Source organism: Mobula birostris, chromosome 8 (assembly GCF_030028105.1).
Source record: "Mobula birostris isolate sMobBir1 chromosome 8, sMobBir1.hap1, whole genome shotgun sequence".
Lineage (NCBI taxonomy): Eukaryota > Metazoa > Chordata > Chondrichthyes > Myliobatiformes > Myliobatidae > Mobula > Mobula birostris.
In genome coordinates this window covers 4,166,354-4,238,442 of record NC_092377.1, presented here as the reverse complement: position 1 = coordinate 4,238,442, position 72,089 = coordinate 4,166,354, and the positions used below count along the sequence as shown (strand labels likewise).

Below are 72,089 nucleotides of genomic sequence, written 5' to 3'. Positions count from 1 at the left end.
TGGCCCTTCACCGCGTTCACAGACCACAAACCGCTTACCTTTGCGTTCATTAAGGTGTCCGACCCCTGGTCGTCCCGCCAGCAGCGACATCTGTCCTACATCTCCGAGTACACGACGGGCATCCGGCACGTCTCGGGAAAGGACAACGTCGTGGCGGACGCACTATCCAGACCTACCATACAGGCCCTGTCCCAGGGAGTGGACTCTGCCGCGCTGGCAGAGGCACAGCAGGCAGATGATGAGATCCGTAGTTACAGAACTGCGGTCTCCGGTTTGCAGCTCCAAGACCTCCCCTTAGGCCCAGGTGAGAGGACCCTACTATGTGAGGTAGCTACCGGCCAACCCCACCCCGTCGTCCCAGCAGCCTGGCGCCGGCGGGTTTTCGAATCCATTCACAACTTAGCGCACCCCTCCATCAGGACAACCGTCCGGCTGGTCTCCAACAGGTTCGTGTGGCATGGGCTTCGTAAACAGGTCAGTGAATGGGCCAAAACGTGCATGCAGTGCCAAACGGCCAAGGTGCAGCGGCACACCAAGGCTCCGCCACAGCAGTTCGAACCCACCCGCCGGAGGTTCGACAACATCCATGTGGATATCGTGGGGCCCCTGCCAGTGTCACGAGGAGCGCGGTACCTCCTAACTATGATAGACCGGTTCACCAGATGGCCAGAGGCAGTCCCGCTCACCGACACCACCTCCGAATCCTGCGCCCGAGCACTGATCGCAACCTGGGTAGCCCGCTTCGGGGTACCGGCCCACATTACCTCGGACAGGGGCGCCCAGTTCACCTGCAGCCTCTGGTCAGCTATGGCCAGCCTTTTAGGATCGCAGCTACACCACACAACTGCCTACCACCCACAGTCGAACGGACTAGTGGAGCGTTTCTACTGTCACCTGAAATCGGCTCTCATGGCCCGGCTGGAGGGGCCTAACTGGGTGGACGAGCTTCTCTGGGTCCTGCTCGGAATCCACACGGCGCCCAAAGAGGATCTGCACACCCCGTCGGCCGAGTTGGTGTACGGCGCACCCCTGGTCGTCCCAGGAGAGTTCATACCAGCCCCAAGGGGACAGGAAGAGGAACCCACAGCAGTCCTGGACAGACTACGGGAGAGGCTCGGTAACCTGGCCCCCATACCCACTTCACGGCACGGACAGAGCCCGACCTGCGTACCCAAAGACCGGCAGAACTGTAAGTTTCTTTTTGTACGACGGGGCGGGCACCGGGCACCGCTACAGCGGCCCTACGAGGGGCCGTTTAAGGTGATCAGGAGCAGCGGGTCCACGTTCGTGCTGGACATTGGGAGGGGAGAGGAGGTTTTCACGGTGGACCGACTCAAACCGGCCCATGTGGACTTGGCGCAGCCGGTCCAGGCTCAGACACCGCGGCGCAGGGGCAGACCTCCCAAACAGAGGCCGATGCAGACTGTGGACATTGGGGGAGGTATCGCCGGTTCTGGGGGGGGGGGGTTATGTGGCGACCCACTTTCTGGCACACACGAACCGGCTCACAACAGCGCGCGCAGGCAGAGGGCCGGCCCCAACAAGGGCGCCAGGCCATCTTCACCAGCAGGGGGAAAACCCCGCGCACGGAAAGGGTCTGGGAATATGCATGCCCCACAGCCATCCCGCCCAGGGAGGGCGGGAACGGGAAGGCTTTAAAGCAGGCCGCGAAGTTTGAATAAATCTCTTTCATCACAACTCTAACTCACCGACTGCGTGTGGTTATTTTAACGCTGTGTGTAGCACATCGCTACAAAATTACCATAACTAGAGATAAGTTTCTTTGGAAACTAAAAAGTCTGAAGTTAGATGTCACCTGTATCAAATGGTGTATACCCCAGAGTTCTGAAAGTGGTGGCTGAAGGGATCATGGAGGTGTTATTAATGATCGTTCGAGAATCACTAGATTCTGGAATGGTTCCAGAAGACTGGAAAATTGCAAATGCCACTCCACTCTTTAAGAAGGGAAAGAGGCAGAAAAAAGGAAACTATAGACTAGGTAGTCCGACCTCAGTTGTTGGGACGATGTCAGAATTAATTATTAAGGATGATGACTCAGGGTACTTGGAGGCAGATGATAAAATAGGCTGTAGTCAGCATGATTTCCTCAAGGGAAAAAAGATTTTCCCTTGTCAAACAGATTTGACAAATCTGTTGCAATTCTTTGAAGAAATAATAACAGAAGAATTGATTGATGTTGTGTACTTGGATTTTCAGAAGGCCTTTGACGAGATGCCACACATGAGGCTGCTTAACAAGCTACAAGCCCACAGTATTACTGGAAAGATTCTAGCATGGATAGAGCAGTAGCTGATTGGAAAGAGACAATGAGTGGGAATAAAGGGAGCCTTTTCCGTCTGGCTGCCAGTGACTTGTGGTGTTCCACAGGGGGCTGTGTTGGGACTGATTACTTTATGTTGTATGTCAATGATTTGGATGATGGTATTGACGACCTTGTTGCAAAGTTTGAAGATGCTATGAAGATAGGTGGAGGGGTAGGTAGTTCTGAGGAAGTGGCAAGGCTGCAGAAGGACTTGGACAGATTTGGAGAATGGGGAAAGAAATGGCAGATGGAATACAATGTTGGAAGGTGCATGGTCATGCACTTTGGTAGAAGAAATGAAATGATTGACTATTTTCTAAATGAAGAGAAAATATAAAAAAAAAACTGAGGTGCAAGGGGACTTGAGAGTCCTTGTGCTGGATTCCCTGAAGGTTGATTTGCAGTTTGAGTCTGTGGTGAGGAAGGCAAATGCAGTGTTAGCATTCATATCAAGAGGACTCAAATATAAATGCAAGGATGTAATGTTGAAACTTTATGAAGCACTGGAGTGGCTTCACTTGGAGTATTGTCAGCAGGTTTGGGCCCCTTACCTGAGAAAGTATATGTTGAAACAGGAGAAGGTTTAAAGGAGGTTCCAGGATTGAATGACCTCATATGAAAAACATTTGATGGCTCCGGGCCTGTTTTCACTAGAATTCAGAAGAATGAGGGATAATCTCATAGAAGCCTATGGAATGGCGAAAGGCTGGGATGGCAGAGTCTGAGACTAGAGGACACAGCCTCAGAATAGAGGGATGTCCTTTTACAATGCAGATGAGGAGGAATTTCTTTAAACAGAGAGTGGTGAACCTGTGGAATTCTTTCTCAAGGGCAGCTGCGGAGTCCAAGTCTTTATGTGTTTTGAAGACGGAGTCTGATAGATTCTTGATTGGTTTGGGCATGAAAGGAAATGGGGAGAAGGCAGGAGACTGAGGCTGAGAGGAAAAGTGATTCAGCCATGATGAATGGCAGAGCAGAATTGATGGGTCAAATGTTGTAATTATGCTCCTATATCTTGTGGTCTTAGTCTATGGAAAAGAGTAAATTGTCAACGTTTCGGGCCAAGATCCTTCGTCAGGACAGGAACACCTTGCACTTGTCTCACTAAATTCCATCTGCCATTTTTTTAGCCCATTTTCCAGCTGGTCCAGATCCTACTGCAAGCTCAGATAGTCTTCCTTGCTGTCTACTACACTACCAATCTGAGTGTCACCCACAAGTTTGCTGATCCAGTTAATCACATTATCGTTCAGATCATTGATATAGATGACAAACAACAACTGACCTAGAACCGATCTGTGCTGCCCTCCACCAGTTATAGGCCTCCACTCAGAGAAGCAACCATCTCACTACCACTCTATGGTTTCTCCCACAAAACCAATGCCTAATCCAATTTACTTCAACTTGAATACCAAGCAATTGAATCTTCTTGACCAACCTGCCATGTGGGACCTTGTGAAAGGCCTTGCCTTCATCAAATTGCCTAGTAACATCCTCAAACAACTTTTAAGGTTGGGTGGACATCACCTGCTATGCACAAAGCCATGCTGACGATCCTTAATCAGTCCACGTCTATTCAAATACCTGTATAACTGGTTCCTTGCAATCACTTTCTGTCAGGCCCTGGGGATTTATCGATCCTAATTTGCTTCAAGACAGCAAATACCTCCTCCTCTGTAATCTGTATTAGGTCTATGATTTCATTGCTGCTTTGCTTACTTTCTATAGACTCTGTGTCTCTCTCCTAAGTAAATACAGGTGCAAAAAATCCATTTTAAGATCCCTCCCAAATCTTTTGGCTCCGCACATGGCTTACCATTCCAGTCTTCCAGAGAACCAAAACTGTTACTTGCAATCCTTTTGCTCTTAAAATACCTGTGGAATCCCTTACACTTCTCCTTCAGCCAGTCTGCTAAAGCATCTTTGTGCCTTCTGATTTCTTTCATAAGTGTTCTCTTGCATTTCTTATACTTTATAAGTACTTTATATGTTCACATCTGTGTATAGTTTCTAAGCACCTCCTTTTTGTTTCTTAACCATTGCTTCAATATCTCTAGGTCCTGTACCTTGTAACTGCATCAAGCCACCTGTCATCTTGCTACTGTATAGACAGTAATAGATACAGTTACAGGCACAAAACTGCAGCCTGGTGCAGAGGTTGTAGTACAGTATGACATTGTGGAACATAAGGTGACTGAATCTCCCTTTCGACTGCCAAAGCTCAAAGTTTGTCATCATCGAGTATCAGTGAAATACCTGCCACAAGATATGGGAACGCATTAGAGCACTTGGCTCATCAGGACTTCTCTGCCATTCCCTCATGGCTGATTCTTAACAACTTCAACTCCAGCCATTGCTGCTTTGCCATCATTCCCACTAGTGTCCCCTTCAGTCAACTTTGGCCAACTCATCTCTCATGCCTCTGTAATTCCCTTTTATCTACTGTAATACTGATACATTTGACCTTCACTTCTCCTTCTCAAATTGCAGGGTGAATTCCATCATATAATGATCACTGTCTCCTCAGGGTTCTTTTATCTTAAACTCTCTAAGCAAATCTGTTTTATTACACCAAATTCAGAATTCCCTCTCCCCTAGTAGGCTCAACTACAGGCTGTTCAATACACCATCTTGTAGCCATTCTACAAATTGTCTCTCGTTGGATCCAGCACCAACCTAATTTTTGCAATCTACCTGCATATTGAAATCTCCCATCCCTATCGTAACATTGCCACTTTTACATGCCTTTTCTATCTCCTGTTGTAATTTGCAGCCAGTACCTGATTACTGTTCAGAGGCCTGTATATAACTCCCATCAGGGTCTTTTCACCCTTGTAGTTTCTTAACTCTACCCACAAGGATTCTACATCTTCCAATCCTATGCCCCCTTTCTCAGTATTTCATTCATAGAAACATAAAAAACCTACAGCACGATACAGGTCCTTCGGCCCACAAAGTTGTGCCGAACATGTCCCTACCATAGAAATTACTAGGCTTACCCATAGCCCTCTATTTTTCTAAGCTCCACGCACCTATCCAAAAGTCTCTTAGAAGACCTTTTACAATTTTTACAAACACAGACACCCTAACCCCTTTGCCTCCCTCTCTGTCTTTTCAATACAATGTGTATCCTTGAATATTAAGCTCCCAGTTATAATCATGTTTCAGCCACGAATCAGTAATGCCCACAAAGTCATACCTGTCAATGTCTATCTGCGCTACAAGATCATCTATATTATTCCAAATACTGCATGCTTTAAAATATTACACTTTCAGTCATGTTTTCATCACTATTGTCGATTTTGTCCCCTGAATCATCAGAGTAATCAGAGCCTGCCTCAAACACAAGTGTTTATTCCTCTCCTCAGATGCTGCCTGACCTGTAGAGATCCTCTGACATTTGTGTGTGTTACACAGGATTTCCAGCATCTGAAGACTCTCTTATGTCTCCAAAGTCAGACTTAAATCTGCATTGAAAATTTTATGAATAATGAGAAGAGGCAGAGAAAGCTGTGCAGAGTTAAGGCCATCCCACGGAGAGATCAAGTCCCACTGTATGGTCTCTTCCTGTGTCTTTGTCTTGTACAGAACCAATAGAGTCAGAATCATACAACACAGAAACAGGCCCTTCAGCCCAACTGGTACATGCCGACCAAGATGCCCCATCCTAGCTAGTCCCATTTGCTAGAGTCAGCCCATGACCTTTTAAACCTTTTCAAACTTTTGGATGTAACAAAACACATTGATGAAGTGAGAGCAGTGGATATAGTGTACATGGATATCAGGAAGGCACTTGATAAGGTTCCCCATGCCAGGCTCATTCAGAAAGTAAGGAGGCATGGGATCCAAGGAGACATTGTTTTGTGGATCCAGAATTGACTTGCCAACAGAAGGCAAAGGGTGGTTGTAGATGGTTTGTATTCTGCATGGAGGACGGTGACCACTGGTGTTCGGCAGGGATCTGTTCTGGGACCCCTCTTCTTTGTGATTTTTATAAATGACCTGGATGAAGAAGTAGAAGGGTGTGTTAGTAAGTTTGCTGATGATCACACAAAGGTTGGGGGTGTTGTGGATAGTCTGGAGGGCTGTCAGTGATTACAGCGGGACATCGGTAGGATGCAGAACTGGGCTGAGAAGTGGCAGATGGACTTCAACACAGATAAGTGTGATGTGGTTCATTTTAGTAGGCCCAATTTGAAAACAGAATATAATATAAATGGTAAGACTCTTGGCAGTGTGGAGGATCGGAGAGATCTTGGGGTCTGTATCAACAGGATACTCAAAGCTGCTACGCAGGTTGTCAATGTTGTTAAGAAGACATATGGTTTGTTGGCATTCATCAACTGTGTGATTGAGTTCAAGAGCTGTGAGGTAATGTTACAGCTATATAAGACCTTGGTCAGTTGCCATAGGGTACTGTGTTCATTTCTGGTCACCTCACTACAGGAAGGATGTGGATACTATAGAGAGAATGCAGAGGAGATTTACAAGGATGTTGCCTGGATTGGAGGGAGTACCTTATGAAAATATGTTGAGTGTACTTGGCCTTTTCTCCTTGGTGCAATCAAGGTTGAGAGGTGAGTGACCTGATAGAGGTGTACAAGATGATGAGAAGCATTGATCGTGTGGATAGTCAGAGGCCTTTTCCCACGGCCGAAATGGCTAACATGAGGGGGCATAGTTTTAAGGTGCTTGGAAATAGGTACCTAGAGGGGATGTCAGCAGGGCTGGATTAAGCTAGCAGCAAAAGTAGCATATGCTACGGGCATGGCATTTTCGAGGGCCCCACCCACACTAAATGCTTGCAAGCTGCAGTCTGGTGAAATCGGCATCTCACCGTATTCTCACGACTGTTAGAGTGAGTTTTGGGTAGACGATTCATTTACACTTAAATAAATGACTTCAGCCATCAGTCTTCTGTTCTTTGACAAAGTATTCTGGATTGAGTTCATAACAATGCATTTTCTAAAAGCTGTGAACTCAGTTTCATTTGCATCTCTGGTGCCTCTGAGACAAAAATGCTAAGTTTACAGGTAGTTGTGAAGACACCATATCTATGCTTTTTGAATATGAATTGTCCTCTATGTTAGCACTTAACATACCAAATCATGTATTATGGATTTTAACTTGCATTCCTGAAGGCCATGAATGCCAGTTTAGGCATACTGGCGCCGGTAGAATGAACTTAATCAAAAGATGTGAAAACTTCAAAGAATTGTCTATAATTGTAACTGTGAGTTGTCCTTTGTGTTTAGCAAATAAATATCGAGCCTCAATCACAAGGCTGTTAAACCTGTTCTGCCAGGGGTCTCTGCCTGCTGTAACCTTGTTTTGTCAAATAAAGAAACTGCTTTGTACCTACCAGTAATGCAATGCTCTGTGATTTCATCCATGCCACAATAATGACGATCTGGCAACGCTGTTGTTTTCATGTCGGGGGAGCTGCATGCTGCATGGTACAGTATGTGTGTGCAGGCATGTGTTGGCTCCTTGCTGTGTGTCATGATACAAATGCTTATGCAAACCAAGGAAGGGGACATAGATCATACCTATCTAAAACAACGTGTGTGGAATTCACCAATCTGATTGGATCCAGCATACTGGATCACATTATTGGTGAAATGAAGAAATGCATGTATTATTCTGGTTCATTGAATTCTACTCCAGATACATCTAATGTGGACCAGCTGACTTTGACTGTGCGCTATGTTTTGCCATCTGTGAAGTTTTTGGATATGGAAGATCACAGTGCTGAACAGGTCACTCTAAGTTACGACACTGCCAGCAACATGAGTGGCAAGTATAGTGGCTTACAAGCACGAATTAAAGAGCTGAATGAGTTTGTGGATTACATTCCATGTTTTGCACATTCACTAAATTTGGTTGGAAAATGTGCTACTGAATGTTCTCAAGAGGCATTAATTTTCTTTCAATTTGTAGAAAGCCTGTACATATTTTTTTATGCTTCTACTTATCAGGAGATCTTCTGTCATAAGGTGGTGGCTGGGAACAGACCCAAGTGCAAGACATAGACACTGAAGTACTGGGGACAGGACTAGGTTACAGGGACAGGGCTAGGACATGGACATGAAAACCAGGAACCCAGAATAGGGCAGGACAAGAGAGCCAGGAGCCCGGGTTTGGACTCCGAGCCAGAGAGTGGACAAGGACCCAGAACCTGGGTCTTGCCTCTGGCTCGGACCCCAGAACTAGGCAAGGATGTGACTTGGCTGGCAGGCAGGACGAGGCTGGAGTCTTCGGACTTGAGGCGAGGCTTGAGACCAGAGGCTTGAGGCTTGGCTTGGGGCGAGGAACGGCTAGAGACGAGGCGAGGCTTGGGGACTTGAAGTTCCTCCTGGCCAGGGCGTGGATCTCCACCCAATGGAGGCAAGGGACAGGAAAGGACAGAACCCACTGCAGCGTAACGGCAATCTGGCCTGGCTTACCCGACCGAGGCAGGGATCAGGAAGAGAGCTAGGTACAGGGTGGCTCCAAAACAAGACCTTAGGCGAGACGAGGCGAGAGTTATTGGCAAGGCAAGGCAAGGCAAGGTTTCCGGTTAATGCAAGACAAGGCAAGAACTTCAAGGTGAGGAGGGAGTTACCAGCAAGACAAGGCAAGGCTTCAGGCAAGGAAACAGAAGGCAGGGGAAGGGATATGAGGAGTAAGGACAAGAACAATCCAGCAGCCGCGCCCTGGTCTCTGGAGGTATTTATGCAGCCAGCCCCAATAAGCATCAGCTGCCTCAATTAGTGCTCAAACAGGAACAGAAACAGGGTAGACAGGAAAACCTGGAGCAAGGGTCAATGGACCGGACCCTGAACTGGAATGCAGACTTCACGGACCGGACCATGACATCTCCTTTCTGCTGCATTATCTGATGGTGGTGTTCATTTGCCCATTGTGAAAAGAATATCGGATACCAGGTGGTCAGCTCGTGCACTTGCAACAAAAGCACTTTTACTGCAATAAAACAAGTCTTGGATAACATTTCAAATAACAATGATCAGAAGGCAGAGTGTCGACAACAGGCTCGTGGACTACTTTCAACCATGATGAAGTTGGAAACAAGAATAATGGTCATATTGTGAGATCAAATATTACAGTGTTTTCAAATGACCAGTGCTTCTTTTCTATCTTCTGGCCAAGACTTGAACACAGCTTGTGCACTCTATGAATCTTTGCATGGATATATTCAAGCTATGCAGTCTACATTTTCGGACATTGAGCAAAAAGCCAAGGATCTGACTAAGTGTGAAGATTATCAACAGCAAGCTCGAAGAAAACACAAGTGTAAGGAGGTTTCGACTTTTATGTTACTGTGTAGGCTAATTAAAATGGTTTCTTTGTTATGTTATACTTGGGAATGCTTCTGTTATGTTAATCGCTGAGAAATTTCTTACGCTAGTAGCTTGTTTTGGGTTAGACTGTGATAAGAAGATGTTACGAACCAATTAGGATAGTTGTTATGCTTTTGGTGTATCTGTAAGATATTGTATGTGTGGGGTTTTTGCAGTAGAAGGTGGGAGAGAGAGACACAGAGGGTGGACCATGTGCTGTGAGTCCGCTAACAGGGTTGGACCCCGAGCAGGGTGTTTAGCGAGGAGAGGAGATGGAGATGGACTCATGTGGAGCGTCTGGTTGACCACCGTTGTTGGTCCCAGGCGGCCGGTTGAGGTGGTCCGAGGGGTCGCAGGGTGAAGAAGAAGGGTCCTGAGCTCCAACTGTTTGTGCACGAAGACATTGAACTTTGATAAGTGTGACGCCTTTTATTTTCCTTTTATATTTTATTCTCTATTAATTATACAGTTCCAGTAATATCTATAAACTGTAAATCATTTAGTCGTACCTGGTGTATTGTCTGTTATTTGGGTGGGTGAGGTACATCACACAGCATCCACACAAACTAATTAATCAGTTTGGCGGGGCCAAGGGCTGTTTCCCTAGATGGCAGCGAGCCCAGCGACCCTGAGGCTGGCCAAGGGGCCTGCACAAGCAAAATTATGCATATGATGATTTCAGTGGTTCCAGCACCCTTGATCCACTTGTTGAATCTCAAACGCCTTCTCAGAAGTTTAAAAGCCAAACATTTCTTGCCATTATTGGCAGCTTGATTTCTGTCCTGTCAAAAAGGCAGAAAGCTTATCTAACGGTGAGTGGTGTTTTTGGATTCCTTCATCAGTTTCAGACGTTTACACCTGAAGAAATCGTAAAGAGGTCATCAAATCTTATTAATTCATATCCGGAAGATCTGGAAGAAAGTCTTCATGAAGAATTTGTGCAGTTTACTGAACTGTTGAAAACTGGTCTTACTTCTTATATTGTCGCCAAACAAGACCTTGTGGAGTTACATTTGTACCGTTTGATAACTGACAATTCTTTGGAGTCATGTTTTCCAAATGTAGAAAATGCCTTGCGCATCTATTTGTCACTCATGGCTACCAACTGCAGTGGATAACGCTCATTTTCAAAACTGAAAGGGATTAAAATTGAACTAAGGAGCACCATGGGTCAAAACGGATTGAACAATCTCACTCTAATGAGCATTGAACATGATCTTCTGTGTGAAATAGACATTTCCAGTATCATCAACAAATTTGCTCATGCTAAATCTAGAAAATCTAACTTTTAAATTGGAGCAAACACGAGGAAATCTGCAGAGCTGGAATTTCAAGCAACACACTCAAAAATTGCTGGTGAACACAGCAGGCCAGGCAGCATCTATAGGAAGAGGTACAGTTGGCATTTCGGGCTGAGACCCTTTGTCAGGACTAACTGAAAGAAGAGATAGTAAGAGATTTGAAAGTGGGAGGGGGAGGAGGAGATCCAAAATGATAGGAGAAGACAGGAGGGGGAGGGATGGAGCCAAAAGCTGGCACTGCTTCCTGCATGCATGCTGAGCTCGTTGGCTTCATTAACTTTGCCTCCAACTTTCACCCTGCCCTCAAGTTTACCTTGTCCATTTCCGACACCTCCCTCCCCTTCCTTGATCTTTCTGTCTCTATCTCTGGAGACAGCTTATCTACTGATGTCTACTATAAACCTACGGACTCTCACAGCTACCTGGACTATTCTTCTTCCCACCCTGTCTCTTGCAAAAATGCCATCCCCTTCTCGCAATTCCTCCGTCTCCACTGCATCTGCTCTCAGGATGAGGCTTTTCATTCCAGAACGAGGGAGATGTCCTTTTTTTAAAGAAAGGGGCTTCCCTTCCTCCACTATCAACTCTGCTCTCAAACGCATCTCTCCCATTTCACGCACATCTGCTCTCACCCCATCCTCCCACCACCCCACTAGGAATAGGGTTCCCCTTGTCCTCACCGACTACCCCATCAGCCTCTGGGTCCAAAATATAATTTCCCGTAACTTCTGCCACCTCCAATGGGATCCCACCACTAAGTATATCTTTCCCTCTGCTTTCTGCAGGAATCGCTCCCCAAGCTACTCCCTTGTCCATTCGTACCCCCATCCCCTCGCACCAATTTCCCTCCCGGCACTTATCCTTGTAAGCGGAACAATTGCTCCACATGCCCTTACATTTCCTCCCTCACCACCTTTCAGGGCCCCAGACAGTCCTTCCAGGTGAGGCAACACTTCACCTGTGAGTCGGCTGGGGTGGTATACTGCGTCCGGTGCTCCCGATACGGTCTTCTATATCCCGATGCAGGCTGGGAGACCATTTCGCTGGACACCTACGCTCTACCTGCCAGAGAAAGCAGGATCTCCCAGTGGCCACACATTTTAATTCCACATCCCATTCCCATTCTGACATGTCTATCCACGGCCTCCTCTACTGTAAAGATGAAGCCACACTCAGGTTGGAGGAACAACACCTTATATTCCGTCTGGGTAGCCTCCAACCTGATGGCATGAACATTGACTTCTCAAACTTCCGTTAATGCCCACCTCCCCTTCTTACCCCATCCATTATTTATCTATCTATCTATCTATATATCTATTTATTTATTTTTTCTCTCTCCTTTTTCTCCCTCTGTCTCTCTCACTATACTCCTTGCCCATCCTCTGGGCTTCCCCCTCCCCCTTTCTTTCTCCCTAGACCTGCCATCCCATGATCCTCTCATATCCCTTTTGCCAATCAACTGTTCAGCTCTTAGCTCCATCCCTCTCCCTTCTTTATCCAGAGGGTGGTGATTCTGTGGAGTTCATTGCAATAGGTGGCTGTAGACTCTAAGTCATTGGGTATATTTATAACAGAGGTTGATAGGTTCTTAATTAGTTTGTAATGTTAAATGTTACACAGCAAAAGGAAAAGAATGGGGTTGAGTGGGATTGTAAATCATCCCTAATGCAAAAGCACATCTGGCTCAGTAGGTCAAGTGGCCCAATTCTGCTCCTGTGGTTTTCTGTACCCACCCTATCCATGTTTCTCTTTGAGATCACCCTTCAGTTTCATGCGGTTTAAGGAATAAAGTCCAACTTCTCTCTATACCGCAGACCCTCCAGTACCGTCAGCAGGCTCTCATGGTTCCAAGTATGACAAAATTGCCTGGTGAATGTGTTCCCAGATTCCGGTGAGAGTAGAGGCCAGGAGATTAATCCTAATTCCCCCAAGAAATCTCGATGATCCAGCGTGTTCTAGCACAGCTCAAAAGATCAAAGGTTCTTGCTACTCTCTCTCTCACTCATTGCCAGGTGCATGGTACACTTTGAGCCCTCCAAGGGTTTGGATTAGAAATTTTGGGTCTACCAGATATTCAGTGCAAAGTTCAAAGCCCTCTATTTAAATGGAGAGCAGCAAATATCCTGAAAATGCTGCACATTCCATTTTCCCAATTTAACCTGATTTTTCCACTTTCTAGTCCGCCTCTTTTGGTAAAAGAAGACTGGAAATACGTTGTCATGGTGATTGACCGGATCGTTCTCTGGATATTCATCACTGCTTGCCTGTTGGGAACCAATGGACTCTTCCTGCCCCCATGGCTGGCTGGAATTATCTGAAGGTGGGAGGACAGTGGAGCCAGATGAACACAGTCCAACCGACCCTGACTACCGTGACCCTGTTCTCCGAGGCAGAGGATGCCTGTGCACCCACACACTGAACACCAGGACCGCTCTCTGCACCAAGCTGTAACCATAGTGCATTTTAATGAAAACAGATATTAATAAAAATAATTTTAACATTGTGGATTTCTTGTTCAGTAACATTTTCATCATTGGATTGAAGCTTTTTAATAAATGGAATATTCCAGAAAATATTTGCATCTATTGGTTTTCATTATTTGAGGAATTGAGTTCAAAGTTGCAAGATAATATGGCAGCTCTATGAAACTCTGGCAGGACCACACTTGGAATATTGTGTTCAGTTGGTCACACCATTATAAGAAGGATGTGAAAGCTTTCAAGACGGGGCAGAGGAGATTTACCAGCATGCTGCCTGGATTAGAGAGAATGTCATATGAGGAGAGGTTGAGCGAGCCTGGGCTTTTCCCTCTGGAGAGAAGGAGGATGAGAGGTGTCTTGATAGTGGTGTCCAAGATGATAACAGGCATAGATTGAGTGGATGGACTAAGACTTTATCCCAGGGTGAAAATGGCTAATACCAGGCAGTATCATTTTAAGCTGTTTGGAGGAAAGTATAGGGTGCGCATCAGAGGTAGGTTTTATTACGTAGAGAGTGGTGGGTGTGTGTTGAACGCTCTGCCAGAGATGGTGTAGAGGCAGAAACTTTAGAGACATTTAAGAGAGTCTTACAAAGGCACATAGGTGATCAATAAATGGAGGGAAGGTTTAGATTTATCTTTATTTATTTAGAGATGCAGAGTGAAATAGACCCATCCGCTGCTTCCAGCCGCGACAGCCCACAACCCCTGATCACAGGACAATTTACCCTACAAACTGGTATGATCTACATTTCCTAGGTGAAAACTGGAGCACCCGGAGAGGGGACATACAAGCTCTATATAGTAAGTAAGTCCTTACAGATTTTGGAGATTGAGTTCCGATCTCCGACACCCTGAGCTGTAACAGCCTCTCCCTAATCATAACGCTACACAGCACAATTGAATCCTGATGTTCCATGTCATTGACCTGTGAGTGAAAAGCAGCAAAACCAAAGTCAGGATTAAGTTTGCAAACACGAGGAAATCTGCAGATGCTGGAATTTCAAGCAACACACATCAAAGTTGCTGGTGAACGCAGCAGGCCAGGCAGCATCTCTAGGAAGAGGTACAGTCAACGTTTTGGGCCAAGACCCTTCGTCAGGACTAACTGAAAGAAGAGCTAGTAAGGGATTTGAAAGTGGGAGGGGGAGGGGGAGGTCCAAAATGATAGGAGAAGACAGGAGTGGGAGGGATGGAGCCAAGAGCTGGACAGTTGATTGGCAAAAGGGATATGAGAGGATCATGGCACAGGAGACCTAGGGAGAAAGAAAAGTGGGAGAGGGGAAAAAACAGAAGATGGGCAAGGGGTATAGTGAGGGGGGGGACAGGATTAAGTTTATTGTCATCTACACAAGTACGTGTCTGTACAGGTGCAACCACAGACTTAACTTGCAACAGCCTCACAGACACATAACGTCAGATAAGCCATGTTCATAAAAAAAATAGATGTAATTTATACACAATTTAAAGAGCCTAATTAGAAAAAGAACAAAGTATTTCAGTGCAAAGTGATAGGACTATCAGATGATAAGACACACAGTAGACTATCATAATGCTGTTTGTTTTGCGGATGCAGCGTGTGGTGTAAATGTCTCTAATGGCAGGAAGAGAGACCCCGATAATCTTCTCAGCTGACCTCACTATCCGCTGCAGGGTCTTGCGATCCGAGCTGGTGCAATTTCCGAACGAGGCAGTGATGCAGCTGCTCAGGATGCTCTCAGTACAACCTCTGTAGAATGTGATGAGGATGGGGGGTGGGAGATAGACGTTTCCCAGCCTTCATGTAAAGTAGAGATGCTGCTGGTCTTTCTTTGCTATGGTGCTGGTGTTGAGGGACCAGGTGAGATTCTCCGCCAGGTGAACACCAAGAAATTTGGTGCTCTTAATGATCTCTACAGTGGAGTCATCGACGTTCAATGGAGAGTGGTCGCTCCGGCCCATCAAGACTGCTGCACCTTTCCACCTGGCTGATTTATCATCCCTGTCAACCCCAATTTCCTGCCTTCTCCCCATAACCTATCACACCCAAACTAACCAGGAACCTACTATGGCCATGGTCGGTCCAAGTTCTCCAATTTAAATCTATCCAATACTTAACCCCCACAGCCATCTGAGGCAATGAATTTCATAGTTTTCAGAGAGTCCTGACGTACATTGGGGGACTTTTTCATTGAGCACATTTGCTCTGTCCGCCACAACAGGCAGGATTTCCCAGTGGCCAACCATTTTAATTCCACTTCCCATTCCCATTCTGATATGTTGGTCCATGGTGTCCTCTTCTAACATGATGAATTGACACTCAGGTTGGAGGAACATATCCTTATTTTCCGTCTGGGTAGCCTCCAGACTGATGGCATGAACATCGATTTCTCTAACTTCCAGTAATTTCAGCTCCCTCCCCATTCTCTCTTGTTCTATTCTCCATTCTGGTCACCCCTCACCCTCTTCTCTTCTCCTCACTTTCCCATCATTTCCCTCTGTTTTCCCTCCATTTTCCCTTTCTCCCATGGTCCATTATCGGCTCCTGTCAGATTCCTTGAGACTGGTTGTGGGTGCTGTCAGGTTTTTGTAACTTCTGCCGAAGGGAGGAAAAGAGAGAGGGGCTGGGAAAGAGGCTGTGTGAGATTGGAATTACAGGTGTTACATACCCCGTGATGGGTTAAAGAACAGCAGAAATTGAAAACACCTTGGAGTCTGGTATTGCTGTTAACTAATGGTATTTTATTAATAACTACGCAATACAGTATTATAAAACCAGATAAATCAAACAGGTTAGCAAAGTTCATGCAAATATAAGTGTGGGAATATTAAAAACCAAGCTCCTTCAAGCCTGGGGGGGGGGGGCGGGTGGTAAATAGATACAATCTTACGATGATTGGTAAATGAAATCAGTTCAGTTCATGGTACTTAGTTGAATAGTGATGGAGAGAGAGAGATGTTGTGGTTGTCTGAGTACGCTGATGCCATCAATTCTTCCCGTTGTCCCCCGAAACTTCCAAGTTAGCCAAATTTGACCAACTTAAGAGTGCTGTCTTCAAGTCATAGTCTACCAACCCAGGCAAAGGTTAGACTCACAGGTAGACTCCACAGGGTCGCTCTTTCACGCACCAATGATCACAGATCGACCCATCACGATTGATCCTCAGTCCCACACTCGTGGGTACCTGGACAGAATAGTGGTAACTTCACCACACCTTAGTGTGCCTGCATGTCCTGTGAAATGAGCAATTACGCTGGTTTAAATACTGTTGTGCTGAACACCAGCTGTCCATCAAGTAGCTCCTCCCTTCTCCCCCTGTAGGAACTCAGAAGCTGGCAGTGTCCTTGCAGAAACCCCAAACAAACTGTGGGCAGTCTTCATCCCTCTCTCTCTCAATAAAAAGTTGTTTGTGCTGTGCAGCTGCACACTCTCTCTCTCTTTTTAAAGGCACAGTCCATAAGGGATAATACGGAATCCATCACACAGGTCAGCAGTTTAGGGTATTGTTGGTTAAATTGGCTGCTTTCCTGTGGCAGTGGAAGTGCAGAAGCAGTAATTGTAAGAGACATTGGCCTGGGATGCCGACTTTTTACTCCTTTCTAGGGATGCTGTCTGACCTGCTGAGTTCCTCCAGCATTTTGTGTGTGTTACTTGTGATTTCCAGCATTTGCAGAATCTCCTGAGTTTAAGATTGGTTTGGGTGATGGAGTGACTGGACAGTGTCCTCAATTCTCTGCCGTTCCCTGTGTCACTCTCTGCCCACAGCTCAGTAAAAATGCAGTTGTTGCGGTTGGGAATTATGTATCATAGAGTCATGAAACAGGCCCTTTGGCCCATCTACTCTGTGCTGACCTGCCCTTCTGCCTAATCCCATCTACCTACACCCAGACCACAGCTCTCCAAACCCTCCATCCATGTACCTAGAACATAGAACATAGTGTGGCTTGGGATCTACTGTTGTTTCGAGGTAGGAAAAGTGATGGCTCTTTTCATGGAACTCTTTCTCCAACTCAGTGAATTTTATCAGCAGACTGGCACTGACAAAGCACTCTAGAGTATTTGAGTACATCTGGATGGATCTAATTAATGTTCTATTCAAACATTCATTTAGTTCCCTGTTGGCTGGAAGAAACTTCAGTCTTATCAAGGACAGGAGAAGCAGACAAGCCAGTTGTCTTTGTTTCCCCCATTCTGTGGACTCTGAACTGATCCTTGCTTTTGGATAATATAATCAGGGGAATTGAATGTTGACACATGAAGCTTCAGGTAATGACCTGCTAAATATGAGACCATTCTCGGACAAGTAGCTGCTTATTATGTACAGTGCCAGACCTACCCAAGAAACAATCTGTAATCTCATTAGCCTCTGTCTGAGTTGCCTCATTTAACTGGTTTGGATATGTAAAAAGGCACAAATACACAAGGCTGAGGTGGGCAGAGCTATGAAAGAATGTTGGTTGTAGCCCTGTAATGACCAATAAGAAAGTGACCCAGGTAGGTTACGTGCCCTTGAGCCAGTGGGATGGAGGTCCAATGATTCAATTGATGAGGAACAGTATAAGACTCAGGAGTTCCAAACATGCCGGGGTGACAACTCTCTTTTCAAATCTTTTCATTACATTATAATCAGTTAAATGAACATATCAATAATAACAATACCAAGAGAACCGGATTACAATAATAGCAATAATATGTACAAACATAAGTTCCAAATATCATATCCAGACAAGTCCATCCGATCTCTTGATAATTGAAACAGTAAAAAGTTCAAAAGATTTGTTCAAGAAAACAAAAATCCCCTGAACTAAACGTAAAACAAAAGAAAAAAAGCTGGGCTGCAATAATTTGTCAATTGTAATTATTCTGTCCTTGACTCCGTTCCTCCTTCCATAAACAATTACATATTACGAAAAAGGATTAAAAAATCAACTTAAGTCATATGCATGGAATATTGAATAAAAGACTCCCAAGTTTCCTCGAACTTAATCGAGGAATTAACCCTGCCACTCCTCATCTTTTCTAGGTTTAAACAAGCTGTAGTTTGAGAAAACCATTGAAGTGTAGTAGGGGGATCAAAATCTTTCCATGTAAATAAAATGGATCTTTTGGCCATCAGCGTAACAAATGGTATCAAACGGCAGGCTGCAGATGATAAAGAACTAGAATCAATCATCGGTAATCCAAAAATTGCGGTAATAGGACAGAGTTGTAAATCAATATGTAAAACTGCTGAAACAATATCAAAGATGTCTTTCCAGTATTTTTTCAAAAGAGGGCAGGACCAAAACATATGCGTTAAAGAAGCAACCTCGGAGTTACATCTGTCACACCTAGGGTTTATATGGGAATAAAAATGGTCTAGTTTGTCTTTTGACATATATGTTCTATGAATCATTTTAAATTGTATTAAAGTGTGTCTAGCACACATTGAAGAAGTATTAACTAATTTCAGGATCTTTTCCCATTCTTCTATGGATATATTGATTTGAAGTTCTCGTTCCCATTCATTCATTATTTTATCAGATATACCTGAAGGGATTTTCATGATCAAGTCATAGATAGTTGTTATTATACTCTTTTGTAAGGGATTTAAACTTGATTTTTTTCTGTAATTTTAGTCTGATGTGACATTGGAAAGGTAGGCAAAATAAAATCCAAAAAATTTCTAATCTGTAGATATCTAAAAAAGTGCGATCTAGGCAAATTGTATTTATTGGATAACTGTTCAAAATACATAAAACAGTTATCCGTAAATAAATCATGAAAACAGTTTATTCCTTTGTTTTTTTTTCAAAAAAGCTTGATCAATTCTGGATGGTTGAAAAATATTAAATAACATAGGGCTGGAAAGGGTAAATTTATTCAAATCAAAAAATTTATGAAATTGGAACCATATTCGTATTGTATATTTAATTATTGGGTTAGTAATTTGTTCAATTTAGTAAATGCAAAGAGGAGCGAAGCCCCTAAAATAGACACCAATAAAAATCCTTGCACAGACTCACATTCAAGATTCAACCACCTTGGACTTTGGGTTTTATCTAACTCTTTGGTCCAAAAGGTTAGATTAATTATCCAATAGTAAAATCTAAAGTTCTGCATCGCCAAACCACCATCGTTTTTAGATTTCTTTAATGATCAATTAAAGGTAAAAAAAAAATTAGCCTTGAATTGGTCCTGATGTTTCTTAGTAATTTTAACCCCTAAATACATAAAATATTCTGTAGCTAATCTAAATGGAAGACTTCTGTAAATTCAAGTTTACGTATTTAAAAGGAATAACTCACTCTTATCAAAATTTAATTTATAACAGGAAAAGCTACTAAACTGAGCAAGTTATGATATTACTGAAGGAAGGGATTTCTCTGGATTAGAAATATATAACAATAAGTCATCTGCATATAGTGATACCTTATGTGTTTCATTGCCCTGAATAATGCCAAATAAATTTGATGAATCTCTAAAAGCAATTGCCAAGGGTTCTAAAGCAATGTCAAATAGTAAAGGTCTTAAAGGACAGCCCTGCCTAGTACCATGGAAAACACTAAAAAAAGGGAGATCTCCGACTATTTGTAACTACAGAAGCCAAAGGTGTATGATATATCAATTTAATCCAGGATATAAACTTCGGACTAAAATTAAATTTCTCAAGTGTATTAAACAAATATTTTCATTCAATTCTGTCAAATGACTTCTCAGCATCCAATGAAATAATACATTCTGGAATCTTAGCTAAGGAAGTATATATAATATTTAATAATCTCCTAACATTAAAGTATGAGTAACAATGTTTTATAAATCCTGTCTGATCTTCTGAAACAATTTTGGGCAACACGTTTTCCAATCTAATTACCATTATTTTAGAAAGAATTTTAAAATCTACATTCAACAAAGATATTGGGCTGTATGAAGCTCATGCATTAGGATCTTTATTTTTTTTAAGAATTAAGAAAATGGATGCTTCATAAAAAGATTGTGGTAGTTTATCTATTAATAAGGCATCTTTAAAAGTTCTAGTTAACCAAGGAGAGAGCAAATTGGAAAAACATTTAAAAAGCTCTACTGTAAATCCAGCCATATCAGGGGCTTTACCGAAGTTCATTAAAAAAATTGCTTTCTGTATTTCTTCCTCCGTAATCAGTTGATCTAATAGTAAACATTCATCCGATGATAGATTGGGGATATTGAATTTCCCTAGGAATTCATGCATTGTAGCAGTATCGTCAGGGAATTCTGACTGATATAAAGAGGTATAGAATTCTTGAAAGGATTTATTAATCTCATCATGGTCAACTGTAAAATTTCCATCCTGTTTACAAACTTTAATAATCTGACGTTTAACCAAAGCAGTTTTCAATTGATTGGCCAATAATTTCCCCTATTTATCACCATGCATATAAAATTGAGATTTAGTTTTAAGTAACTGTTTTTCAATGGGAGATGTTAATAACAAACTATGTTGCATCTGAAGTTCGACTCTCTTTTTATAAAGCTACAAATTGGGAGTAACTGAATATTATTTAAAAATGTATTTAATCTTATCAACCAATATACACATTTCATTATTGGTTCGTTTTTTCTTAATCCAGAAGAGTATGAAAGAATTTGTCCATGAATATACGCTTTTAAGGTTTCCCATAAGGTCCTGCTGGAAATTCCTTCAGTAGAGTTAGTTGTAAAGGAAAAGGCGATCTGTTCTTTAATGAAACTAACAAACTTTAAGTCTTGAAGTAAAGTCGAGTTGAACTGCCATTGTCTAGTTCTAGAACTTACATCTGCTAAGTTAATTGATAATTTCAAAGGTGCATGATCAGAAATAGCAATGGTATCATAATCACAAGCAGTGACAGATGGTACTAATCGGGAGTCAATAAAAATGATCAATTCTAGAATAATTATGATATACGTGAGAGAAAAAAGAGAACTCTTTACCATTCGAGTGAAAAAGCCACCAAATTTCTAATATTCCAGAGTTCACTAAAAAAAGAATTCATAAAAAACGCAGATATATTTGGTAGGATTTTTTTTTATCTGAAGACCTATACATCAAAGGATTCATACAGCAATTAAAGTCTCCACCTATTATCAACATACATTCATTAGGTTAGGGAATAATGCAAATAATTTCTTTAAGAAATCAGGATAATCGACAATTGAAACATAAATGATAACCATAACAACTTTTTGATTATAAAGTAAACCAGTAATTAACAAAAATCTACCAGTTGTGTCTGAAATTGTCTCATAATGAACAAATGAAATCGAAGAATCAATAAATGTAGAAACACCTTTCACCTTTGCGGATGAATTAGAATTAGAATGAAACTGTATGTCCCTCCAAAACCTAAAAAATAACGTGGATTGTCCTCCTTCCTCACACCAGTCTCCTGTGCAAAAATAATCCGAGCTTTCAGTCAATGAAATATTTAAAACAAAAATTTTCATTTGATTGGATGGTTCAAACCATTAGTATTCTATGAAACATAATTAATAGTCTTATCCACTTACAATGAGTAAATTATATATTGCGTAATGGGTTAATCCTACTGCAGGAAAATCATGTTCCGCAGAAAAAGGAAAACAGTTTAAAAGAGGAACCAGAGGTCACGAGAGTCAGACATATTTGTAGTTTCAGGTCAGCCCAGAGAGGACAGAAAGAAAAAAGAAGACATCTCTCTCCCACTCCACAACACCCAGAAACTAGCCAATAGACAGCTAGAAAGCAAACTACCCCAGACTCTACCCCTATCTCTCTAGTGACGAAGTTACAAAATTAAAAAAAAACGATTCATACCACTCACATTTTGAGCATCCACCATTTTACTAAGGGTTTTTAAAGAATTACGAAAAGCCAGTTTCAAAAAAAAGGAAAAAGTGTTAATAGCTTGTTTATGTTTGACAAATTCAAGAAAAGGGAAATCAGTCCATTAGAACTCAAGTCAAACATAGTTATTGTAAATAGTAGCAAGGGGAAAAAACAATAAAAAACGGCTTTATCATAAAGATATAACGATACACTTAATTCAAAACGGAGATTTGCACTGCTGAACTGAACACTCAGAAATGCAGGCTGGAGACCGAGTGCTGCAATTCTGGGACAACCATTGATGAATTGGACTCCACGCTCGTCAAAGTGGAGACGGGCAAACGGAATTCCTAGTCGAAACTGCGGTCATTTACTGATGAATTAATCCAGAGAGACAAAACAATGACCAACCTTCGAAAGGATCAGCAGAAACTCAAGAAATCAATCCAGAACAGATTGGAAGAAGCTGGTGGTGTAATTGCGTTCCAGATGGAGATGAACACAAAGCGTGGGTCTGAGCTGCTGAGACTGGGGCGAGAGTTGGAGGAGTCCAGGAAGAAGCTGACGTATCGATTGCAGGAGGCAGAAGTGGCTGCAGAAGCAGCCCAGGCTAAGTGCTTCAGTTTGGAGTAAATCAAACAGCAGCTACCATTCGAGGAAATGGGGAAGAATACGGATTCGAAGGACGATGTGCTGGATGTGTGGTCCATGCTGCCTTTCGCTAACTTCCCTTTGATTGAGGAAGAGACTTTTAGCCCTTCTCCCACTGAGTCAGGGGTAGTGAGGAGGGCTATCCGTGGGCAGCATGGGTAAAAGCAGGACCCTGAAGGAAAAGAAGCGGGGCCCTGGATACAGGACAGGGGGCTCCGAGTTGCAGTGGGGGCATGAATGAGAGATTGAGAGATGATTTGGCAAGCAGACCCAAGGTATCCTCAGTAGTGTTCGAGACAGAAGGGTTTAGGTGAGGGGGTACGGAGGTCTCGGAGGATTAGGAAACTCCCAGATAGGTTGGCCTATGTAGCACTTGAGGAACAGGGCGTAAGGTCTACTGTTTGGGGAGCAATATCACTGTTTGTACCTGGATTGGGTTTTTGTGTCTGCAGGAAGGGTTGGCGAGTTATTTAGAAGTCATGAGGACATGACTAAATTTGGTGGGGTGTGAGTATAAGGGGTTTCTTCTTTTATGTTATTGCTAAGGCTAATAAAATGGCTTCTTTGTTCTGTTAAAAATAAAATGGTTTCTCTGTGATGTTAACTGCAGAGACAGTGGCTCTCTTTCTAGCATCTTGTTTGGGTTATAATTACTGATAATGAGAATTGTATTCATTTGCTAACCAATTGGGATGGAGGTTATTCTTTCTTGTGTGTCTGTAAGCTATTGTTTTCGCGGGCTTAGGGGAGAAGGCGCGATTGGGACAGAGAGAAGAGATGCGATGCTGTAAGCTGGGCGACGGGATGGACCCCAAGCGGGAGTCTGAGGCCCAGGGTCTTCGGCAAGGAGAGGAGATGAGGACAGACTCCTGTGGAGCATCCAGTCGACCACCATGGTTGGTCCCAGGCGGGGGGTCAAGGAGGTCGGAGGTGATCGAATGGTGGAAAGAAGACTCTGTTAATTGAGGTCCAATGGTTGTGCCCGAAGTGGTTGAACTCTGATAAGTCTGGTGCCTTTTACTTTCCTTTTATATTTTATCTCTATTAATTACATAGTTCCAGTAAGATCTATAAAGTGTAATCATTTAGTCGCATATGGTGTAGTGTCCGTTATTTGGCGTGGTGGGGTACATCACACAGCATCTACAAAACTTGATTACCCAGTCTGGCGGGGCCGAAGGCTGCTCCCCCTAGACGGAAGCGAGCTGAGCAAGCCTGAGGCTTACCAGGGGGCTACACAAGGGACAATTCTTACACTAGAACACTAGAATACTGCAGCACAGTACAGGCCCTTGGGCCCTCGATTTTGTGCTGACCCATATATTCCTTAAAAAAAGTACTAAACCCACACTACCCTGTAACCCTCTATTTTTCTTTCATCCATGTGCCTGTCCAAGAGGCTCTTAAATACCTCTAAAGTCTTAGCCTCCACCACCATCCCTGGAAAGTCATTCCAGGTACCCACAACACTCAGTGTAAAAAAAACAAACAAACTTACTCCTAATGTCTCCCCTAAACTTCCCTCCCTTAACTTTGTACATATGCCCTCTGGTGTTCGCTATTCGTGCCCTGGAAAACAGGTACTGTCTATCCACCCTATCTATGCCTCTCATTATCTAGTAGACCTCTATCAAGTCCCCTCTCATCCTTCTACACTTCAAAGAGAAAAGTCCCAGCTCTGCTAACCTTGCCTCATAAGACTTGTTTTCCAATCCAGGCAACATCCTGGTAAATCTCCTCTGCAACCTCTCCATAGCTTCTACATCCTTCCTATAATGAGGTTGTCATAGTGGGGGGGCATTGGGAACGGGCCCAAATACAAGACACAGACACTGAAGTACTAGGAACAGGACTTGACTAGAGTAGGGACGTGACAGGATGCAGACAAGAAGCAGGGACAAGAACGCAGATTTGGGCTAGGACATGGACTAGACTGGGAACCCGGACCAGGAACAATGAACTAGGAGCCTGGGCTTGGACTCGGAGCCAGAGACTGGACAAGGACCCAGAACCTGTGTTTTGCCTCGGGCTCGGACACCAGAACCAGGCAAGGACATGGCATGGCTACAGGACTGGATGTGGCTGGGGTATAGAGGCTTGAGGTTCGAGGCTGGGCTCTTGATGCTTGAGGTTCAAGACTGGGGTCTTGAGGCTTGAAGCTGGGGTCTAGAGGCTCGAGGCTGGGGTATAAAGGCTTGAGGCTTGAGGCTCGAGGCTGGGGTATTGAGGCTTGAGGCTCGAGGCTGTAGTCTTGAGGTTTGAAGCTCGAGGCTGGGGTCTTGAGGCTTGAGGCTCGAGGCTGGGTTCTTGGAATGCAGAAGCTGATAACTCGGAGGCTGGAGCTCAGAGACAGACTGGGAACTGTACATCATCATAGACCCGAGATTCATCTTTAACACTTCACTAACATGAGACTGGACTGTACACAGACATAGAGCCAGGACTTATCCTTAGACAAGCCAGGATTCAACTTTATCTCCACACCAAGGTGGGACAGATCCATTCGCAGGGCAACGGCAGAACGGCCTGACATACCCCACGGCGGCAAGGACAAGACAAGACAGATTGAACTGTAGGGTGATGGCAGAATGGCCTGTCTTACCCTATGGAGGCAAGGACAAGACAAGACAGATCCCTCCACAGGGCAACGGCAGAACGGCCTGACTCACTCCATGGAGGCGAAGACAAGAAGACATAGATACCGAAGAACGACTGACAGTTCCAGCTCTGCATCAGGGTTGCTCCGAGTCGCAGTTACGGCCAGCAACCTTGGCTGACTACAGAAACAGCCGGATCCTTACCTAGTTCAGAGTGGCTGAAGGCCACTCAGCTGGCCTGGGAAACGGCCGAATCCATACCGCAAAGACAGCTCCGACTACCAACAGCAAGCCTCCATGAAGTGATAGTTCATCAACATGGCCTAATGATGGCAAGTGGGCGCTCTAGCCTTCCACCAGCAGGTTGCTCCCAGGGAGTCTTGACAAGACAAACCAGCAGCCCATACTCGACCCCAAGGCTACTTATATTCCAAGCCCCAAGATGGGAATCAGGTGCCTATGATTAACCCAACTGAAACAAGGGACAGCTGGAAGACCCAGAGTCCTGAGTCCATGGACCGGACCGTGAAACTGAATGAAGACTTCATGGATCAGACCATGACAGAAGTGACCAGAACTGAACACAATACGCTAAGCGTGGTCTCACCAGAGATTTGTAGAGTTGCACCATGACCTCTCTACTCTTGAACTCAATCCCCCTATTAATGAAGCCTAGCATCCCATAGGCCTTCTTAACTATCCTATCAACCTGTGCAGCGACCTTGAGGGATGTATGGATTTGAATCTCAAGGTTCATCTGTTCATCCACACTCTTAAGTAACCGACCATTAACCCTGTACTCAGCCTTCTGGTTTGTCCTTCCAAAATGCATCACCTCACACTTATCCAGATTGAACTCCATCTGCCACTTTTCTGCCCAACTCTGCATCCTGTCTATATCCTCTCGTAACCTTCGACAACTTACAACTCCATCCACAACTCCTCCAATCTTCGTGTCATCCACAAAATTATTCACCCATCCTTCCACCACTTCATCCAGGTCATTTATAAAAATCACAAAGAGCAGGGATCCCAGAACAGATCCCTGTGGCACTCCACTAGTCACCGACCTCTAGGTGGAATACTTTCCTTTCACTACTACCCTCTGCTTTCTTCCTTTAAGCCAGTTTTTTTTTATCCAAACAGCCAACGTTCCACTGATCCCATGCCTCATGACTTTCTGGATGAGTCTCTTGTGGGGGACCTTGTCAAATGCCTTGCTAAAAGCCATGTAGATCACATCTACCGCCCTACCCTCATCAATTTCTTTTGTTACCTCTTCAAAAAAACTCAATTAGGCTCGTGAGGCATGACCTTCCCTTCACAAAGCCATGTTGACTATCCTTGAGTAGACTGTACCCCTCCAAATGCTCCTAGAACCTATCCTTAAGAATCCTTCCAAATAGTTTGCAGACCACTGACATAAGACTCACCAGTTTATAGTTCCCAGGATTCTCCCTATTACCTTTTTCAAACTATATTTGCCATTCTCCAAACCTCTGGCACCTGCCCTGAAGCCAAAGAGGATTCAAATATCATAGCTACTTCCTCAGCGATCTCTTCTCTCACTTCCCACAGCAACCTGGGGTATAGCACATCCGGCCCCGGGGACTTATAAATCTTGATGTTTTTAAGAAGATCCAATACTTCTTCTTCCTTAATCTCCACATTGTCCAGCACACAGGCCTATTCTATTTCGACCTCACCCTGATCAAGGTCCTTTTCCCTTATGAGTACTGAAGCAAAGTATTCATTTAGGAGCACAAACAACAGGAATTCTGCAGATGCTGGAAATTCAAGCAACGCACATCAAAGTTGCTGGTGAATGCAGCAGGCCAGGCAGCATCTGTAGGAAGAGGTGCAGTCGACGTTTCAGGCCGAGACCCTTCGTCAGGACTAACTGAAGGAAGAGTGAGTAAGGGGTTTGAAAGTTGGAGGGGGAAGGGGAGATCCAAAATGATAGGAGAAGACAGGAGGGGGAGGGATAGAGCCAAGAGCTGGACAGGTGATAGGCAAAAGGGGATACGAGAGGATCATGGGACAGGAGGTCCGGGAAGAAAGACGGGGGGGAGGGACCCAGAGGATGGGCAAGAGGTATATTCAGAGGGACAGAGGGAGAAAAAGGAGAATGAGAGAAAGAATGTGTGCATAAAAATAAGTAACAGATGGGGTACGAGGGGGAGGTGTGGCCTAGCGGAAGTTAGAGAAGTCGATGTTCATGCCATCAGGTAGGAGGCTACCCAGACGGAATATAAGGTGTTGTTCCTCCAACCTGAGTGTGGCTTCATCTTTACAGTAGAGGAGGCCGTGGATAGATATGTCAGAATGGGAATGGGATGTGGAATTAAAATGTGTGGCCACTGGGAGATCCTGCTTTCTCTGGCGGACTGAGCGTAGATGTTCAGCAAAACGGTCTCCCAGTCTGCGTCGGGTCTCGCCAATATATATTTAAGTTCCCTGGCCCCCACCGCTTTATTTTCACCAGGGATGTCCAGTCCTTATATACTTCCATCCCTCATCAGGAAGGTCTCAAAGCTCTAAGCTTCTTTTTGGATTCCAGACGTAATCAGTTCCCCTCTACCACCACTCTGCTCCGTCTAGCGGAATTAGTCCTTACTCTTAATAATTTCTCCTTTGGCTCCTCCCACTTCCTCCAAACTAAAGGTGTAGCTATGGGCACCCGTATGGGTCCTAGCTATGCCTGCCTTTTTGTTGGGTTTGTGGAACAATCTATGTTCCGTGCCTATTCTGGTATCTGTCCCCCACTTTTCCTTCGCTACATCACTGCATTGGCGCTGCTTCCTGCACGCATGCAGAACTCGTTGACTTTATTAACTTTGCCTCCAACTTTCACCCTGCCCTCAAGTTTACCTGGTCCATTTCCGACACCTCCCTCCCCTTTCTAGATCTTTCTGTCTCTGTCTCTGGAGACAGCTTATCCACTGATGTCTACTATAAGCCTACTGACTCTCACAGCTATCTGGACTATTCCTCTACTCACCCTGTCTCTTGCAAAAACGCCATCCCCTTCTCGCAATTCCTCCGTCTCTGCCGCATCTGCTCTCAGGATGAGGCTTTTCATTCTAGGACGAGGGAGATGTCTTCCTTTATTAAAGAAAGGGGCTTCCCTTCCTCCACTATCAACTCTGCTCTTAAACGCATCTCCCCCATTTCACGTACATCTGCTCTCACTCCATCCTCCCGCCACCCTACTAGGAATAGGGTTCTCCTGGTCCTCACCTACCACCCCACCAGCCTCCGGGTCCAACATATTATTCTCCGTAACTTCTGCCACCTCCAACGGGATCCCACCACTAAGCACATCTTTCCCTCCCCCCCTCTCTCTGCATTCCGCAGGGATCGCTCCCTACACAACTCCCTTGTCCATTCGTCCCCCCCATCCCTCCTCACTGATCTCCCTCCTGGCACTTATCCGTGTAAGCGGAACAAGTGCTACACATGCCCTTACACTTCCTCCCTTACCACTATTCAGGGCCCCAAACAGTCCTTCCAGGTGAGGCAACACTTCACCTGTGAGTCGACTGGGGTGATATACTGCGTCCGGTGCTCCCGATGTGGCCTTTTATATATTGGCGAGACCCGACGCAGACTGGGAGACCGCTTTGCTGAACACCTACGCTCTGTCCGCCAGAGAAAGCAGGATCTCCCAGTGGCCACACATTTTAATTCCATATCCCATTCCCATTCTGATATGTCTATCCACGGCCTCCTCTACTGTAAAGATGAAGCCACACTCAGGTTGGAGGAACAACACCTTATATTCCGTCTGGGTAGCCTCCAACCTGATGGCATGAAAATCGACTTCTCTAACTTCCGCTAGGCCCCACCTCCTCCTCGTACCCCATCTGTTACTTATTTTTATGCACACATTCTTTCTCTCACTCTCCTTTTTCTCCCTCTGAATATGCCCATCCCCTGGGTCCCCCCCCTTGTCTTTCTTCCCGGACCTCCTGTCCCATGATCCTCTCGTATCCCCTTTTGCCTATCACCTGTCCAGCTCTTGGCTCTATCCCTCCCCCTCCTGTCTTCTCTTATCATTTTGGATCTCCCCCTCCCCCTCCAACTTTCAAATCCCTTACTCACTCTTCCTTCAGTTAGTCCTGACGAAGGGTCTCGGCCTGAAACGTCGACTGCACCTCTTCCTAGAGATGCTGCTTGGCCTGCTGCGTTCACCAGCAACTTTGATGTGTGTTGCTATTCTTTTAGGAACTGCCCAACCTCCTCCGCCTCCAGGCACATGTTGCCTTCCTTATCCTTTAGTGGCCCCACCTTCATTCTTGTCATTCTTCTGTTCTTCACATACGCATAGAATGCCTTGGGGTTCTCCCTAATCCTGCATGCCAACGCCTTCTCATGCCCACTTCGAACTCTCTTAAATTCTTTCTTAAACTCCTTCCTGGCTACCCTATATTTCTCATGAGCTCGTCCTGCTTCCTGATTCTTGTATCTAACATATGCTTCTTTCTTCCTCTTGACGAGTTGCCTCACGTGTTTCGTCAGCCACGGTTCCCTTTTCCTACCATTTTTTCCTTGTCTCAGTGGGACAAATCTATCCTGAAGCCAACACAAGTGGTCCCTAAACTTCCTCCACATTACTTCTGTGCTTTCACCCTTCAACATCTGTTTCCAATTTACTCTCGCTAGTTCCTGCCTCATCCCTTCATAGTTAGCCCTTCCCCAGTTAAGCACGTTCCCATTTTCTTTGTTTTTATCCTTTTCCAGAGCTATTCTGAAGCTAAGGGAGTTGTGGTCACTCTCACCAAAATGATTCCCCACCAGGAGGTCTGCCACCTGATCAGATTCATTACCCAGGACTAGATCCAGTATGGCCTGTCTTTTCGTCGGCCAGTCCACATACTGTGTCAGGAATCCTTCTTGAACACGCCTGATAAATTCAGCCCCATCTATCCCCCTTGCAGTAAGGAGGTGCCGGTCAATACGAAGGAAGTTGAAATCACCCATAACTACAACCCTGTATTTCCTGCCCATTCTAAAATCTGTCTGCTTATCTGCTCCTCGGTGTCCCGAGGGCTATTTGGGGGCCTATAGACTACTCCCAGCACAGTGATTGATCCGTTCCTATTTCTGACTTCCACCCACACCGACTCAGTGGACACTCCCTCTGCAGTGTCCTCCCTTTCTATAGCCATGATACTATCCCTGACCAGTAATGCTACTCCCCCCCTTCCTACCTCCCATCCTATTCCTTTTAAAACACCTAAACCCCGGTACCTGCATCAGCCAATCCTGCCCTTCCTTCAGCCAAGTTTCAGTAACGGTCACAACACCGTAGTTCCACATACTGATGCATGCTCAAAGTTCATCCCTCTAATTTCTAATACTCCTAGTGTTGAAATAGACACATTTCAACCCCTCTAACTGGCTACATTTATGTTTTGTCCCCTGCCTGTCCTTCCTCACCAACTCAGAACACATAGCAAAATGCCCTTGTCGTTCCGCCCTAATCTCTGCACTCACATTCTGATTCCCACCCCCCTGCCAAACTAGTTTAAACCCTCCCCAACAACTCTAGCAAACCTACCCGCCAGGATATTGGTCCCTTTCCAGTTCAGGTGCAGCTCGTCCTTTTTGTACAGGTCAGACCTTCCCCAGAAGAGATCCCAATGATTCAGAAATCTGAACCCCTGCCTCCTGCACCAACTCTTCAGCCACACATTCATCTGCCATAACTTCCTGTTCCTACCCTCTCTGTCTCATGGCACAGGTAGCAATCCCAAGATTACCACCCTTGAGGTCGTGCTTTTTATCTTCTTTCCAAACTCCCTATATTCCTTCTTCAGGACCTCATCCCTACTCCTATCTATGTCATTGGTCCCCAGGTGGACCACGACTTCTGGCTGCTCACCCTCTCTCCTCAGAATACCGAGAACTCGATCTGAGATATCACGGACCCTGCCACCAGGGAGGCAACAGACCATTCGGGATTCTTGATCTCTCCCACAGAATGTCTTATCTGTCCCCCTAACTATCGAATCCCCTATCACTACTGCTCTCCTCTTTTCCCTCCTTCCCTTCTGAGCTAAAGGTCCAGTCTCAGTGCCAGAGACATGACCACTACAACTTCTCACTGGTAGGTCATCCCCACCAACAGTATCCAAAACAGTATACTTATTGTTGATGGGAACATCCACAGGGGTGCTCTGCTCTTTCTGTCTAATCCTCTTCCCTCTCCTGACAGTCACCCAGTAACTTGTCTCCTGACTTTTAGGGGTGATTGTCTCACTGAAATTCTGATCTATTACTGCCTCTGCCTCCCGAATGATCTGAAGTTCATCCAGCTCCAGTTCCCTAACTCAGTTTGACAGGAGCTGCAGCTGGATGCACCTTTTGCAGGTGTAGTCATCAGAAACAATTGTGCTGTCCCTGACTTCCCACATCCTACAATCAGAGCACAGGACGGCCCATTCTGCTGCCTCGAATACCAACTCCTAAGTTAATTGAATTAATTAAAGTAACTTAACTGGCCTTACATCACTGGGAGCAAGCTCGTCCTCAGCCTTTGCTGCCGAAGCCTCTCGAGCCAAAGCCATAAAGCTCCATTCCTTCACTGGCCGCTCTGTTTGAGCTACCTGTCTTTTTTATTTGAGCTTTTCCTTTTTCGATCGCCCAATCTAATTGCTTGGTCACCTGACCTATATTGTCCAATCAGCTGCTTTCTGCTGAGTCTGAGCTATACAATTCTTGGTTCTTGTAGCATCCTTCTTGGCCTTCTCACACAGTAACTGGCAAACACCACTTTGAAACAGACATTGACTGGAGAGAAAAGCACATCTCACATAGGGAGCTTTATTCACTACCTGGCCCATTTTCTTTGAAATATTGAAATTAAAATGACATCTGGAGTGTCACCTCTGTGGTTCCCCTGTAATGGCCAAAGGACCGAGGCACAAGGGTTGGTAAGCTATGAGGTATGCTAATTAGCAAGTCCATTGATCGAGCCCCAGTGTTCAGAGTCACATCATTCACAAGTCCTGAGTTCAAGGCTTAATGTTTGGGGTTTTCATCCCCATCATCGTTGACAACTCCTACAATTGTAGGCCGTATCTCAGGTAATGATGAGTTTGAGTACAGAGAGGAAATTAAGAACCTGGTGGCATGGTGCAAAGACAATAACCTATCCCTCAACGTCAGCAAGACGAAGAAATTGGTTGTTGACTTCAGAAGGAGTAGCGGACCGCACAACCCAATTTATATCAGTGGTGCAAAAGTGGAACAGGTCAAAAGCTTTAAGTTCCTCTGGGTCAATATCACAAATGACCTGACTTGGACCAACCAAGCAGAATCCACTGCCTAAAAGGCCCACCAGCACCTTTACTTCCTGAGAAAACTAAAGAAATTTGGCCTGTCCCCTGAAACTCTCACTAATTTTTATAGATGCACCGTAGAAAGCATTCTTCCAGGGTGCATCACAACCTGGTATGGAAGTTGTCCTGTCCAAGACTGAAAGAAGCTGCAGAAGATCATGAACACGGGCAGCACATCACACAAACCAATCTTCCATCTTTGGACTCACTTTACACCGCACGCTGTCAGAGCAGTGCTGCCAGGATAATCAAGGACACGACACACCCAGCCAACACACTTTTCGGCCCTCTTCCCTCCAGGAGAAGGCTCAGGAGTTTAAAGAGTTGTACGGCCAGATTTGGGAACAGCTTCTTTCCAACTGTGATAAGACTGCTGAACGGATCCTGACCCGGATCTGGGCCGAACCCTCCAAATATCCGGACCTGCCTCTCGGTTTTTTTGCACTACCTTACTTTCCCTTTTCTATTTTCTATTTATGATTTATAATTTAAATTTTTAATATTTACTATCGATTTCTACTCCAGGGAGCAGGAAGAATCAAATATCGCTGTGATGATTGTACGCTCTAGTACCAATTGTTTGGCGACATAAAGTAAAGTATAAAGTATAAAAAAAAGTCCTGAGGTCAATAGACGGAGAAATCCCGAAGGTTGACTGGAATTTCAGAAATCTGATGGAAGCCTGGGTCGACAAGTCTTCTGGTGAGTTCTATGCACAATATTTTTGAATCCATGAGTCCACTGGAGGCAGAGGATGGTCTGTCCTAGATTTGGAGGACTGTGTGTGTGTGTGTGTGTGTGTGTAAAGGGGATTATTTGGCTGTTATTCTGTTGATAAGCTCCCATCATGAAATTCTTTTAGCAATGACTCGCTGATTCTCAAAATGTCTTATTTGCCGATCTCTAACTGTGCAACAGGATCATATTCCTCGTACCATATAATACATGCATTTCCGTCGCTCTTGTATTTATCATCCTTTTTGATTTTGCACCTTCACTCATCCTGCTGCCTACAATTTTACCTGATCATCTGCCTGTCCTTCCTAACAGTCTCACTATACAATGGTTCTGCTTGTAAACCAATATCCCTAACTTCAGTCCTATCACTCCAGTTCAAATCTCCCTGCCAAGTGAGATTAAACCCTCTCCAACAGCTCAAGCAAATCTGCCTGTAAAGATATCGTCCCCCTGAGGTTCAGGTATAACTAGCCACTGTTGCACGTCACACAGGCAGCAATCCAGAGATTGTTCAAATGTCCTAATTTTCAGTTTTCTACCGAGATCTCTAAATTCTCTCTGCTTTCCTATGCTATTGGTACCAATATGTAACCAGAAGTCTGGCTGTCACCCTCCCACCTTAGAATGTCGTTTTCATGATCTGAGACATCCCTGACCCCAGCAGCTAGGAGGCAAGATACTTTTTGGTCTCTCTATCGCATCGACAGACTCTCCTATCTACTCCCCTAACTATGGAATCTCCTTCCACCACTGAATTCCTCCTCAGAGACCCAGTCACTGCAGATCACCCCTGGTACGTCATCCCTTCCAACAGTATCCAAAACGGTACACTTGTTATTGAGGGGCATGGCCACAGGGGGATCTGTACCGGCTGCCCATTTCCATTCCCTCTCCTGACAGTCACCCATTCACCTGCCTCGGGGTGACTCCCTCCCTGTAACTCCGATCTATCATCTCCGAAGGTCATCGAGTTGCAGCTCCAGTTCTTTAACACGTGTAACGTTCCGTTATATTGGCTCGTGTATGTCTAGGGGAAATCCCGCCCAGCACCTGCTTCAACACTCCCCTCGGGGTCAATCGTCGCCCGAATCAATCACAAACATCAATCATCAGCCAGCACACCCAGTAAATTTTAACACATACACTTTATAGATATTACTAATTCTAGGGCATTAATATACATTTGATACAGAGAGGAAAGTAATGGGAAAAAAAAAGGCGCCAACACTTATCAAAGTCCAAGTTCTTCGCGCGCTACCGTTGGAGCTCAAGTTCGACGTCAGACGACCACCCGAATTCCGTCGACCCACGGCTCGGGACCACCCGAAGTGATCGACCGGAGCCTGTCCGCACGTCCGCCGTCCTCCTCGTCTCTCCTCCCGACTCCCCGCCAAAACTCAGTCCACAGTCATATCATACAGCATGGCATCCGAAAACAAAACGATACATAACCACCCATTGGCTAATAGCACCCTCTTATCACCCTCTAAACCACAATAAGCTGCTAGCGCAAACTCTCTGCAGCGTTAAAACACAACAAAGCCGCATTCCACAGATTAACATAACAAAATCGCCATTTTAAATGTAACAAAAGAAAGACCCCGTACACTCGTTCTCGGAGGAGCTGTAGCTCGGTGCACCTGCTGCAGATGTGGTTATCCAGGGGTTTTCAGGTACAAGAAGATGGGCTCCTGACCTCCCAGTCTACCTCACAGTGACTTTACAGCGCTGCACTCTCTCTGTAGCTGATACAATTTATTCTGCACTCTGTTAATGATATTGTCATGTAATGAAGAGTGTGCAGGACAGGTTTCTCACTGAATCTCTGTCCAAGTGACAATCATAAATCGATTCCAATGCTGCTTCCAGTCAGATTTTCATGACACCTGTACACACAGGTACTCGTGTGTTCAACATTAAACTCAACTTTGACTTTGGCCATAAAGGGGGAGCTCCTGCTGACTGGACAAAACTCTCACTTCTGAACTGGCGAGGATAAAATAGATTCCATATAGGGTTAAGTTCTATCAGACACTCCTGGGCAGGGACAGCATGTATTAGATCATTTAGGTTGTATGCTGTTGCTAGCAAATTATCATCATCATCATCATCATCATCATGTGCCATGTCGTATGACGTGGGTGATCATTGTCCCATGACCATGATTACTCTTAGCAATTTTTTAAACAGAATTGGTTTGCCATTGCCTTCTTCTGGGCAGAGTCTTTACAAGATGGGTGATGCTAGCCATGATCAATACTTCTCAGGGATTGTCTGACTGGCATCAATGGTCACATAACCAGGACTGGTGATATACACGACTGCTCGTACAACCATCCACCACCTGCTCCCATGGCTTCACATGACCCTGATGGGGGACAGGGGCAAAGCAGGTGCTACACCTTGCCCAAGGGTGACCTGTAGGCTGGTGGAGGGAAGGAGTGTCTTTCACCTCCTTTGATGGAGATGTATCTCCAACCCAACACCCAGTACAAAGAGCAGACAGATAGAATTACAACATTAAAATAACATTTGCACAGGTACATGGAGAGGGATGTTTTAGAGGGATATGGGCCAAATTCAGGTCAGTGGGTTTCATGTAGATAGGGGCATCCTGGTCAGCATGGACTAGATGGGCTGAAGGTTCACCGATTCGCTGTATTACTCTGTGAATCTATTTGTTCTGCTGTCAGTGTGACCAGGCTCAGGGAGTCTGAGGACAATTTGACAGGTTGATGGGAGTAGGCAGATTAGTAGTTTGGCAAAGACAAAGGACCTGTTTCTGTGCTGTAGTTTTCTCTGACATCTACATCTTTGGGATGAAATAATTTTAAAACACAATGAGAGAGGGAGTCCAGCCAATGACCCAGCTGCTGGGATAATGTGGTGAGTAGGTATGGAGAGGCTGAACCCTTACATCAGTATGGATTGATCAGACACTGTACCTTCAGGAACACGCAACTATGTGACATGGATAATGTCCATTTGGCCCATCGTACTTGTACTTTCAGGATAAGGGAAGGCCAAATAATCTGGTTCGATGTCCTGTAATAATGTAACAAATACTTATCTATGTTAATCTATCTCTAAAGGGAAGTCTGTTTAGAACAGAGATGAGGAAGAATTTCTTTAGCCAGACATCAGTGAGTCTGTGGAATTCATTGCCACAGACGGCTGTGGAGGCCAAGTCATTGGGTGTATTTAAAGCAGAGGTTGATATTAGTCAGGGCATAAAGATTTATGGGTTGAAGGCAGGAGACTGGGGTTCAGACGAATAATAAATCAGCCATGATAGAATGATGGAGCAGACTCAATGGGCTGAATAGCCTAATTCTGCTCCTATGTCTTATAATCTTATAAAAACATAAGGAAGAAGGTACATACCCACAGAAACACCCAGATACACACACAGAAACACACTGATATGTACCCACAGAAATACGCATGCGCCGGTCGTGCATGCAGCCTGTTACAGCTGTTCCGACGAGTATTCTTACTTTTTTCTTCTTACCTCTTTAACTTAGGTTATTTTTTAAAAATTTTTTTTCACGGTAACATGTTGAAGCTGCACCCTCTCTAACATGCTGGTGGAGAGAGTTTTATTTGGGTTTTTTGCGCTGGAAATAGTTACATTCCGACACGTCTCATTAGCGGGGCAGAAGCACGGTCGCATTGTTTATTCCAGGGACCAGCTGATTGCGCTTATGCCGGCCGATTGAGCGAGCAGAGCGGCGGACACCCCCTGCTAAAATCTGAAGGAAAACACACAGCGGATGCAGGGGAGGATCACTAAGTCGAGGAAAGTGGACCGGGTCGAGACAACAGAGACTTATGGAGAAGAGGAGTTCGGTGGGTAATAAAATGGACGAGTTCACGGCGCTAGCCGGGTGTCAGAGAACATTTCGGGAGAGCAGTGTTATGTGTTTCACTGGAACGGGGCTGCACGAGGACATACCCGTCAAAACTTTTCCATGGACGGCTTCCAGACCGTTCGGGCTGACCGGAAGTGCACTGAGAGCGGTAAGTGTGAGGGAGTTGCGTGCTTACTGTTCTGGTTAACAACAGATGGTGCAATCCGGGTCATATTACAATCGAGGAACGTGTTTGTAGACCAGATATTGAACTTGTTGCTGTTGGACTCCGGCCATATTCCACCGAGGTACAACACTGGGCGTCACAGGAGGTTGTTCCTGCCTGTGGTCATCGAACTTTGCAGCTCCTCCCGTGGAGGGTCAGACACCCTGAGCCAATAGGCGGGTCTTGGACTTATTTTCCATCTGGCATAGTTTGCATTTTGTTGTTTGATTGTTTGTGGTTTTTGTACTGCTAAATTTATGCTCTATTCTTGGTTGGTGCGGCAGTAAGGAAATCCAATTTCCCTCGGGATCAATAAAGTATATCTATCTATCTATCTATCTACCCAGGTACATACTCACAGCAACATACAGGTACATTCCCAGAGAAACACACAGGTACATACCCACAGAAACACACAGGTACGTTCACACAGTTACGTTCCCACAGAAACACACAGGTACGTACCACAGAAACACACAGGTACGTACCACAGAAACACATAGGTACATACCCACAGAAACACGAGGTACGTACCCACAGAAACACGAGGTACGTACCCACAGAAACACGAGGTACGTACCCACAGAAACACAAGGTATGTACCCACAAAAACACACAGATACGTACCACAGAAACACACAGGTACGTACCCACAGACACACACAGGTACCTACCCATAGAAACGCACAGGTGCATACCCACAGAAACACACAGGTACACACCCACAGAAAACACAGATACGTACCCACAGGAACACACAGGTACATACCCACAGAAGCACACAGGTACGTACCACAGAAACACACAGGTACATAGAACATAGAATAGTACAGCACAGTACAGGCCCTTCGGCCCACAATGTTGTGCCGACCCTAAAACCCTGCCTCCCATATAAGCCCCCACCTTAGATTCCTTCATATACCTGTCTAGTAGTCTCTTAAACTTCACTAGTGTATCTGCCTCCACCACTGACTCAGGCAGTGCATCCCACGCACCAACCACTCTCTGAGTAAAAAACCTTCCTCTAATATCCCCCTTGAACTTCCCACCCCTTACCTTAAAGCCATGTCCTCTTGTATTGAGCAGTGGTGCCCTGGGGAAGAGGCGCTGGCTATCCACTCTGTCTATTCCTCTTATTATCTTGTACACCTCTATCATGTCTCCTCTCATCCTCCTTCTCTCCAAAGAGTAAAGCCCTAGCTCCCTTAATCTCTGATCATAATGCATACTCTCTAAACCAGGCAGCATCCTGGTAAATCTCCTCTGTACCCTTTCCAATGCTTCCACATCCTTCCTATAGTGAGGTGACCAGAACTGGACACAATACTCCAAGTGTGGCCTAACCAGAGTTTTATAGAGCTGCATCATTACATCGCAACTCTTAAACTCTATCCCTCGACTTATGAAAGCTAACTCCCCATAAGCTTTCTTAACTACCCTATCCACCTGTGAGGCAACTTTCAGGGATCTGTGGACATGTACCCCGAGACCCCTCTGCTCCTCCACACTACCAGGTATCCTGCCATTTACTTTGTACTCTGCCTTGGAGTTTGTCCTTCCAAAGTGTACCACCTCACACTTCTCCGGGTTGAACTCCATCTGCCACTTCTCAGCCCACTTCTGCATCTTATCAATGTCTCCCTGCAATCTTTGACAATCCTCTACACTATCTACAACACCACCAACCTTTGTGTCGTCTGCAAACTTTCCAACCCACCCTTCTACCCCCACATCCAGGTCGTTAATAAAAATCACGAAAAGTAGAAGTCCCAGAACAGATCCTTGTGGGACACCACTAGTCACAATCCTCCAATCTGAATGTACTCCCTCCACCACCACCCTCTGCCTTCTGCAGGCAAGCCAATTCTGAATCCACCTGGCCAAACTTCCCTGGATCCCATGCCTTCTAACTTTCTGAATAAGCCTACCGTGTGGAACCTTGTCAAATGCCTTACTAAAATCCATATAGATCATATGCACTGCACTACCCTCATCTATATGCCTGGTCACCTCCTCAAAGAACTCTAACAGGCTTGTTAGACATGATCTGCCCTTCACAAAGCCATGCTGACTGTCCCTGATCAGACCATGATTCTCTAAATGCCTATAGATCCTATCTCTAAGAATCTTTTCCAACAGCTTTCCCACCACAGACGTAAGGCTCATTGGTCTATAATTACCCGGACTATCCCTACTACCTATTTTGAACAAGGGAACAACATTCGCCTCCCTCCAATCCTGCAGTACCATTCCCGTGGACAACGAGGACATAAAGATCCTAGCCAGAGGCTCAGCAATCTCTTCTCTCACCTCATGGAGCAGCCTGGGGAATATTTCATCAGGCCCCGGGGACTTATCCGTCCTAATGTATTTAACAACTCCAACACCTCCTCTCCCTTAATATCAGCATGCTCCAGAACATCAACCTCACTCATATTGTCCTCACCATCATCAAGTTCCCTCTCATTAGTGAATATCGAAGAGAAGTATTCATTGAGGACCTCACTCACTTCCACAGCCTCCAGGCACGTCTTCCCACCTTTATCTCTAATCGGTCCTACCTTCACTCCTGTCATCCTTTTTTCCTTCACATAATTGAAGAATGCCTTGGGGTTTTCCTTTACCCTACTCGCCAAGGCCTTCTCATGCCCCCTTCTTGCTCTTCTCAGCCCCTTCTTAAACTCCTTTCTTACTTCCCTACGTTCCTCAATAGACCCATCTGATCCTTGCTTCCTAAACCTCATGTATGCTGCCTTCTTCCACCTGACTAGATTTTCCACCTCACTTGTCACCCATGGTTCCTTCACCCTACCATTCTTTATCTTCCTCACCGGGACAAATTTATCCCTTACATCCCGCAAGAGATCGCTAAATATTGACCACGTCCATAGTATATTTCCCTGCAAAAACATCATCCCAATTCACACCCGCAAGTTCTAGCCTTATAGCCTCATAATTTGCCTTTCCCCAATTAAAAATTTTCCTGTCCTCTTTGATTCTATCCTTTTCCATGATAATTATAAAGGCCAGGGAGCGGTGGTCACTGTCCCCCAGATGCTCACCCACTGAGAGATCTGTGACCTGACTCGGTTCATTACCTAGTACTAGATCTAGTATGGCAGGTACATACCCACAGAAGCACACAGATACGTACCCACAGAAACACACAGGTACACACCCACAGAAACACACACGTACATACCCACAGAAACACACAGGTACGTACCCACAGAAACACACAGGTACACACCCACAGAAACACACAGGTACACACCCACAGAAACACACAGGTATGTACTGACAGAAACACACAGGTGTGTATCCAGGGAAAACACACAGGTGCAACCCACAGAAACACACAAGTACGTACCCACAGAAACACACAGGTACATACCCACAGAAACACACAGGTACACACCCACAGAAACACACAGGTACACACCCACAGAAACACACAGGTACGTACCGACAGAAACACACAGGTGTGTATCCAGGGAAAACACACAGGTGCAACCCACAGAAACACACAGGTACATACCCACAGAAACACACAGGTACGTACCCACAGAAACACACAGGTACATACCCACAGAAACACACAGGAAATGGGTCACTGCAGGAATGCTTCTGTTACTCACCTCAGCAGAGTCGTTTTATCCCCCGTTTACAGGATGTGCAGAAAACTTAATGTGACAACGTGCTCAGCTGTCTGGACATCTCTTTTGCAGCGGTAATTTTGGACACAGAAAGAGGAAGCAAAGAGGATCAGTCTTCTGACCCCCCCCTTATTGTGGTATAAGATTTCACAAGCTGAGTGACTTACTTCCTAGAAAGTTTGCCTTTAAACCCATATGCCTCAGCTACAGAGGAAAGAACTGTTCAGAGTTTAAAACTTGTTTTGCAGGGAAGAGAAGGAAGCAGGCTCCATCGGAGAGGCCATTTTGAGAGTGGTTCTGTCCGAGGTCGAGGTGTGGTATTTGAGATCAAGGTGCTTTAGTTGCGAAGCTTCACTGAAGAGATGGAGCAGAGGTAAGGACAATAAACGATTGCCTGAAGAGCTCAGTACAATGAGCAACATCTGCGAAAGGAAAGGAAGTGTCAGCATTACAGATTGAAACCCTGTATCAGGACTGACATGGGAGAGGGGAGAGTGGGGGATGAACAGAATAAAGGGAAGACGAGGAGTGGCGAGAAAGGATACTGAGCTGATAGATGGACTGAGGTGGGATGTAAGATAATGCCAGGGAGGGATGTGAGCGGGATGTGGAGCTGGAGGAGACTGTCAGGTGAATGATAGATGAAGGCAGACAGAGAGGGAGCCTGGTGTGGGGACGGGATTGTGAAGACAGGAGACAGCTGCTGGAGTGAGGTGATTCTGAAGGGGTTGGAGTTTGCTCCACTGATCAGAGAAAAAAATCACAGCTACACTCACGGCGGACAGAATGGAGGGCTCATCCACTGAGCCTGTATGTGTAGAACAGAAAAATGTGAAAGGTCCAATCACTGTGATAGGGTTGTACCACACATCCATGCCCCGATCGACACTGGGACATTAAAGAACACATATACAGATGGATTAGGGAAAGGTTTAAAAACAACAGGTTTGTTGTCATGAGAGACTTCTAATTCCCCAATGTTGACGGAGAGCTCTTTCCTGCATGAGGTTTCGATGGGGATGAATTTATTACCTGTCTGCAGGAGGGTTTCCGAGGTCAGTTTGTAGATAGTCTAACAAGAGAAGAAGCTGGACTGGACTGCACCTAGTGTTGGGTAATGAGCGGACCAGGTGTCCAACATCTCAATGGGTGAACAGTTAGGGAACAGTGATCTCATCTGCTCAAGTTTTAAGATAAATACAGATTAGGATTAGATCCTAAACTATAGGAGCAGAATTAAGCTATTTGGCCCATCAAGTCTACACCACCGATACATCACAGCTGATCCAAATTTCCTCCCAGCCCCAATCTCTGGCATTCTCTCCATATCTCTTCATGCCCTGACCAATCAAGAATCTTTCAATCTCTCCCTTAAATATATATAAGGACTAAGCCTCCACAGCTGCCTGTGACAAAGAATTCCGCAGATTCACTACTCTCTGGTGAAAGAAGTTCCTTCTTGTCTCCACTCTAAAAGGATGCCCCTCTATTCTGAGACTGTGGCCTCTGGTCTTTGACTCTTCCACCATAGTAAACATACTCTCCACATCCATTCTATCAAGGAAGGAAACACACAACTCGACAGGTTTCAATGAGGTTTCCCCTCATTCTTCTGAATTCCAGTGAATAGAGGCCTAGAACATTCAAATGCGCTTCATATGACAAGCCATTCAATCCTGGAATAATTTTAGTGATCTTCCTTTGAATCCCCTCCAGTTTACATCCTTTCTAAGATACTGGGCTCAAAACTACTCACAATAATCCAAGTGAAGCCTCACCAGTGCTTTGTAATGTCTCAACATTACATCCTTGCTTTTATATTCCAGTCTTGAAATGAATGCTAACATTGCATTTGCCTTCCTCACCACAGACTCAACTTGCAAATTAACTTTTAGGGAATCCTCCACAAATACTCCCAAGTCCTTTTTCATTTCCAGTTTTTTATATTTTCTGTGCATTTTGAAAGTAGTCAACTCTTTCATTTCTTCTAGCAAAGTACATGACCATACACTTCCCGACACTATATTCCATCTGCCATTTCGTTGGCCATTCTCCTCATCTCTCTAAGTCCTTCTGCAGCTTTTACTTCCTCAAAATTACCTGCTCCTCCACCTATCTTCATAATTATCTGCAAACTTTGCAACAAAGCCAGCAATTCTATCATCAAAATCACTGACATATAATGTAAAAAGAATTGGTCCCAACACCACTAACCATTGGCAGCAGGCCAGAAATTGCTCCCTTTATTACCACTCTTTGCCTCCTGCCAATCAGCCTCTGCTTCATTCATGCCAGAATCATTCCTGTAATGCCATGGATTTGTAACTAGTTAACCAACCTCATGTGTAGTATCTTGTGAAGGGCCTTCTGAAAATCCAGGTTCACGTCATCAACTGCTTCCCCTTTGTCTATCCTGCTTGTTATTTTCTTCAAAGAATTCTAACAGATTTGTCAGGTATAATTTTCCCTTGAGGAAACCTAGTTACCTACAGCTTATCTTATCATGTGCCTCGAAGTACCCTGAGACCTCATTCTTAATAATTGACTCCAACATCTTCCAAACCACTGGGGTCAGACTAACTGGCCTATAGTTTCCTTTCTTCTGCTCCTCTCCCTTCTTAAAGTATGGAGTGACATTTCCAAATTTTCAGTCTTCCAGAACGTAGAACACAAGATTATTACCAGATGATTATAGGGTGGCAAATGTTATTCCTTTGTTCAAGAAAGGGAGTAGGGATAATCCTGGGAATTATAGACTGGTGAATCTTACTTCAGTGGTGTGTAAATTATTGGAGAACAGTCTTAGAGACAGGATTTTTGACCATTTGGAGAAACATGGTCTAATTATAGTCAACATGGTTTTCTGAGGGTCCGGTCATGCCTTACGAGCCTGATTGAATTCTCTGAGGATGAGAGAAAGCACAATTGATGAAGGTAGATCAGTGTTAGTTACAGTCTAACCAGATGGATTCATCACTTCCCCACCATAGGTTGAGTCATTATAGAATCTAATGGCCAAAGGTAAAACTGACCTCATATAGTGCTCTTCGTAGCAGCATACTTTTCGTAGGCTCCTCTGTTCAGCCAAGGTGGCATGTAGAAGGTCCAGAATTGCCAGGATTTTCTGTAGGGTCTTTTGTTCTACCACAGCCTCCAGTGTGTCCAGTTTGACTCCTATAACAGAACTAGCCTCTCTCATCAGTTTATTGAGCCTGTTGGCATCACCCATGTTGCCCCAACACACCACCACATGGAGGATTGTACTGGAGACAGCAGGCTGGTAGAACATGTGAAGGAGAGGTCTGCATATGCCAAAGGATCTCAGTCTCCACAGGAAGTAGAGGCGACTCTGGCCCTTCTTGTACAGAGACTCTGTGTTGGTGCTTCTCTCAAGTCTGTCATCCAAGTGCATCCCAGGTACTTGTAGGTCCTCACCACATGCACATCCTTGCCATCAATAGTAACAGGGAGCAGTACAGGCTTGGTCTTCCTAAAGTCCATCACTATCTCCTTCGTCTTACTGATGTTGAGCTGCAAATGATTCAGTCTGCACCATTTGATAAAGTCCTCCACCAGGGCCCTGTATTCATCTTCCCATCCTCCCTTTATACACCCAACTATTGCTGAGTCATCAGAGAATTTCTGCAGATGACGTGACTCAAAGTTTGTATCTAATGTCCAAGGAATACAGGGTAAACAGGAAGGGAGCTAATGCAGTCCCTTGTGGGGCCACGGTGCTGCTTATAGCCATGTCTGACACACAGCTCTGAAACCGCACCAACTGTGGTCTGCCACTTGGGTAGCCTATTATCCAGGATATAACGGCAGTGCCAAGCTGCATGGAACAGAACTGATCCCCCAGCAGTGAGTGCTGTATGGTATTGAACGCACTTGAGAAATCAAAAAGCATAATCCTCATAGTGCTGCCCCGCTTATCCAAATGGGAGTAGGCTCTGTTCAGCAGGTAGATGACAGCATCGTTGACTCCTGGTAGGTAGACTGCGAGGGATCGAGGGCTGATCTGACCAGGGGTTAGAGGTGAGTCAGAACCAGCCTCTCCAGGGTCTTCATGATCTGTAAGGTCAGGGCCACTGGACAGTAGTCATTCAAAGCTTTTGGTTGTCCCTTCTTGGGTACTGGGACCAAACATGATGTTTTCCACACAGTCGGGACACTTTCCAGGCTGAGACTCAGACAGAAAATTTGCTGGAGAACTCCACACTACTGCTCAGCACATTCCTTCAGGACCCTGGGGTTCACATCATCTGGTCCCAATGCTTTACCATACAACAATGGATGTAGTGTAGATGGATTTTAGTGAGGTGTATGATGAAGTTCCACAAGGTTGACTCATTCAGAAAGTCAGTCGGCAAGGGAACCAGGGAAACTTGTCTGTGTGGATACACAATTGGATAGCTGAAAGAAGGCAAATGGTATTGGATTTGGAGTATATTCCGCCTGGAGCATAGTGATCAGTTGTATTCTACAGTGATCAGTGGTGTGACCCTGACTCTTTGTGATTTGCATCAATGACATGGATGAGGAAGTGGAAGGGTGGGTTAAAAAGTCTGCAGATGACACGAAGATTGGTGGAGCTGTGGATAGTATGGAAAGCTGTCATAGGTTGCAGTGAGACATTGACAGAGTGCAGAGAAGTGGTAGATGGAGTTCAATGCAGAAAAGTAGCAAGTGATGAACTTGGGAAGTTCAAATTTGAAGGCAGAATACAAGATTAATGGCAGAATTCTTAGCAGTATGGAGGAACAGAGGGATTCTGGTGACCATGTCCATAGATCCCTCAAAGTCGCCACAGACGTTGATAGGGTTATTAAGAAGTGTGTTGGCCTTTATGAGTCCAGAGATTGAGTTCAAAAGCACAAGGTGAGACCACACTTGGAATATTGTGTTCAATTCCATTCTTCATATAATAGAAAAGATGTGGTAGGTTTAGAGAGGGAAGAGGAGAGATTTACCAGGATGTTGCTTACACTAGAAGGCATAAAACATAGAACATAGACATTTACAGAACATTACAGGCCCTTCAGCCCACAATGTTGTGCCGACCATGTAACCTGCTCTAGAAACTACCTAAGATTTCCCTAGCGCATAACGCTCTATTTTTCTAAGCTCCATGTACCTACCTAAGAGGCTCTTAAAAGACCCTGCTATATCTACTGTCTTATGAAAATAAGTTTAGTGAAGGAGAATGAGTGGTAGGTGCAGGAAACACCCTGCCAATGTTGGTGGCAGAGGCAGATATATGAGGGGCATTTAGGTGCCTCTTTGATAGGCACATGGATGATAGAAAAATAGGGGGCTATGTAGGAGGGAACAGTGAGATTGATCTTAGAGAAGGTTAAGTGGGCCGAGGGCCTGTACTGTGCTGTAATGTTCTATTTAGAAAAAAATCCACCTTGATCATTTCCCTATACTGTCCTCCAATCTTAAAATTATGCTTTAATCACCCTATAATTTGCTCGAAAGAGAAAAGCCCCAGGTTGCTCAAAACTTTCCTCATAAGACAAGTTCTCAAGGCAGCATCCTGATAAATTTCTGCACTCCGTTTAAAGGTTCAGCATCCTTCCTATAGTGAGATGCCCAGAACTGAACACAATATTCCAAGTGCGGTCTCACCAGGATTTTATAGAACTGCAATATTGCCTCACGCCCCTTGAACAAAATCCTCTGACTGATGAAGGTCGAAACAGCATACACCTTCTGAATAACTTGTGTTGCAACTTTGAGGAATCTATGGACGTGGAACCCACACTGCTAAGAAACTGACATTGACCTGCCCTCTGCCTCCAAGTCCGACCTGCCAAATTGTATCACTTCATACTTATCTATCTTGAACTCCATCTGCCACCTCTCAGCCCAGCTCTGTATTGTGCCAATGTCTGGCTGTAATCTATGACACCTTTGTATACTGTCCACAATGCCACCAATCCTCGTGTTATCTGCAAATCAGGCTCCTGAACCAGTGTGGATAACTTCACTCACCTCGAATCTGAACTGATTCCACAATCGACAGATCACTTTCAATGACCCTACCACTCATCTTCTCAGTATTCTTTATTTTCATTCATTTTACTGTGAATGCCTGCAAGAAAATGTATCTCAAGGTAGTTTATGCTGGAATATATGTACTCTGATAATAAATTTATGTTGAACTTTAAACTTTTGAACTTCAAACTCACATTTCCATCACCACATCTAAGTTGCTTATAAAAATCACAAAGATCAGGGGTCCCAGAACAGATCTCAATGGAGCATCACTAGTCACCGACCCTTGTAGATGGAGCATATTCTGCCTGGAGATCGGTGACCAGTGGAGTTTCTCAAGACTCTCTTTTGGGACCTTTGCTCTTTGTGACTTTTATACATGCCTTGGATAAGGAAGTATAAAGGTGAGTCAATATTTTTTCAGAGGTCACGAAGGTTGGTGGAGTTGTCAATAGTGTAGAGGATTGTAGACTATTTCAACGGGACATTGACAGGAATACAGACACCGACTCAACCCGTAGAAGTGTGAAGTAAACCACTCAGCATTTTGTACATTTCAATGGGGTCACCTCTCATTTTTTATAGTCTGCAGATTATAGGCACAGAGGTCACTTGAGGGTGTCATAGTCAGGGGAGGGGGAGATGTCATGGGGATAAAATGCTCCAAATGGCATGCATCTCTATCAGCCTCCTGCAACCGAGTCCAACTCCCGGCCTTCATGTGTGGCTTAGCTACTAAGAGGAGAGAAATGCATTCGACCTTCAGGAGAAGGGGCAAAGGTGCCTTAAAACCAGTCATGTTGGGCAATGGGGCTCACCTGCCATAGTGACAGCTCATCTCGGAGAAGGAAAATCCTGATCTCAAGTCTCCTCTTCCTCACAACTACTGTACACCAAATCATGGCTTTGGGAGTGAATCCCAATGAAAAATCTGGAGCTGGAGTCCCTAAGGCAGTCTTACATTGAGTCCAATGCTGACTGGCAACTCCTGAATCGCCACTGGTGCCAAACAGTATCAGTCCCCGCCATTCCTCTGGATTCATCAGCAGTGTGGAGAAGGGAAGCCTGTTGCAAAGGGAAGCAGCTAGCTCTCCATTTTCTACTGCCCCACTTGCATACTGGCTTCAACTCCTCCTCTCCTCACAGAGCCACCGTCCGGGGAACCAGTTCTGTGAAACTTCACTGCACTGTCTCCATAGCAACCATCTCCTTTGTTATGTCAGGACCCCACAGGTCTGCTCTCACCATTGCTCTGTATGTTGGGAAGATCTCTCGTACTCAGATTGCTTGCAATAAAGGCCAACATGTCATTTGCCTTCCTAAATGTCTGCTCTGTGTACAGTTTGTCCCTGAGTGGGGGGATTTAAAGAAGATCTGATGTTTTCCACACAGAGGGTGATGAGGACCATTGAGGTTTCCATCCCCCCTATTTGTGACATTTACCAGGTGTGTTGCAGATGAAGAGCTTGAAGCTCTGTTGAGGGTCCCCACCACCCATCCCACAATCTCTTTGACCCATTACGGTCAGGAAGGAGGGACAGGAGCATCAGGACTGGGACTGTCAGACTGGGTAACAGCTTCTTCCCTCAGGCTGTGAGACTAATGGATACCCTGTCACCACTGAGGTCTCATCTCCAGGACAGTGTACTGTTTATCGTTTACCTGTGCTGTGCTCTACATGACGTTTGAATGATATTTTATTAGTATATTGATGGTAATATTTGGTTTTATGTATTGTGGGTGCACCATGGTCCAGAGGAACATTGTTTCATTTGGTTGTATATGTGCACAGTCAGATGACAATAAACTTGAACTAGAATGAGGTGCCACCTGAGGTTCTAGGGCAGGCAAAATTACACCTGAATACATTTGAACAGGTGCTTGGATAGGAAAGGCACTGAGGGATAGGGACCCAATACATGGAGATGTGATTGATGAAGATTGGCAATGTGGTCAGGATGTACAAGATGGGCTGAACGGTCAGTTCTCTAACACTGTGTTTTACTGTGAGTCATGACTCACACAGAAGGTCATCACTATATTCCTGACTGTATATCTGCAAAGCTGTCTTGCCCTTCTATTTCACAATTTTACCACAGTGCAATGTGCGGAGTCACCATGTTCTCATTTGCTTGACCACATCTCTACGTTTACTGTCTCACAGACTCCCTTCTGCTCCCCCATTGTGCAATGCCTGCACACGTTTATCAGTCACTCTCTTTCTTCCTCATGGCAAGTTCTTGTAATCAACAGCGTGCAGTTCCCCTTAGACCAAAGACCAGAAGCTCTGTCAGATGGATAGCTGACATGGAGCAGACTGCTATTAACCATGACACATTCACCTTGCCAGGTGGAGAATGTGGTTATTTGGTCTCACACTTCCCCAGAAGATGCCTTTCACTCCCACAGTCTCCTGCAGGATCTCTCTCATCTCTGTTCTCAGCTGTTTGTAAGACTCATTCAGCCTTATTCTGCACCACTTCCAGCTTCAGTAACATTGCGGTTGTTATGGGACGGGTATCCACATAGCAGGTCAATTGATCTAGGAACATGGGAATTATGATTCCTTGGAGAATCTCTTCGCTTCCTCCAGCCACTGTCTGTAAGGAGGTAATGGGATCTCTTTCTGATTGTGTGGACTTCGTCCGGGTGCCTTTGTTTCCGCCCACATTCCAACCTCAGTAGAAAAAACCTGTTTGCATTTACCCTATCTATACCCCTCATAATTTTATATATCTAAGTCAAATCTTCTCTCAATCTTCTACGTTCCAAGAAGTAAAGTCCTAACCTATTCAATCTTTCCTTATAGCTCAGATCCTCCAGTTCCAGCAACAACCTTGTAAATTTTCTCTGTATTCTTTCAAACTTATTTACATCTTTCCTGTAGAAGGTGACCAAAACTGCACACAATTCTCCATGATGGGCCACACCAATGTCTTATACAACTTCAACATAACATCCCAACTCCCGTAAAGAAAAACTTTCATTATGACACTATCCTCCTTTTCCACCACTTTCAATGAATTATGGACCTGTATGCCCAGATCCCTTTCTTCCACCGCACTATGAACTGCCCTGCCATTCATTACGTAAGACCGACCCTGGTTGGTCCTACCAAAGTGCAACACCTCACACTTGTCTATATTAAATTCCATCTGCCATTTTCCAGCCCGTTTTCCCAGCTGGTCCAGATACTGCTGCCAGCTCTGATAGTCTTCCTCGCTGTTCACTACACTCCCAGTCCTGGGGTCATCTGCAAATTTGCTCATTCTGTTAACCACATTATCATCCAGATCATTGATTTAAATGACAAATAACAATGGAACTAGAACCAATTCCTGTGGTACCCCTAATTTTCCTCAAAACAACAAGCACCTCCTTTGTAATCTGTATCAGGTCTATGACCTCACTGCTGCTTTGCCTCACGTTCTACAGACTCTGTGTCCATCTCCCCAGTAAATACAGATGCATAAAATCCATTTAAGCTCTCCTCCACCTCTTTAGACTCTATGCATGAATTACCATTGTGATCTTCCGATTTTATTACTTGCAAACCCTTTTCTCCTAAGTTCTCTTTGGAATCTCTTTGGATTCTCCTTCATCCTGTCTAGGACAACATCATGCATTCTTTTAGCCCTCTGATTTCTTTCTCGTGTTCTTTTGCATTTCTTATTTTCCTTCAGTACTTCATTTGTTCCCACCTGCTTATACCTGTTACGCACCTCTTTTTTTTTTTAATTAACCATGACCTCAGTATCTCTTGGTTCTCTCACCTTGTATCCTCTGTCAAGTCACCTCTCATCCTCCTACTGTCTGAGTATGAAGCCTCTGTCATTGAGGGTCGACCATGGATATTGCATCCTAGCTGTCTAGATACGCAAGCCTGGACAGTACAGTATGGAGAGCAAGCTGTTGTCCATGTGTCAAGTTCCCTCTCTCTAAGCAACTGATGAACCCATAGGAACGGCAGAGACCGATACAGTTTGGTACCAACATCGCAGGAGTTGCCAGTCAGCATTGAACTCAATGTAGGACTGCCTTAGGGACTCCAGCTCCGGATTTTTCCCTCGGGGTTTACTCTCAAAACCTTCCCCATGAATGGGTATAGCTGCAAGGCAGCGGAGGTTTGAGATCAGAGTTTTTCTTCTCCGAGATGAGCTGCCAACCACAGCTGATGAACCCATCTGCCTGAAGGGACTGGTTTTAAGGCACCAGTAACCAACCTTTGCCCCTTCTCCTGTCAGTAGAAAAAGTTCTGCAGAGCTTAGTAGCTAAGCCACACGTGAAAGCCGGGAGCTGTACTTGGTTGTCAGAGGCTATTTGAGGCGTACTCCAATGGGTGCATTTAATCAGTAGTGGGAGCTTATCACCACTCTCACCCTCACCTATAATGTTCAAAGACCTAGATAGAGTGAATATGGAGAGGATGTTTCCTAAAGTGACAGTGTCTAAGACAAGAGGGTATAGCCTCAGAATTGAGGGATGTCCATTTAGAATGGAGGTGAGAAGGAATTTCTTTATCCAGAAGATGTTGAATCTGTGGAATTCGTCTCCACAGGTGGTCTTAAGGCACCAGTAATGCACTCCTGGCTATAATAACCTTAAGGAGCCCCTATACCTGGTGTATAGACAATAACAGATACAGCAACGGGCACAAAACAGCAGACTGGTGCAGAAGTAATTGTGCAGTGTGACATTGTGGCACAATAAATGTTGAAGTGGTAATAATGGAATAACCGAGATGGAGAGCGAAGCATCCGAGAACGTGGCAGCTTCATTGGGAATGGGATTGGTTCAGCAGTCTGAGAGTAGTGGAGTACAGGTGTTTGCAGAGATAATGGGAATGTTCCAATTTGATTTATTCTGTGACAAATGTCAACTGTATTACCAACAACAGAGTCCAGAAGACCGTAAGATATAGACTCAGTCATGGCGGGGCTTCCCGGTAGGCCTTTCCCCAGGAACTGAGAGAACCATTTTCCCTCTCAGCCCCAAAAAATTGACATCATGGCCAATACAAACATGATGGGCCAAAGGGCCTGTTCCAGTACTGTACTCTACTTCATTCTAACCAATCATAATCACGGGATACCCCGGTCAAATCCTCCTTAGGTAGGTCCTGTGGTTGTGACCTTTCTTCACCTCTGGCTTCACTTGGGTGGACTTGGTGCGTCTGGTGTAGACAACTTCTAACCTTCTCTGCTAGCTCTATGGTAATTGATGGAACATCCATTGGAAGGTGTGATACCAATATCTTCCTCATCAGCCTCACAGATAGTGTGTTGTCTTAGTTTGATTTTCCTGGGGATGAGTCCCAGACCAGGGGACACAGGCTCAGAATAGAAGGGTATTCTTTTAGAATGGAGTTGAGGAAGAATTTCTTTAGCCAGAGAGTGGTGAATCTGTGGAATTCTGTGCCACAGGCAGTTGTGGAGGCCAAGTCTTTAGGTATAATTAAGACAGAAATTGATAGATTCTTAATTGGTCAGGCATGAAGGGATACAGGGAGAAGGCAGGAGAATGGGGCTGAGAGGAAAATTGGATCAGCCATGATGGAATGGTGGAGCAGACTCGATGGGCCAAATGGCTTGATGCTCCTACATCTTAGGGTCTTACACCAGCAGACCTTTCGCTGTTAAGGAGCTGATAGAAAACTGTCTACTGAAGTTGTTAAAAAGTTCAAGAATATTGTCTCATCATCTTTTTCTTGTTGAATTTGTTTCTCTGACCATACAACCCCCCACATTAATATTGTTAATACTTTCATGGAATGAATACCTTAGTCATACTGGGTAACTCATAATTTAACTTTCAACTTATTAATGACTGTACGAAACCTATGGACCTAATTTACTGAACTAGAGCCCCATTAAAAGATCTGTTCCTACAGTGACATGACCTCTCAGAGCAGAACAGGGTGACTGAATCTCCCTTTCCCACTGCCAACCCCATCATACAAGGCTAATCGGCCAATACTCTATCCATGCTAATATATATCCTGTAATACCATCAGCACTTACCTTGTTTAGCTGTCTCATGTGTGGCACCTTGTCAAATGCCTCCTGAAAACCCAAGTACCAAACATCCACTGATTCTCCTTCATCCATCCTGCTTGTTTTATCCTCAAAGAATTCCAACAGATTGACAGGGAAGGTTTTCCTTTAAAGAAACCATACTGACGCTGGTCTATTTTATCGTGTGCCTCCAAATACACTGAAACCACATCCTTAACAATTGACTCCAACATCTTCCCAATCACTGAGGTCAGACTAACTGGCCTATAATTTCCTTTCTTCTGCCTCTCTCCCTTTTTGAAGAATGGAGTTATATTCGCAATTTTCCAGTCCTTTGGAAACAAGCCAGAATTTAGTGATTTGTGAAACATCATTTCTAATTCCTCACAATCTCTGTAGCTGTCTCTTTCAGAACCTTGGGGTGTACTCCATCTGGTCCAAGTGGCTAATCTACATTCAGACCTTTCAGCTTCCCAATCACCTTCTCCCTAGTAACAGCGATTGCACCCACTTCTGCCCTCTGATACTCTCAAACTTCTGGCATATGCCTGATGTCTTCCACAGTGAAGACTAACGCAAAATACTTATTTAGTTGTTCCATACCTCAAAGAGATCTGTGATTTTTTTTGTGTGAGAATGATGTAATGGTCTTTTGGAGGTCACCTGATGTCAGTTTCCCGCTGATGTGAGGTCATGTGATGACATGTGCACCACGGGTATATAAGGGAAGACCTCAGATGACACAGTTAGTGTTTTAGTTCTTAGTTTTCCAGCTAGAACATTAATGTGTCTCTGTTTCTGTTGTGTATTTATTTTTATGAAGCAGTTTCATTTTTAAAATGAAGTGTTACATTCTGTTGCAAGGTACAATAGTGCTGGACTGGCAATTTTTGCTAGATGTGTTGATGTACCTTTTTCCAGTAGTATGGGAAAGTGAAGACTTTATCGAAGTACGGGACCTGAAGGATTAAGAGAAATTGGTATCGTTCAGCAGTTTAACAAAGGATCGACCTAGTTGAGTCTTTGTTGAAGTAGCGACCTGCATTGAAGATAACTCTTGTCAAAAGAGCAAGGAGGTTCATGCAAAGGTTTGCCCTCTGTAAAAGAAATTAAGGTCAGTTGTTTTAAACTATTTATTTCCTGCATCGTGAATCCTTTGGACAGAACCAAAAGGAAAATCGCATCTATGAAGAAATCCTTCTCCAGAGAAGTCTCTCCCAATTGAACGTATAAATCTGTTGGACTTTCGAATTTACCATTTTAAGAACTATATCTGACTTTACCGCTTTAAGAACTGTTTTCGCATTTAACGCTTTAAGAACCAGTACCAAGTGACGATTTGTTGAATGGCTGCATAGCGGTTAACTTCCAGTTAAGGTTTTCGTTTTTTTTATTGTTTATCCGTGCTTAATAAATGCTTGGTTGTTTTTATATAACCTGTCTCGATTGATATTCACTGTTGCCGGTTACATAGCATAGTTCATCTGCCATTACCTTGTCACCCATTACTACCTCTCCAGCGTTATTTTTCAATGGTCTCAACTCAATTTTACTCATTATATATCTGAAAAAACTTTTGGTACCCTTTTTGATGGCATCCAAGGTATTTGAAGACCTTGGTGATTTCTTCCAGTTTGTCTGTGGAACAGCTTATTCTTCTTTTGTCATGTCTTTCTTTCATTTTCAAGGCGGCTAGGGTCCTGTCAGGATCTGTGATCTACAGTTGCAGCTCAAACGGTAGTTGTCCATGAGGGGTGGCAAGTCGGACTTGCTGTTTGGCTTTGCATTGTGATATCTCCAGGTGTCACAACTCTTGCGTTGTGGGAGACTGCAACGTTGAAACAACGGGTGGTGTGCACTGTGGTTGAAAGAAGGCCCTTGTACCCGATCAATCCTCTCTGTATCGCTCTCTTTTTGATGATGAGTGAGAGCCTGTTGGTCCAGAAGCTGGGGAAATTGGAGAAGCAATGCAGCAGACTGTAACATCGAAACAGCGAGCTGCTTGTTTCCCACTCTCTTTGTTACAAGAGTGACTTTCTTCTCCCTTGCAAGTGAGAGGGAGTGTGTCTGAGATACTGAACTCTTGGGATGGACTCAAGGTTAAGGTCCCTATGGGGAGCTTTGCTATTGCTTGTATGGTGAGGGGAGTGGGGTTGAAGTGTTTGCTGGTACAGCTCTGGGGAGGGAGAGGGAGGGTCAATGCTTTGGCTGCTACTTGTGTGAGGGGGAGGGGGTTGGGGTTCTGACGTTTCTGGTTTTTTTCCTGTTTTCTGGATGTCTGCAAAGAGTAAGAATTTTAGGTTGTATACTGTGTACAATATCTAGTATTAAATTGAACTATTGATATTATTAGCTATCTCACCTTCATATTTCATCTTTACCCTCCTTGTAGCTTTCAGTTGCCTTGCACTGGTTTTTAAAAGCTACCCACTCCTCTAACTTCCTACCTACATTTGTTTTGTTATACGCTCTCTCTTTTGCATTTGTGTTGGCTTTGACTTCCCTTGTCAGCCACAGATGTGTCATTGTGCCTTTAGATTACTTCTTCTTTGGGATGTATCAATGACGGGCCTTCTGAATTGCTCCCAGACACTCCAGCTGCTCTGCTGTCTTCCCTGCTAGTGTACCCTTCCAATCAACTTTGCCCAGCTCCTCTCATGCCTCTGTAAATTCCTTTACTCTACTCCTAGACATAGGAGCAGAATTAGACCATCTGGCCCATCGAGTCTGCTCCACCTTTTCATCATGGGTGATTCCTTTTTCCCTCCTCCTCAGCCCCAGTTCCTGGCCTTCTCCCTGTAACCATTGACGCCATGTCTAGGCCTTTCAACATTCGAAAGGTTTCAATGAGATCTCCCCTCATCCTTCTGAAATCCAATGGGTACAGACCCAGAGCCATCAAATGTTCCCCAGGTGATAACCCTTTCATCCCTAGAATCATCCTTGTGAACTCCTCATGAGTGGCACTCTGAAAATCCAAATATACAACATCTACTACATCCCCTTTATCTATCCTACTTGTAATCTCCTCAAAGAATTCCAACAGGTTCGTCAGGCAGGATTTTCCCTGTAGGAAACCATGTTGACTTTGTACATTTAACTTTAGCTTCTCCCTCTCAAACTGTAGGATTAATTATATAATATTATGGTCACTGTCTCCTCAGGGTCCCTTTACCTTAAACTCCTTAATCAAAACAGGTCCATTTCACAACACCCAATCCAGAATAGCCTTTTTGCGAGTGGGCTCAGCAACAAGCTGCCCTAAATAGCCAACTTAAGGGCATTTTACAAATTCCCTCTCAGGATACAGCACCAACCTGATATTCCTAACCTACCTGCATATTGAATACTTCCACGACTATCGTAACATTGTTGTTTTGATATGCCCTTTCTATCTCCCATTGTAATTTGTAGCTCACATCCTATCTACTGTTCAGAGGCTTGTATATGACTCCCATCAGGGTCTTTTTACGCTTATAATTTCTTAAATCTACCTGCAAAGATTCTACCTCTTCTGGTTCTATTTCCCTCTTTCTAAGTATTTGATTTCATTTTTCCAAACAGAGCCATATTTCTCACTCTGCCCCCCATCTGTCCTTTCGATACATTGTGTATCCTTGGAAGTTATGCTCCAATTATAATCATGTTTCAGCCAAAAATCAGTGATGCCCACAAAATCATACCTGCCAATGTCTAACTGTGCTGCAAGATCATCTACATTATTTCATATACTACATGCTTTCAAATATAACACTTTTAGTCCTGTACTCATTCCTCATCTTGATTTTGTTCCCCTGAATCATCGGAACTTGCTCAAACACAAGTGTTTATTCCTCTCCTCAGATGCTGCCTGACCTGTAGAGATCCTCTGACATTTGTGTGTGTTGAACATGTCCAGCATCTGCAGACTCTCTTATGTCCCCAAAGTCAGACTTAAACCTGCATTGAAAATTTGATGAATAAATGAGAAGCGACAGGGAAAGCTGTGCAGAGTTAAGGCCGTCCCACGGGGAGATCCAGTCCCACTGTATGGTCTCTTCCTGTGTCTTTGTCTTGTACAGAACCAATAGAGTCAGAATCATACAACACAGAAACAGGCCCTTCAGCCCAACTGGTGCATGCCGACCAAGATGCCCCATCCTAGCTAGTCCCATCTGCTAGAGTCAGCCCATGACCTTTTAAACCTTTTCAATCCACATCTGTCCAAGTGTTATTGTACCTGTCTCAACCACTTTCTATGGCAGCCTTTTCCACATGGATACCAGCTTTTTTTTTTTAGCCCTCCAGTTCATAATTCTACAACTATGGGAAAAAGACTGAGTGACTGAGGCTTTATAAGGCATTGTTCAGACCACACTTGGAGTATTGTAGGCAGTTTTTTGCTCTTTATCTAGGAAAAGATGTGCTGGTATTGGTGTCCAGAGGAAGGTCAGGAGAATGATTCCTGGACTGAAAGTGTAACACCTGTGTAGCACCAGTCTTAACGTGTGTGACTAGTCATCCCACTCTTTTGAGAAAATCAAATTACACTGCGGTGCTAGTAGGCCATCAGAAGGTTCTAGGTATCAGAAGGAGGTAGTGAATAGAAACCACACACTTCTGGAGTTAAGTTTTGTTTAAAAGAAAAGAACAATATGTACAAAATATTTACATGAGCAAGAACAATTCAAAATTCAAACATTCTGTTCAGGATCCAAATCTTAGATATCAAACCACAACAAATTATTTTTTTATTAGAATCGGTGATATTAGAATAACCTTTGTTACTCCAATTTCTCTAACTAATTAGAGCTAGTGTTATTTCCTATTTAAAAGTTCACAGATTAAACTTCCCCTTTTACTGAGAAAACCAAATATAATTCCTATTTCAAGTATTATAGTTAACTTCAGTTTCAGTTCCAGGCAGTGTGTGTATGTATGTATATGTATATTATATAAAGTTTAAATCCAAATTCAAAAACTATATATACATATTTTAACTCCTTTCACGACAATTCTCCAACATCACAACTCTTAAACAAAGTAAATCTCAGTCAGTAACTTATTAAAGTTTTTGCAAAAATAATCAGTTCTTGCAGAAAATCAAAATCAGATTCTTTAAGTGAAAATGAACTTATACATCCAACCGTATTAAATCCTCTGCGTCATTACACATTTCGTTCCCGCGCTGGTTCTCCATCTTGGCTGGCTTGCCATCTTGTTTCTTTGTTCATTGGAATGAAATAGTTTATCATCCACAGAAAGCCAATTCACAAACTTGTACAAAAACGACCAAATTCCTTTGTACAATTTTACAGAACGACTGTAATTACCGACTACATGGTAGCGATTTTGGACCCTGGTCTCTGCCGATATTGTCTGTTATTGTTGTTACATGTTACAGCTGTAGCTTCAATACATTTTTTATCACTATTGTCTTTCCTCCTGATGTTTTCAAGTTAGTAGGGTTAAGATACTCACTACTAATTCCATTCTTAACAGATCATGTCTTCAGCTTATAATCGTTGCTGCATTTCTCTCATTGTCTGTCTTGTGTCCAGACTGCCCCTCCCTCACATATCTTTTTTTTCCAAATGCTTTTTTAAAAATTGGTAACCCTCATTTTCATCCCTCCGCAGGTACAACTTTGGGTTTAATTAACCAGGGTTACAAAAGGATTAATGTCTGAGGAGTGTTCGATGGCTCTGTGCCTGTACCCGTAGGTATTTAGAAGAAATGACTGGGCAGTCGGCATTTCACAGAAACCCTTTGATTATCGACAGGCCTAGAAGGAGTGGATGTGGAGAGCATGTTCCCGATAGTCAGGAAGTATAGGTCAAGACAGCACACTCAGAATAGAGGGACATCTCTTTAGGACTGAGATGAGGAGAAATTTCTTGATGGAAGCATTGTGGAATTAAATGCCAGAGACAGCTGTGGGTGTTGAGTCATTGGTTTTATGAAGAGGCAAAAATGTGGTAGATGGAATACAGTGTTGGGAGATGTATGATGATGCATTTTGGTAGAAGGGTCAATAGTGGAGAACATTATCTGAAAGGGAGAAGGTTCAAACATCAGAGGTTCCGAGGTAGTTAGGAGTCCTTGTGCAGGACTCCCAGGAGGTTATTTACAGGTTGACTCTGTGGTAAAGAAGGCAAATGCAATGTTTGCGTTTATTTCGGGGGAATGGAATATTAAAAACAAGAGATAATGCTGAGCCAACTGCACTTGGAGTATTGTCAACAGTTTTCGGCCCCACATCTCAGAAAGGATGTGTTGTCATTGGAGAGACTATGGTGGAGGCTAAGTCTGTGGGTATATTTAGACAGAAGTTGATTGTTTGCTGATTGGTCAGGGCATCAAAATATGTCGAGGGGTAAATGTTTGCAGTTGAGTGGAATCTGGGCTCAGCCATGATGGAATGGTGGAGCAGTCTCAATGGGCTGAATGGCCTAATTCTACTCCTATGTCTTATGGTCCTATATTTATAAAAAAGGTTGATAGATTCTTGATCTGTCTGGATGTCAAAGGTTACATGGCGAAGGTAGAAGAATGGGGTTGAGAAGGGTAGCCATAATGGAAAAAAAAGGATCTACTTCTGTTCCTATGTCTTCTGCTCTGTGTCCCTTGTGATTTGATACACCTCTGTAACATCACCTTTCAGTCTCTTGCGGTTTAAGAAATAAAGTCCAACTTCTCTCTGTACCTCAGTCTCTCAAGTACTATCAGCAATCTCTCATCAATATGACAACATTTTCTGATGAATATACTCCCAGATTTTGGTGAGAGCAGAGCCCAGGAGATTAACCCACTTCCCCAGGAATTCCAGATGATCCAGATTGTCCTAATGCTATTCAGAATGTCGCAGGTTCTTGCTACTCTCTCTCTCTCACTCATCTTTAGGTGCATGGCACACTTTGCACTGAATATCTAGTAGACCTGGATTTCTAGACCTGACCCTGGAGAATTTAAAAAGTTCAAAGCTCTCTCTTTAGATCAAGAGTAGCAGATATCCCAAAACTACTGCACATTCCATTTTCACAATTTCACCTGAATTTTCCCCATTCTCCTCCACCACTACAGGTCAAAGAAGACTGGAAGTGCATTGCCATGGTGATTGACCGAATCTTTCTCTGGATATTCATCATTGCTTGCCTGTTGGGAACCTTTGGACTCTTCCTGTCCCCGAGGTTGGCTGGAATGACCTGAAGATGGGAGAACAATAGAGCCAGGATAACACACTCCAACCGACCCTGACTACCGTGATCCAGTTCTCCGAGGCAGAGGGTACCTGTGCCCCGAGGCACTGAATCCCAGCACCACTCTCTACACCAAGCTGTTACCAATAATGCATTTTGATGAAAACTGATATGAATAAAAATAACTTTAATATTTTGGATTTGTGGTTCAGTAAAAGTTTCATCATCGTGTTAATGTTTCTTCAATGTAATAGAATATTCCAGAAAATACTTGCATCTATTGGTCTTCATTATTTGGGTGATTGAGTTCAAGAGATTTTGTTGCAAAGCTCTGGCTGAACCACACTTAGAATATTGCGTTCAGTTGGTCACCCCATTAAAGGAAGGATGTGGAAGTTTCCATCCATCCACTCAATTTATGCCTGTTATCACCTTGAACACCACTACCAAGACACCTCTCATCCTCCTTCTCTCCAGAGGGAAAAGCCCAGGCTCGCTCAACCTCTCCTCATACGACATTCTCTTTAATCCAGGCAGCCTGCTGGTAAATCTCCTCTGCCCCCTCTCAAAAACTTCCACATCATTCCTATAATGAGTGACCAACTGAACACAATATTCCAACTATAGTTCAACCAGAATTTTGTAACTCAATCTTTATTTATTTAGAGATGCAGAGTGAAATAGACCCATCCGGTGCTTCCAGCCGCACCAGCCCACAACCCCCGTTTTAACCTTGACCGAATCACAGGACAATTTACCCTACAAACTGGTATGGCCTAGGTTTCCTAGGTGGAAACTGGATCACCCGGAGAGGGGACATACAAGATTCAAGATACAAGATTCAAAAAACTTTATTGTCATTCTAACCATACATCAGCTCTGCAGGGCAGAATGAGACAGCGTTTCCCAGGGGCAGTGCAATCATAACATAACAAACGCAACCCTAAATAATAAACATAACAATAAATAGTAAAACACAACAGCCACATGTCAGTTAAAATCAGTTATAAGTGTCCAGTGCAAGTTAAAAGTGTCCAAAGCAGAGTCAGGTAGAGCAGCTATTTAGCAGTCTGACTGCCTGTGGGAGGAAGCTGTTTAGTAGCCTTGTGGTTTTAGTTTTGTGCTCCTGTAACGTTTAATATATGTGTATAATTTGCTAATACTTAGGGAATTAAAAATGAAAAAATAAATGTAACTGTGATACTGCCTTCTGCCACTATGTGGAGACAAACCACCACATACTGTGAAAAGTACATAGACTTGTTAAAGACACAAATTGTAAAAATACAAATTATGGTATTTTTTTACTGACATAATTAACACAACAGTTTTAGTCTTAAGACCATAAAATAATGGAGCATAATTAGGCAATTTGCCCATCAAGTCTGCTCCACCATTTCATTTTCAGTACGCTAGATGAACTCAGCAGGTCGGGCAGCATCAGTTAGAAACGATGAGTCGACGTTTCGGGCCAGAACCCTTCGTCAGGACTGAAGAATGAAAGATGGGGAAGGATTTGAAGAATGCTTGTATTATCTGAATGGCGGCCGATTAGGAAAAGGGGAGGTGCAACGAGACCTGGGTGTCATTATACACCAGTCATTGAAAGTGGGCATGCAGGTACAGCAAGCGGTGAAAAAGGCGAATGGTATGCTGGCATTTATAGCAAGAGGATTCGAGTACAGGAGCAGGGAGGTACTACTGCAGTTGTACAAGGCCTTGGTGAGACCACACCTGGAGTATTGTGTGCAGTTTTGGTCCCCTAATCTGAGGAAAGACATCCTTGCCATAGAGAGAGTACAAAGAAGGTTCACCAGATTGATTCCTGGGATGGCAGGACTTTCATATGAGGAAAGACTGGATGAACTGGGCTTGTACTCGTTGGAATTTAGAAGATTGAGGGGGGATCTGATTGAAACGTATAAGATCCTAAAGGGATTGGACAGGCTAGATGCAGGAAGATTGTTCCCGATGTTGGGGAAGTCCAGAACGAGGGGTCACAGTTTGAGGATAGATGGGAAGCCTTTTAGGACCAAGATTAGGAAAAACTTCTTCACACAGAGAGTGGTGAATCTGTGGAATTCTCTGCCACAGGAAACAGTTGAGGCCAGTTCATTGGCTATATTTAAGAGGCAGTTAGATATGGCCCTTGTGGCTGCGGGGGTCAGGGGGTATGGAGGGAAGGCTGGGGCGGGGTTCTGAGTTGGATGATCAGCCATGATCATAATAAATGGCGGTGCAGGCTCGAAGGGCCGAATGGCCTACTCTTGCACCTATTTTCTATGTTTCTATAACAGACAATATCGGCAGAGACCAGGGTCCAAAATCGCTACCATGTAGTCGGTAATTACAGTCGTTCTGTAAAATTGTACAAAGGAATTTGGTCGTTTTTGTACAAGTTTGTGAATTGGCTTTCTGTGGATGATAAACTATTTCATTCCAATGAACAAAGAAACAAAATGGCAAGCCAGCCAAGATGGAGAACCAGCGCGGGAACGAAATGTGTAATGATGCAGAGGATTTAATACGGTTGGATGTATAAGTTCATTTTCACTTAAAGAATCTGATTTTGATTTTCTGCAAGAACTGATTATTTTTGCAAAAACTTTAATAAGTTACTGACTGAGATTTACTTTGTTTAAGTGTTGTGATGTTGGAGAATTGTCGTGAAAGGAGTTAAAATATGTATATATAGTTTTTGAATTTGGATTTAAACTTATATATATACATACATACACTGCCTGGAACTGAAACTGAAGTTAACTATAATACTTGAAATAGGAATTATATTTGGTTTTCTCAGTAAAAGGGGAAGTTTAATCTGTGAACTTTTAAATAGGGAATAACACTAGCTCTAATTAGTTAGAGAAACTGGAGTAACAAAGGTTATTCTAATATCACCAATTCTTTTGCATCACAACCTGGTACTCCAGCTGCAGTGCTGTTGACAAAAAAGCCTTGCAGAGGGTGGTTAGGGGAGCAGAGAAGGTTATTGGGGTCTCCCTACCTTCTGTCCAAGACCTCTTTCAGAGTCGATGCCTCCAGAAGACACGGTACATCATTAAAGACCCCTCACACCCTCGCCATGAACTGTTTGTTCTTCTGCCATCAGGCAAACGTTACAGGAGCATCAAAACTAAAACCACAAGGCTATTAAACAGCTTCCTCCCACAGGCAGTCAGACTGCTAAATAGCTGCTCTACCTGACTCTGCTTTGGACACTTTTAACTTGCACTGGACACTTATAACTGATTTAACTAACATGTGGCTGTTGTGTTTTACTATTTATTGTTATGTTTATTATTTAGCATTGTGTTTGTTATGTTATGATTGCACTGCCCCTGAGAAATGCTGTCTCATTCTGCCCTGCAGAGCTGATGTATGGTTAGAATGACAATAAAGTTTTTTGAATCTTGAATCTTTGATGGTCAGGTGGAAGTAGCTGTCCTGGAACCTGTTGGTTCTGGATGCTCGCAGTTGGAACAGTTTTTGGCTGGGGTGACTCAGGTCCCCAGTAATCCTTCAGAATCTTTTTACACACCTGTCTTTGTAAATGTCAACATCTTTGTAAGTCTCCTCTGCACTCTTTCTATAGTATCCACATCCTTCCTGTAGTGAGGTGACCAGAACTGAAAACAGTACTCCAAGTGGGGTCTGACCAAGATCTTATATACAGCAGATGTAACATTACCTCATGGTTCTTGAACACAATCCCACATCTGATGAATGCCAACACACCATGCGCCTTCTTAGCAACACTGTCAACCTGCACAGCATCTTTGAGTGTCCTATCGACACAGAGCTCAAGATCTCTCTGATCCTCCACACTGCCAAGGTCTTACCATTAATATTATATTCTGTCTTCAATTTGACCTATCAAAATGATCCATTTCACACTTATTTACCACTTCTCAGTCCAGTTCTGCATACTGTCGATGTCCCGCTGTAACCTTTAACAACCCTCCAGACTATCCACAATACCCTCAACCTTTGTGTCACCAGCAAACTTACTAACTCACCATTCTACCTCCTCATTCATGTCATCTATAAAAATCACAAAGTGGAGGGGTTCCAGAACAGATCCCTGCGGAACACCACTGGTTACCAACCTTCATGCAGAATACAAACTATCTACAACCATCCTTTGCCTTCTGTGGGCAAGCCAATTCTGGATCCACAAAGCAAGGTCTGCTTGGATCCCATGCCTCCTTACTTTCTGAATGAACCTGGCACAGGGAACCTTATCAAATGCCTTCCTGAAATCCATATACACTATATCCACTGCCCTAACTTCATCAACGTGTTTTTTGTTACATCCTCAAAGAATTCAATCAGGCTCGTAAGGTACGATCTGCCCTTGACAAAGCCATGCTGACTATTTCTAATCAGATTATGTCTCTCCAAATGTTCATAAATCCTGCCTAACAGGATCTTTTCCAAAAACTCGCCCATTACTGAAGTAAGACTCATTGTTCTGTAACTTCCTGGGTTATCTCTACAAGGAAACAAGGGAACAACATTTGTAACCCTCCAATCCTCTGGTTCTTCTCCTGTCCCCATTGATGATGCAAAGATCATCACCAGAAGCTCAGCAATAGTCTCCCTCACATCCCACAATGGCCTGGGGTATATCTCATCCAGACCCAATGACTTACCAAGCGTAATGCCTTTCAAAGGCTCCAGCACATCCTCTATCTTAAAGTCTATACAACTCAAGCCTGTGAGTCTGCTGTAAGTCTTCCCCACAATTGCCAAGGTCCTCCTCCATAAGACCATAAGACAAAAGAGCAGAAGTCGGTCATTTGGCCCATCGAGTCTGCTCCGCCATTCTACCGTGAGCTGATCCATTCTCCCATTTAGTCCCAATCCATCACCTTCTCACCTTAACCTGTGATGCCCTGGCTACTCAGATACCTATCAATCTCTGCCTTAAATACACCCAATGACTTGGCCTCCACTGCTGCCCGTGGCAACAAATTCCATAGATTCACCACCCTCTGGCTGAAAAGATTTCTTGGCATCTCTGCTCTGAATGGGTGCCCTTCAATCCTTAAGTCATGCCCTCTCGTACTCGACTCCCCCACCATGGGAAACAACTTTGCCACATCCACTCTGTCCATGCCTTTCAACATTCGAAATGTTTCTATGAGGTCTTCCCTCATTCTTCTAAACTCCAAAGAGTACAGTCCAAGAGCGGTCAAACGTTCCTCATATGTTAACCCTCTCATTCCTGGAATCATTCTAGTGAATCTCCTCTGTACCCTCTCCAACGTCAGCACATCCTTTCTTAAATAAGGATCCCAAAACTGCACACAGTACTCCAAGTGAGGTCTTACCAGTGCCTTATAGAGCCTCAACATCACATCCCTGCTCTTATACTCTATTCCTCTAGAAATGAATGCCAACATTGCATTCACCTTCTTCACCACCGACTCAACCTGGGGGTTAACCTTTAGGGTATCCTGCACGAGGACTCCCAAGTCCTGTTGCATCTCAGAACTTTGAATTCTCTCCCTATTTAAATAATAGCCTGCCTGTTTATTTCTTCTACAAAAGTGCACAACCATACACTTTCTAACATTGTATTTCATTTGCCACTTCTTTGCCCATTCTCCAAATCTATCCAAGTCTCTCTGCAGACTCTCTGTTTCCTCAGCACTACCGGCCCCTCAACCTATCTTTGTATCATCAGCAAACTTAGCCACAAAGCCATCTATTCCATAATCCAAATCGTTGATGTACAATGTAAAAAGAAGCGGCCCCAACACTGATCCCTGTGGAACACCACTGGTAACCGGCAGTCAACCAGAATAGGATCCCTTTATTCCCACTCTCTGTTTCCTGCCAATCAGCCAACGCTCTATCCACGTGTGTAACTTTCCCGTAATTCCATGGGCTCTTATCTTGTTTAGCAGCCTCATGTGAAGCACCTTGTCAAAGACCTTCTGAAAATCCAAATACACAACATCCATTGCACCTCCCTTGTCTAGCCTACTTGTAATTTCCTCAAAAAATTGCAATAGGTTTGTCAGGCAGGATTTTCCTTTAAGGAAACCATGCTGAGTTCTGCCTATCTTGTCATATGCCTCCAGGTACCACATAATTTCACCCTTGACAATCAACTCCAACAACATCCCAACCACTGATGTCATGCTAACAGGTCTATAATTTCCTTTTTGCTTTCTTGACCCCTTCATAAAGAGCAGGGTGACATTTGCAATCTTCCAGTCCTTCCATGGCAGAATCTATTGACTTTTGAAAGATCATCGCTAATGCCTCCACAATCTCCACAGCTACTTCCGTCAGAACACAATGGTGCATTCCATCTGGTCCAGGAGATTTATCTACCTTTAGACTATTCAGCTTCCTGAGTACTTTCTCTGTCGTAATTGTGACTGCGCACACTTCTTTTCCCTGCCACCCTTGAGTGTCCGGTATACTGCTGATGTCTTCTTCAGTGAAGACTGATGCAAAATACTCATTCAGTTCCTCCGCCATCTCCATATCTCCCATTACAATTTCTCCAGCATCATTTTCTATTGGTACTATATCTACTCTCACCTGTCTTTTACTCTATATACTTGAAAAAGCTTTTAGTATCCTCTTTGATATTATTTGCTAGCTTTCTTTCATAGTTCATCTTTTCCCCCTTAATGACTTTCTTAGTTTCCTTTCGCAACCTTTTAAAAACTTCCCATTTCTCTGTCTTCCCTCTAATTTTTGTTTCCTTGTATGCCCTCTCCTTTGCTTTAACTTTGGCTTTGACTTCTCTTGTCAGCCACGGTTGCATCCTTTCTCCATTCCAAAATTTCTTCTTTTTTGGAATATATCTGTCTTGCACATTCCTCACTTCTTGCATATACTCCAGCCTCTGCTGCTCTGCCGTCCTTCCCGTCAGTGTCCCTTTCCAGCCAACTTTGGCCAGTTCTTCTCTCATGCCACTGTAATTTCCTTTACTCCACTGAAATACCAACACATCTTATTTCGGCTTCTCATTCTCAAATTTCATAGTGAACTCAATCATGTTATGATCACTGCCTCCTAAGGGTTCCTTCACCTCAATCTCTCTAGCCACCTCCGGTTCATTACACAATACCCAATCCAGTACAGCTGATCCCCCAGTGGGCTCAACAACAAGCTGTTCTGAAAAGCCATCTCGTAGACATTCTACAAATTCTCTGTCTTGAGATCCAGTGCCGATCTGATTTTCCCAATCCACTCGCATGTTAAAATCCCCCACAATTATCATAACACTTCCCTTCTGACAAGCCTTTTCTATTTCCTGTTGTAATTTGTAGTCCACATCATGGCAGCTGTTAGGAGACCTGTATATAACTGCCATCAGGGTCTCTTTACCCCTGCTATTTCTTAGCTCAACCCATAAAGATTCTGCACCTTCCGATCCTATGTCACCTCTTTCTAATGATTGAATATCATTTCTTACCAATAAAGCCACGCCTCCCCCTCTGCCTACCTGCTTAACCTTCTGATACACCGTGTATCCTTGGATGTTCGGCTCACAGAGATATGCATCCTTTAGCCGCGTCTCAGTGATGGCCACAATATCATTCCTGCCAGTTTGTAGCTGTACGACAAGATCATCCACTTTATTCCTTATGCTGCGTGCATTTAAGTATAACACCTTAAGTCCAGTATTTGTTACTTTTTGCGTCATAGGAAGTCATTCCTGCCTGTGGCCATCAAACTTTACAACTCCTCCCTTGGAGGGTCAGACACTCTGAGGCAATAGGCTGGTCCTGGACTTATTTCATAATTTACTGGCATAATTTACATATTACTATTTAACTATTTATGGTTCTATTACTATTTATTATTTATGGAGCAACTGTAACGAAAACCAATTTCCCCTGGGATCAATAAAGTATGACTATGACTGTGACTAACCTCCAGGTTGAGTCAGTAGTGAAGAAGGTGAATGCAATGTTGGCATTCATTTCTGGAGGAAAAGAGTATAGGAGTAGGGATGTGATGTTGAGGCTCTATAAGGTGCTGGTGAGACCTCACTTGGAGTACTGTGGGCAGATTTGGTCTCCTTATTTAAGAAAGGATGTGCTGATGTTGGAGAGGGTACAGAGAAGATTCACTAGAATGATACCGGGAATGAGAGGGTTAACATATGAGAACATTTGTCTGCTCTTGGACTGTAGTCCTTGGAGTTTAGAAGAATGAGGGGAGACCTCATAGAAACATTTCGAATGTTGAAAGGCATGGACAGAGTGGATGTGGCAAAGTTGTTTCCCATGATGGGGGAGTCTAGTACGAGAGGGCATGACTTAAGGATTGAAGGGGGCCCATTCTGAACAGGAATGTGAAGAAATTTTTTTAGTCAGAGGGTGATGAATCTATGGAATTTGTTGCCACGGGCAGCAGCGGAGGCCACGTCATTGGGTGTACTTAAGGCAGAGATTGATAGGTATCTGAGTAGCCAGGACATCAAAGATTATGTTGAAAAGACGGGGGCGTGGGACTAAATGGGAGAATGGATCAGCTCATGATAAAATGGCGGAGCAGACTCAATGGGCTGAATGGCCGACTTCTGCTCCTTTGTCTTATGGGTTTTCCTTAACCCTGATCACCAAGGCCTTCTCATGGCCCCTTCTGGCTCTCCTAGTTCCATTCTTAAGCTCCTTCCTAGCACCCTTGTAATTTTCTAGAGCTCTAACAGTACCTAGTTTATTGAACTTTCAGTAAGCTTTTCTTTTCTTCTTAACTGGGAACTGGATTTTCTACTCTTTTGTACACCATGGCCCTTTTACCCTCCCATCATTTCCCTGCCTCAACGGAACATACCTCTGCACATCTCAATGTAAATGTTCCCTGAACAACCATTGTGGATGAGGAGGACCCGACGGACACATGGAGATTTGAAACAGGACATGAGGAACACGTGGCCAGTAGCAGAAACTCCTTTTTAACTGGTAATATCTTTTCTATTCTTTGACTGTTGATGAAAGGTCAGGAAAACTGTACATACAGGCATTGGCTGAGCACTTCTGTTGAAACAATAGAGGTACTTGTCAGTAAATACAGATTCTCTGTGCCTCACTGATCATTAGTACATGGGGTAATTCTCGTAACAGTTAGAAGGGCTTTAGATTAGATTAGATTAGATTCAACTTTATTGTCGTTGTGCCGAGTACAGATTCAAAGCCAATGAAATGCAATTAGTATCTGACCAGAAATGCAAAGAATATCGTTATTTACAAAACAACTGCGAATAAAAAGTAAGTGCTACAGCACACTAATATACAAGTGCTGAGACAGTACAATATGGGTGCAATACTGCTTAGCGCTGTGATGAGAGGTTCAGCAGGGTCACAGCCTCAGGGAAGAAGCCCTTCCTGTGCCTGCTGGTGCAGGAGCGGAGGCTCCTGTAGCACCTACCGGATGGGAGGGGAGTAAAAAGTCCATGGTTAGGGTGAGATGCATCCTTGATAATGCTTTTCGTCCTGCCCAGGCAGCGCTTATGGTAAATGTTCTCAATGGTGGGCAATTGGGTGCCGATAATCCGCTGGGCAGTTTTTACCAGTGTTCAAGCACTCATTTGTGAATACACCAGAGTTGCAACAGACTAAATCGTTCAGAGTCTTCCCTAATCAGAAATTTGGATGAACTATGAGATCAGAAATTTGCTGAGAGCCAGATCAGAGGCATTCAAGTCTGAAGACCAAGAATGCTACAAGAGATGCAGCTACAATATTTAGAAAGACATTTCATGTGCAAAGTGGAGATTCAGATCCAACTGGAATCGGTGAGGTGTTCTCAACAGCTGTGGCAGGGTTTGAATGTTATAACTTCCTACAAAGTCAAGCAACACGGGGAACAGATGGGTTTCGTTTCCAGTGAGCTCAATACCTTCTAAGCTCACTTTGAACACAAGAATCAGAATCAGGTTTATTATCACCGACATGTGATGTGAAATTTGTTAACTTAGCAGCAGCAGTTCAATGTAATACATAATCTAGCCAAGAGAGAGAAAAAAATAAAAACAATAATAAAGGAGAGGAGGAGAAGATGGCAATGCGACGCAGCATTGAATGAATATCGATATGTGTAACTAGGTGTGCTGTGCACAATCTGGATTTGATAGGGACAGCCATGTGAAGTGCAGAGGAACATCTGGAGTAACCTCTGAAATGCCTGCTTCGCTGCTGCTGCTAACGTGTGATCGAGAATCTTCGGAGCCGAAGGCCCTAAATCCTCGGCTTTGCATATCGCCTGTTGCCGGGGCCGTGGTCAAAATGCTCGGCAGAGATGGTGCTCGGTGCCTGGAAGCTCGGAGTTTTTCCGGACGGACTCGGAGTCGGACTGTGGTTGGATGCTTCCGGGATGCTGCGTCGGTAAGTTGGCGGCGCTGGAGGTTTACCGTCTGTGTGAGATGATGGGACTTTCGAGAGACTCTGAGAGGTTTTACCGTGCCATGGTCTGTTCTTATCAAATTACGGTATTGCTTTGCACTGTTGTAACTATATGTTATATATGTTATAATTATGTGGTTTTTGTTAGTTTTTAAGGCGGTTTGTCATGTGTTTTCATGATATCATTCTGGAAAAACATTTTTAGCATTTCTTAATGCATGCATTACTAAATGACAATAAAAGGGGACTCCGTGTCATCATAATCATAATAAATAAACAAGTAAATCAATTATGTATATTGAATAGCTTTTTTTTAAAAAATGAAAAAACAGAAATAATGTATATTGGAAAAAATGTGAGGTGGTGTCCAAAGATTCAATGTCCATTGGATAGCAGAGGGGAAGAAGCTGTTCCTGAATCACTGAGTGTGTGCCTTCAGGCTTCTATATCTCCTACCTGATGGTAACAGTGAGGAAAGGGCATGCCCTGGGTGCTGGAGGTCCTTAATAATGGACGCTGCCTTTCTGAGACACCGCTCCCTAAAGATGTCCTGGGTACTTTGTAGGCTAGTGCCCAAGATGGAACTGACTAGATTTACAACTCTCTGGAGCTTCCTTCGGTCCTGTGCAGTAGCCTCCCCATACCAGACAGTGATGCAACCTGTCAGAATGCTCTCCACAGTACATCTTTGGAAGTTTTTGAGTGTATTTGTTGACATACCAAATCTCTTTAAACTCCTAATGAACTATAGCCGCCTTCTTGTCTTCTTTATAACTGCATCGATATGTTGGGACCAGGTTGGATCCTCAGAAATCTTGACACCCAGGAACTTGAAACTGCTCACTCTCTCCATTTCTGATCCCTCTCTGAGGATTGGTATGTGTTCCTTCGTCTTACCCTTCCTGAAATTCACAATCAACTCTTTCATCTTACTAACATTGAGTGCCAAATTGTTGCTGCGGCACCACTCCTCTAGTTGGCATATCTCACTCCTGTGCGCCCTCTCGTCACCACCTGAGATTCTACCAACAATGGTTGCATTGTCAGCAAATTTATGCCTAGCCACACAGTCATGTGTATATAGAGAGTAGAGCAGTGGGCTAAGCACACACCCCTGAGGTGCGCCACTGTTGATCATCAGCGAGGAGGAGATTTTATCATCAATCCACACAGATCGTGGTCTTCCAGTTAGGAAGTCATGGATCCAATTGCAGAGGGAGG

The 72,089-nt window shown here is 44.2% G+C and overlaps 1 long non-coding RNA gene across 2 annotated transcripts; it reads left to right on the top strand.

Annotated features, from left to right (window-relative positions):
* Positions 1-37,022: 37,022 nt before the first annotated feature.
* On the top strand, positions 37,023-60,687 carry LOC140201114 (uncharacterized). 2 transcript variants are annotated; one of them, XR_011886778.1, is made up of 4 exons: positions 37,023-37,581; positions 41,543-41,667; positions 54,233-54,682; positions 60,374-60,687. It is a non-coding gene; the product is annotated as an uncharacterized lncRNA (long non-coding RNA). The 2 variants fall into 2 exon arrangements; XR_011886777.1 differs by having other exon boundaries at positions 54,233-54,688.
* The last annotated feature ends 11,402 nt before the right edge of the window (positions 60,688-72,089 follow it).